General features: G+C 43.1%; 3 protein-coding genes across 3 annotated transcripts in view; 1 reads left to right on the forward strand and 2 right to left on the reverse strand.

The window, feature by feature from the left end:
* GABRE (gamma-aminobutyric acid type A receptor subunit epsilon) overlaps positions 1-11,362 on the forward strand; it is a 24,075-nt gene extending 12,713 nt beyond the window's left edge. Inside the window, exons 7-9 of the mRNA XM_077890275.1 lie at positions 8,714-8,866; positions 8,979-9,178; positions 9,467-11,362. Coding sequence (XP_077746401.1) covers positions 8,714-8,866; positions 8,979-9,178; positions 9,467-9,811 — 698 coding nt within the window. The 3' untranslated portion in view covers positions 9,812-11,362. The remainder of the gene's footprint in view (positions 1-8,713; positions 8,867-8,978; positions 9,179-9,466) is intronic.
* Positions 11,363-39,335: 27,973 nt separating this feature from the next.
* Positions 39,336-45,372, reverse strand: LOC144307786 (melanoma-associated antigen 4-like). Its single transcript, XM_077887775.1, has 2 exons — positions 45,265-45,372; positions 39,336-40,956 (listed from the first exon to the last, which is right to left on the reverse strand). The coding sequence occupies exon 2, from the start codon at positions 40,934-40,936 to the stop codon at positions 39,848-39,850; it is 1,089 nt and encodes a 362-aa protein (XP_077743901.1). The 5' UTR covers positions 40,937-40,956; positions 45,265-45,372; the 3' UTR covers positions 39,336-39,847.
* Positions 45,373-50,812: 5,440 nt separating this feature from the next.
* LOC144307858 (melanoma-associated antigen 10-like) lies at positions 50,813-54,859 on the reverse strand. Its single transcript, XM_077887901.1, has 4 exons — positions 54,762-54,859; positions 52,924-52,990; positions 52,561-52,658; positions 50,813-51,979 (listed from the first exon to the last, which is right to left on the reverse strand). Exons 2-4 carry the CDS (start codon positions 52,977-52,979, stop codon positions 51,066-51,068), a joined length of 1,068 nt encoding a protein of 355 aa, XP_077744027.1. The 5' UTR covers positions 52,980-52,990; positions 54,762-54,859; the 3' UTR covers positions 50,813-51,065.
* Positions 54,860-72,089: the final 17,230 nt, after the last annotated feature.

Below are 72,089 nucleotides of genomic sequence, written 5' to 3' on the forward strand. Positions count from 1 at the left end.
TGAATTATTCTTTCTCTAGCATCATAGTTCTTTTTGAGGCTGGGCTCAAACTCTTCCTAACAGCCTCTGGGCAGTTCTTTGTATCTGAAGCAGATTTATGTACTTGGTTCCTAAGGGTTCAGAATGTGGTGGTAGCTTGCTACTTTGGTCACCTAGGGCCACAAACCAGAGAATCTCTGGTTCAGAAGGCTTTCACAGAGTCCAGCCTTGCCCCCAGTGAGTGAGTTAAGTTTCACTGGTGGCTGTTGAGACTCTGATGGATCTTACCCATGATCAAGACTTCCTTTCTCACAAGGGAGCTTTTTCCTTCTCTGAAAAACTCTGTCCATCAGAAAACTTCCCGTTCATCTGAAATTGGAATTTCTGCAACTCTTACCCATTGGAACTCTTTTTCCCTAGAACTACTGAACTTATGGTAAACCCAGTCACTCTTCCATGGGGTCAAGATTAAAGGACCAGTATTTTGGTCCCAGCCCAGAGTCACAATCTTTTATAGACTCTACAGTCTAGTTCCTTTTCCTTCCTTTTCTTCATGGCTTTGGGCTCACTCATTCTGCTAGTCCAGTCCTCTGGACTAGACTATTAAATTATTGTTCCTCTGACAGTGCAGTGTCCAACTCTGGTCTGGCCAAATGACAGAAAAGCAGAAGAATCTTTAGTTTTTGGTGGGGGGTGTTTGGCTTTGGCTTTGGCTTTAGCTCCTTAGCCCCAGATATGTATTTTCCCTTGCCCATCCTCCTTTATTCCTCGGGAATAAGAAATCATGTGTTAGTATCCTTCCCTCAACTTTCAGAGACAAACTTCCATATCTTGAGAAGTGAAGAAGGTTGTTCTTTGGCTGGAATAAATAAAATAAACATAGGAAAACCTGATAGGATAATAAATCTCAAAACAATAATATATGTCTCACAAGGAGTGGTTGTAGCTAAATAGGGGTGTCTTAAATTGCAGTCAAGACCCTGGGGCAAGAGAACAAGAACCCGATAAATATGTTCTGGCCAGTGGGCAAGTGTGAGTGGTTCCTGCTGCAACCCTGGGGGAAGAGTTCTATCCCTAAAGCTACTACTCTGAATACAGATATTCAACTGACCCCAAGCCACATCCTTGCCTTTTTCCAGAAGATTCTGAGAACTCTAGCCCTTTAAGCGTCAGTGCTGCCAAGGTGAGTAGGAAAGGCTGCTCTCCTCGTTTTGCTCCAACAGAGAGCCTGGCTACACAGGTGATCTACTTTCCAAAACAATAGGACACGTGGACATGTTAGTGTTCTGGTCTGTTTTACAAAGCTATTGCCAGACAGTAGTAGCAAGAGTCACTGAGCATCTGCTAGGTTCCAGCCCATGCTGGGCTAGGATGGGCAAGAGCCAAGCCACAGGGCTTATGTGAGAGATTTAAACCCTGACGGGGTTTAAAAGCCTACCTAACTCAAAGCCAAGAAATTTTACAGCATCACTTATGTAGAAGTTTGGAACTTAGCTTCACTAAGGAGCCAGAATTTGAGCTATCACAAACCCTATGTGATATTGAAAATGAAATGGAAAGTCTTGGGCTCAGGAAAGCCCCCAGAATCTCTAGAGTCATCATGGGCAGAGTGTTTGGGATGAGTGTGTCAGAGTATAAGGCAGCACGAATGGTATAATAGAAGATGCCAACTAGAGATGTAAGTTGTCATTAGGTACTATAAGAGCCATCACAGTGTAGGGGAAGAGCCAACATTAAGGACATGATGCCCCAATTTTCACTTTAAGCTAATTCTTCTATTTTCCTGAAACACTCAGCTTGAATTAAGGTAATAGACTAAGAACAAGGAGTCTATAGTTTGGATAATGATGCAAATATGCAGGCTAAGTCAGGGAATTTGAGAATACATGGCATTAGCTTACAGGGAGGTGTGTATGTGCAGGTGTGTGTAAGATGTCGGTCGGAGCCAAGTCATGGTGGGCCTTTAGCGTCAGGTTAGACTGTCCATTTGATTCTACAGCTGTTGTGGAATAGGGAACCATCAGAGGTTTGGGAAGGGCAAGTGATTTCTTTTGGCCTCTGATACAACAGTGCTAACTAAGGCATTTTACCAGCATATGAATGAATAGGAAGGAGGTCAAATGGATCCTGTGCTTCCCCCACCCACCCTCGGCTTATTCTCTGACAGTATCCATTGTAAAGGCCAGTGGTACATGTGTCAGTCCATGATTCTGCAGACTAGATAGGGTACCTTGATGGATATGAAGGTCTGGACATTAGCCATGTGGCCCTGACAGATAGTAGGATGAGTTTTTCACTTTTCTAAAAAATATATTTATTTTTTAATAGAGTTCAATTGGCCAACATATAGCATAACAGCCAGTGCTCACCTGCCAAGTGCCCCCCTCAGTGCCCGTCACCCAGTCACCCCAAACCCCCACCGACCTCCCTTTCCACTACCCCTTGTTCATTTCCCAGAGTTAGGTGTCTCTCATGTTTTCTCACCCTCACTGATATTTTCACTCATTTTCTCTCCTTTTCCTTTATTCTCTTTCACTATTTTTTATATTCCCCAAATGAATGAGACCATATAAGGTTTGTCCTTCTCTGATTGACTTATTTCACTCAGCATAATACCCTCCAGTTCCATCCACATCAAAGCAAAGGATGGGTATTTGTCCTTTCTAATGGCTAGTAATATTCCATTACATAAACAGACCACAGCTTCTTTATCCATTCACCTTTCGATGGACACCAAGGCTCCTTCCACAGTTTGGCTATTGTGGACATTGCTGCTGTAAACATTGGGGTGCAGGTGTCCGGGCGTTTCACTGCATCTGTATCTTTGGGGTAAATCCCCAACAGTGCAATTGCTGGGTCATAGGGCAGGTCTATTTTGAACTCTTTGAGGAACCTCCACCCAGTTTTTCAGAGTGGCTGCACCAGGTCACATTCCCACCAACAGTGCAAGAGGGTTCCCCTTTCTCCACATCCTCTCCAACATTTGTTGTTTCCTGTCTTGTTAATTTTCACCATTCTCACTGGGGTGAGGTGGGATCTCATTGTGGTTTTGATTTGTATTTCCCTGATGGCAAGTGATGCAGAGCATTTTCTCATGTGCTTGTTGGCCATGTCTATGTCTTCCTCTCTGAAATTTCAGTTCATGTCTTTTGCTCATTTCATGATTGGATTGTTTGTTTCCTTGCTGTTGAGTTTAATAAGTTCTTTATAGATCTTGGAAACTAGCCCTTTATCTGATACGTCATTTGCAAATATCTTCTCCCATTCTGTAGGTTGTCTTTTAGTTTTGTTAACTTTTTCTTTTGCTGTGCAGAAGCTTCTTATCTTCATGAACTCCCAAATTCATTTTTGCTTTTGTTTCCCTTGCCTTCGTGGATGTATTTTGCAAGAAGTTACTGTGGCCAAGTTCAAAAAGGGTGTTGCCTGTGTTCTCCTCTAGGATTTTGATGGATTCTTGTCTCACATTTAGATCCTTCATCCATTTTGAGTTTATCTTTGTATCTGGTGTAACAGAATGGTCTAGTTTCATTCTTCTGCATGTGGATGTCCAATTTTCCCAGCACCATTTATTGAAGAGACCATGTTTTTTCCACTGGAAAGTCTTTCCTCCTTTATCGAATATTAGTTGACCATAAAGTTGAGGGTCTACTTCTGGATTCTCTATTCTGTTCCATTGATCTCTGTGTCTGTTTTTGTGCCAGTACCACACTGTCTTGATGACCACAGCTTTGTAACACACCCTAAAATCTGGCATTGTGATGCCCCCAGATATGGTTTTCTTTTTTAATATTCCCCTGGCGATACGGGGTCTTTTTTTGATTCCACACAAATCTTAAGATGATTTGTTCTAACTCTCTGAAGAAAGTCCATGGTATTTTGATAGGGATTGCATTAAATGTGTAAATTGCCCTAGGTAACATTGACATTTTCACAATATTAATTCTTCCAATCCATGAGCATGGAATATTTTTCCATCTCTTTGTCTCTTCCTCCATTTATTTCAGAAGTGTTCTATAGTTTGTAGGGTATAGATCCTTTACCTCTTTGGTTAGGTTTATTCCTAGGTATCTTATGCTTTTGGGTGCAATTGTAAATGGGATTGACTCCTTAATTTCTCTTTCTTCAGTCTCATTGTTAGTGTATAGAAATGCCACTGACTTCTGGGCATAGATTTTGTATCCTGCCACACTGCCGAATTGCTGTAAGAGTTCTAGCAATCTTGGGGTGGAGGCTTTTGGTTTTTCTAGGTACTGTATCATGTCATCTGCAAAGAGGGAGAGTTTGACTTCTTCTTTGCCAATTTGAATGCCTTTTATTCCTTTTTGTTGCCTGATTGCTGAGGCTAGGACTTCTAGTACTATGTTGAATAGCAGTGGAAAGAGTGGACATCCCTGTCTTGTTCCTGATCTTAGGGGAAAGGCTCCCAGTATTTCCTCATTAAGAATGATATTTGCTGTGGGCTTTTCATACATGGATTTTAAGATGCTGAGGAATGTTCCCTCTATCTCTACGCTCTGAAGAGTTTTGATCAGGAATGGATGCTGTATTTTGTCAAATGCTTTCTCTGCATCTATTGAGAGGATCCTATGGTTCTTGTTTTTTTTCCTGATGATATGATCAATCACATTGATTGCTTTACGAGTGTTGAACCAGCCTTGCATCCCGGGCATAAATCCCACTTGGTCATGGTGAATAATCTTCTTAATGTACTATTGGATCCTATTGGCTAGTATCTTGTTGAGAATTTTTGCATCTGTGTTCATCAGGGATATTGGTCTATAATTCTCCTTTTTGGTGGTGTCTTTGTCTGGTTTTGGAATTAAGGTGATGATGGCCTCATAGAGTGAGTTTGGAAGTATTCCATCCCTTTCTATCTTTCAGAACAGCTTTAGTAGAATAGGTATGTTTTTTTTCTTTAAACGTCTGATAGAATTCCCCTGGGAAGCCATCTGGCCCTGGACTTTTGTGTCTTGGGAGGTTTTTGATGATTGCTTCCATTTCCCTCCTGGTTATCGGCCTGTTCAGATTTTCTATATCTTCCTGTTCCAGTGTTGGTAGTTTGTGGTTTTCCAGAAATGCGTCCATTTCTTCTAGATTGCCTAATTCATTGGTGTATAGCTTCTCATAATAAGTTTTTTAAATCATTTGTATTTCCTTGGTATTGGTGGTGATCTCTCCTTTCTCATTCATGATTTTATTAATTTGAATCTTTTCTCTTTTGTTTCTAATAAGGCTGGCTAATGGTTTATCTATATTATTAATTCTTTCAAAGAACCAACTCCTGATTTTGTTGATCTGTTCCACAGTTCTTCTGGTCTCTATTTCATTGAGTTCTGCTCCATCTTTATTAACTCTCTTCTCCTGCTGGGTGTAGGATCTATTTGCTGTTTTTTCTCCAGCTCCTTTAGGTGCAAGGTTAGCTTTTGTATTTGAGTTCTTTCCAGTTTTTTGAGGGATTGTGATGTATTTCCCCCTCAGGTCTGCTTTTGCTGTATCCCAAAGATTTTGAACGGTTGTATCTTCATTCTCATTAGTTTCCATGAACCTTTTTAATTTTTCTCTAATTTCCTTCTTGACCCTTTCAACTTTAGCAGGATTGTCTTTAACCTCCATGTGTTTGAAATCCTTCCAAACTTCTTCTTGTGGTTTAGTTCTAGTTTCAAAGCATTATGGTCTGATAATATGCAGGGGACAATCCCAATCCTTTGGTATTGGTTAAGACCTGATTTGTAACCCAGTATGTGGCCTATTCTGGAGAAAGTTCCATGTGCACTTGAGAAGAATGTGTATTCAATTGCGTTTGGATGTAAAGTTCTGTAAATATCAGTGAAATCCATCTGGTCCAGTGTATCATTTAATGCTCTTGTTTCTTTGGAGATGTGCTTAGAATATCTATCAATTGCAGAAAGCGCCGTGTTCAACTCTCCCAGTATAATTGTATTATTATCTAAGTATGTCTTAACTTTGGTTATTAACTGATTGATATACTTGGCAGCTCCCACATTTGGGGCATAAATCTTCATGATTGTTAGGTCCTCTTGTTGGATAGATCCTGTAAGTATGACATAGTGTCCCTCTTCATCTCTTACTACAGTCTTTGGGATAAACTTTAATTTATGGGATATGAGGATGGCTACCCTTGCTTTCTTTTGAGGACCATTTGAATGGTAAATGGTTCTCCAACCTTTTATTTTCAAGCTGTAGGTGCTCTTAGGTCTAAATTGAGTCTCTTGTAGACAGGAAATAGATGGGTCTTGCTTTTTTATCCGGCCTGAAACCCTGTGCCTTTTGACGGGATCATTAAGCCCATTCACATTCAGAGTTACTATTGAAAGTTATGAATTTAGTGTCATCACGATACCTATTCAGTCCCTGTTTTTGTGGATTGTTTCCTTGGACTTCCTCTTTCTTTTTTTTTTTTTTTTACTTCCTCTTTTTTTTACAGAGTCCCCCTTAATATTTCTTGCAGAGCTGTTTGGGGTCACATTGTCTTTCAGTTTCTGCCTTTCTTGGAAGCTGTTATGTCTCCTATTCTGAATGAGAGCCTTGCTGGAATAAAGCATTCTTGGCTGCAGGCTCTTCTCATTTAGGACCTTGAATATATCCTGCCAGCCCTTTCTGGCCTGCCAGGTCTCTGTGGAGAGATCTGCTGTTAACCTAATACTTCTCCTCATATAGGTTAGGGATCTCTTGTGTCTTGCTGCCTTAAGGATCTTCTCTTTATCTTTGGAATTTGCAAGTTTCACTATTAAATGTCTAGGTGTTGAGCAGTTTTTATTGATTTTAGTGGGGGATCTCTCTCTCTCTCTCCTGGATCTGAATGCCCATTTCACTTCCCAAGTTAGGGAAGTTCTCAGCAATGATTTGTTCAAATACACTTTCTGGACCTCTGTCCCTTTCGGTGCCCTCTGGAACCCCAATTAAACGTAGATTTTTTTCTTCTGAGGGTGTCATTTCTTTCCCTTAACCTTTCCTCATCATCTTTTAATTGTTTTTCTCTTTTTTCGTCAGCTTCCTTCCTTGCCATCAACTTGTCTTCTGTGTCACTCACTCATTCTTATACCTCATTAACCCTCGTCGTTAAGACCTCCTGTTTGGATTGCATCTCATTTAATTGATTTTTAATTTCAGCCTGATTAGATCTAAATTCTGCAGTCATGAAGTCTCTTGAATCCTTTATGCTTTTTTCCAGAGCCACCAGTAGCTTTATAATTGTGCTTCTGAATTGGATTTCTGACATCAAATTGTAATCCAAATTCTGTAACTCTGGGAGAGGATACTGTTTCTGATTCTTTCTTTTGTGGTCAGTTCTTCCTTCCAGTCATTTTACTCAGTGCAGAGTGGCTAAGAATAAGTTGTCCTGGAAAAAGGTAGGAAAAAGAGGAGAAAAAAGGGGGAAAACAAACAAAAAACAAGAAGGGGTATCCTCTGATTCTATATACTGTAAGTCCGTCGATTTCCCCTGGAACTTTCCAGCGCTGCTCGGTGGAGAACTTGCTCTTCCCCTGTCTTTCCAGCTGGTCTTCCGGTGGAGGGGCCTGCTGTGCTGATTCTCAGGTGTGTGCACCTGGGGGAGCTGCCCCGCCCCCTGCCAGGTGCACGGCTCAGTGGGAGCTGTTGACCCTGTGAGGCCCCTGCTCCTTGGCAGACCCGCTCAGTCCCAGGCACAAGGTGACACCAGGAGGGACAACAGTGGTGGCGGCCAGTTCTCCAGCCCTAGAGTCAGCTCCCGCAGTAACTACCACATCTCCCAGTCTGTAGGGGCCTGGATGCTCTGGGGGCGGGGGGCGCTGATCTGCACAGCTGGGGGCCACCAGGAGGCCGGAGTGTCCTTGTTGCCCTGTGTCCTCCCGGCCTCCGCTGGTCCCCGGGGGGAGGATTGCCGGATCTTGGGCTGTATCCCGCAGCCCCCTCCGCTTGGAGCCGCTGACGGAGCCACCACCTGAGCTGCTCCCCGGCCCCACCGTGCGTGCACTGCAGCCCTTTAGGGAGCTCGGCCGCAGAGTGTGGCACACTCTCCCCAGGGGCGCTGCTTCCTCTGTTAGTGACCCCGGGAGTCTGAGGGCTCCACTGCCCCTCCTGGGATCCTGCTCGAGCTCCCTGGGAGCGCCTTTCGATCTGGGAAGATTGGTAAAGTTCCTGCTTCTCCAGGACTGGGCTTTCCTGTCCTGGGGGCTCTCTCCCTGCTCTTCGGGGAGCGCCTCCCCCTTGGATGCTTATTTATTTATTTATTTATTTACTTATTTATTTATTTCCGTCTTCCTACCTTGATAGAAGCACGAACTCTTCTTGCTGTAGCATTCCAGATGTTCTCTCTTTAAATCGGGGGCCGATGTTATAGGTTTTCAGGATGGTTTGAAAGTTATCTAGGTAAGTTGGTGGGTACAGGTGACTTGGGGACCCTATTCTTCCACCATCTTGCCCCCGAGTTTTTCACTTTCATCTGATACTTTTGCCACCCTGAGGAGACAGATGTGGGATATGGGACAGTGAGCTGAGAAAGAAGCAACGACATTTCTGGCCCTGGCTTAGCTCTTAACTGACCATGGGTCGTGCAGTGAGCCCCCTCTCTGGGTTTCTTCTGATTCTCTGTATGTGGCATTGGCATAATGTGCCTCTATCTTAGGACTGTGGTGGGGATTTATTGAGCTGAACAAGACCCTTAATGTGTACATTCTGCCTTGAAGGGACTCTCATGTCAGTGCTGTAATGAAGTGGTATTTTTGTCTTCCAGGTGATTTCACGGTCATGACACTTTACTTCAATGTGAGCAGGCGGTTTGGCTTTGTAGCCTTTCAAAACTACGTCCCTTCTTCTGTGACCACAATGCTCTCCTGGGTTTCCTTTTGGATCAAGAGAGACTCTGCTCCAGCCAGAACCTCTTTAGGTAAGTGGGTAATATACACAAGTTGGCACAGAGTTGCCTTCTCAAGGGTCCTTTCAGCAGTGTAATATACGGATTGGTAGCTAAGCCCACCTCCACTACTGTGCTTTCACAGGGATAACCTCTGTACTCACTATGACCACCTTGGGCACCTTTTCCCGTAAGAATTTCCCACGTGTCTCCTACATCACAGCCCTGGATTTCTATATTGCCATCTGTTTCGTCTTCTGCTTCTGTGCTCTGATGGAGTTTGCTGTGCTCAACTTCCTGACTTACAACCGGACAAATCCCCGTGCTTCTCCAAAACTTCGCCATGTATGACCTGGGTATGGGAGTGGTGGCAAGCTTTTGGAGTGTGGAGGCATGCAAGTGAGGGCACTAGGGTTCATGGCACATGGATGGCCAGCTCACCAAGTGATGGGAGAGGGAACCTGAGGTGGGGGGGGTGGAGTTGAATATACTTTCTGATGTCATGCTGGGAATGGGGGTGGTGGGGGGAGATTTAAAAATGTGCCAAGGACAAAGCCTCCAGAAACCCTGAGGCAGCACCTAGACTTGATTCATATTTGTTTTTTTTCACACTTCTTCCCTTGTCTGTTCCAGCCACAGATTCGTGCCCGCTCCCGTACCCCTCCCCGTGCCCATGTCCACCAGCATCCAGAAGCTTTTGTGTGCCAGATCGAGGACTCTGAGGAAAGTGATGAAGAGGAGGGCCCATCTTGCCCAGCCCAGCAGTCTCTTAGCCTAGATACCACCCAGAGGCCTGGTGGTTGCTGCAAGTGGTGCAAGAAGTATTTTTGTATGGTCCCCAGTTGTGAGGGTAGCATCTGGCAGAAGGGCCGCCTCTTCATCCACATCTACCGCCTGGATAACTACTCACGAGTTATTTTTCCTGTGACCTTCTTCTTCTTCAATGTGCTCTACTGGCTTGTTTGCCTTAACTTGTAGGTGCCAGCTGGTACCCTGTGAGCAACCTCCTCAGTTCCCCAGGAGGTCCCACACCCCTTGTCAAGGGAGTCAGAGGGAAGCAGCAGCAGCAGCAGGAGCAACAAGAGAGTGTCCTTCCTTCCCCATTCCCTAAACACAAGCCTGTGGAGAATTGCTCTTTCCTGGCCCTCCCCCCTACCTGACCCTTTTACTGACCTTCGATGGCAGCCCACTTTGAGTAAAATGGCCCACCTCTCTATTCCTCAAGGAGCGTTAATTATTCTTAGGCTTAAATATAACAGACTGTCAATTACTAGCTCCCTGAGACCATGCCCGTGTATGAGTAGGTCAGCCGTCTCCCAGTGCTGATACCCACTGCCTTTATCCAGAAACAATACTGCCTTTGTGGTGCTCCAGGCCCAGCTCTGGCCTCAGCCTCAAAGTGCACAGACAGCTGCTTGCCTATTAGTGACATCTCCTTAAAATGCTGGACAGCATTTTAAAGGGGGAAGGGGACTCTAGTCTTTAGTTCAGATTATTATATTCTTGGTTTTGTCTTCCTGCCCTCCCTTCCCCTACAGATAGACACCAGTATTATTCTATTACAAGGAGGGGAGGCAGCAATTGAGCCTCTTTGGGATAGTATCTCCCTCTGCTGCTATGCCACCTCCTTCTCCCCGCATTCCCCACCTCCATCCCTCATCTGCACTACAAATTCAACGCCTTGCATCCATTGGGTATCTATTTTTGTGTGTGGTAATAGTAATGACCCCTTGCTTTATATGCCACCTTTTTCCTCTTCCTTGACCCCTGTGACGTTATCTGTAACTTCCCCAGTGGCTTTCCCAGCCCCGACCCAGGTGCTAGGCCATGGTGACTTCTTGGGGCCAAGACACTAAGAGAACTTTGCTTTGCAGTGGACATTACTAGCACAGATTGGTGCCCTCTAAAGGCACAACATAAGAGTTTTGCCACTTCCTTGGCCCCTGGACCCATGAGCCAGTCCACTCTTATCCTGGGGCACTCACAATCACAATCAACGAATTGAATTCCCTTAAATTTGTATAGCACTTTACCTTTTGCAAAGCACTTTTGACAAATTATTTCTATTTTGAGCCTCATCATAGCCCTGGGATATATTCAGGGCAGGGTTCTCATCCCCATTTTGCAGATGAGAACCCTGAGGCACAGATTTCTATGGGACTGTGGATCTCACTGGAAACTACTCAGGAGCCCACTGTCACCTTCTAGACCACATGACAGGGCTAGGCAGCTCTGTTCATCATGGTTTGATTCTATAGCCTCTGCCAACACCCCAGTGGCAAGACCCAGAATGGCAGCCTCTTTTCAGCATTGGCCTGCTCGATTCCTGGGCCCCCAAGACCGAACCTCTCCTGGCTCTGGTAACCCAGTGAGGTGAATTTGGACACGCCCCAATGCTTGTATATGCTGAATGAAATCTGTGTCTGTATTTTGCTGGGGGGTGGGTAGGGTAGGGAGATACATCTGCTTTTTGTCACCATCACCTGAAAAGGGGAAATGTATCAATAAATATATCAGCAAAGCACAGAAGGTGTAGCTGGTTTCTTAGGCATTCAAGTTTGTTCTCAGTTCAGGATTTAAATCTCAAATAAATGACCCAAATTTGTCTGTTCCCCTCTTGCATCCATGACTCCCAGACCTACCAAGCATGTACCATGAATTCTCTGTTAGTGGAAAAGTGAAGGAAAGAGGGTGACCAAGTGGGTGGCCCCCTTTTACTGTTTCACTTACTTGCTCCTATGCCCTTATTCCCCGCCATGTCCTCTTTGCTTTGTCCATCATTCTCACCTCACCTAAGCAGAAAGCTAGAAGTTTCCTGGAGATTATCAGACTCAGAACACTTTTCCCCCATTGCCACCATGTAGAGATGGAGATGCTGAGGCCCAGAGAGGAATATCTACTCTTGCACAAGCAGATAGTGGAGTGGAACCAGACCCTAGGAATCCCAATACCTTGTTTTGGCTGGGAGTAAGTCTGGAGAGCCTGATCAATCCACCCTTCAAATTAAAACTCTCTAAAGGCATATTGAGGAGTGTTGGCTCTGGCATCAGGTGACACATCCAACTCTAAGGGAACTCAGAAACAAAAACAAGAACCTAGGAGGAGACAAAATGGCATGTGAACAGCCAATGTTTTTACTCTAAAGTTCTTGAAATGAGACCTTCCCTATAAGAAATCTGCATGACTTTATTGTGTATTTTTTGATGTCCTAACCCATGGCAAAGTACAAATAACAATTTAGAATGAGGAAAATAGTTCCTCACTTTTACTTACATTAGAAAGATGCAGAAAATAAAAAGTAGTCAGGTTATGTTTTTGAAATAGAAATAGTGCAAAACAGATTCCTTAATCACACTCTAATAGAGCTAAGAAATAATAAAATTCTTATCATTTATAAATTATAAAAAGCTCATATAAACAGTTCTTCAAAAATAATTTGAAATTGGGTGCATGATATATCTAAAAAAAAATAATGAAAAAAACCTACATAGTAAAGCATGTGGGATGCAGCCAACACTGCACTCAGAAAAATTCATAATTTAAGCATTTCCAGTACTAAACACAATGCATGAAAAATGAGTTAAGTATTGAAACCTAGAAATTGAAAAAAGGATAAAAACACACCTTAGAAAAGATTCAGCAAAAGAGGAATTTTTAGATCATTTAAAAATCAGTAAGTAAAACTGAGTCTGTACCTCTCGTAATATCAAAATTATGGGGTGACTGGGTGACGGGCACTGAGGGGGGCAACTTAACAGGATGAGCACTGGGTGATATGCTATACGTTGACAAATTGAACTCCAATAAAAGAATAAATAAATAAATAATTTTTTAAAAAATTTTAAAATGTCTTAGGGAAACTGTAAGACAACAGGGGTGATTATGTTTATCATCTCAGGATGGTAAAGGCCTTTCTAAGCATAGCATAAAACGCTAGAAACTATAAAGGAACATATTGAAAAATCTTTTCTTACGAAGAAATAGCAATAATTAAAACAAAAGCAAAGAACACAGTTACTTGTTAGTTTTTCTGAGAAGCAGTCTCTGAGACTGAAATTAACACACAGGAGGTTGATTAGGGAGTGGTTTTAAGGTCCATGTCCATTGAGGGGAGTGAAGGGAGAAAGGCTGGGTGGACAAGAGATTGGCCTACAGTAGTAAGGGCCTCAGCTGAACACATGAGAAGTTCTGGGGTTGGGATGGGCCTTCCAAATTGTTGCAAATCAGGGCGATGGGGTTAGGTCTTGACATGTTTTCACTGACCAATTAGTTGTTGGATGTGAGCATAAAGCTGGAAGGACACGAACTCAAGTATGCTTGGAGAAGGACTCGCTTGAAGCCTGTCAGCCTCCAACAATCTCAGCGGCTGGAGAAACAAGAGCTTCTGTGTCAAAGTAGCAGGGATGTAGGAGGTGTTGGTAACACCTACTATAGTTCATTCCTCACCTTACTCAGGCTCATCTGCTTCATATAGATAAATTCTGCAGAAATTATCTCATGGTTATGTTGAGCTTCTTTCCTGCAGAAAACTTAGAATATCAGTGAAAGACACTATAGCACCTGCCACTGGAGCTGGTTTCAGGACCTTAACTGGTACTCATTATTTCTGTCCTAAACTACCCATTCTAGAGTTCCTTTTACTCTCAGCTAGTATCTCTGCTGACATAGGTATCTTATCTGGTGCAGTGACTGAAAACGTCACCCTTGAAGGGTCTGAGACACCATGCCCTTCTCAGGCCATGGCTGAAAAACCTATCATTTCCAAGGGATAGCTAAGTGGGTCACCTAGACACCAAATCTATTCTTGCCTAACCCCATTGTATAGCGATACCCTCATCCCCTCCTAATGATTAGAGTAAGTTTCCCCTGTCATAATGCTGACTTGTTTTCTTTTGGATGGTACCAAAAGTGACCGAGCGGTTTGTTTTCTTTTGGCTGTTGCGAAATGTAACCAGGTAGCAACCATAGATTAAAATTCAATGGGGCTTCTGTGTGTCTCCTGGTGAAGGTACTTGCAGTCTTAGAGTCAAGAGCTCCAAACCTGCAGAACACAGAATTGTGAGCATGGGAAGCACAAAATCACTGGGAATGATGACAAACAAAACAACTCCTACTCCCATTCCCAAACTTGTATATTCTTCCGTATATTGATTTAGGATGACACTGATTTAGGATATATAATGTTTTCTGGTAGGTGATGGCCCATCCTCTCATGGTATCATCTCCAAACTGGCACTTCAGTTGTGTCATCAACACATCATTTCATCACTCTGCTCAGTACCTTTTCAGTGGTGCAGTATATAACGGAATCCCAGGCCATGTGCTTAGTGTTGGACTCCTTTGGCCAGAAAGTGGATCTCTGGGTCCAATCCAGTATTTTAGATGAAATCCTGTCTCAGTAGATCAACAGCCTCTGCTCTTAAATGGTAGTGCTGGCTGAGGCCCTCCAGGAAGAAAGGCAAATTCATATTCAAAAATTGCGTTGATTACAGTCAAGATAAGTCATTGCCACATGCAGTTTTTTTTTTTTTTTTGTTAGGCCACTAGGATTTGTTTATTTTTTTTTTTATTGGTGTTCAATTTACTAACATAGAGAATAACACCCAGCGCCACATGCAGTTTTGAAGAGGTTTAATGGACTCAGCTTACCCCCAAGTCGATTTCTGGTTTCCTTCAAGAATGATGACGTATTAGAGATTCACCACTGGTCTCTGGGGTGGGCAAGGTCAATAGCTAAAACAGCCTTAGTGAGTAGGTGACCATGCTGTTGTGCCCACATACAACCTCAACCCTGCCATTGTGATAGGGTTGACAAATAGAGTAAATAAAAGTCCAGGACATCCAGTTAAATCTGAATTTTAGATAAGCACCAAATAAATTTTAGCATAAGTATACTTTATTTGAAGTCCTATTGTCCCTGGGCTGCTCCCAGCCCAAGACTGAGGAGAGTACGAGAGTATGGACACTTGTGTCAAATGCAGAGGGACTCCTCTAACAAGCAATCTATTCCAGAGCTTCTCATAAGCTTGACTGGTACTTCTCAAACCTGCTTTACAGCTTGGTGGTCTTCCCCCTATTCTTCTTTACTTCTCCCTCTCCTTTCAGGTGTCAGACCACATTCCCACCTAAAGGTTTCTCCAGTCTGCTCCTGCTCTTTCTTCTTTTACCTTTCACAAACATTTCCCAAAATCAATCTCTTTCTCTTCTAATACCATCTTAGCATCTGTTTCCCAGATGACCTAAGCTCTCACAGTTGAAACCATGAATAATATGAGAAAGCACACAGTAAGATGGGGTTCTGAGATGGGATCACTCACCATCTGGCTGTCAAGGAGCAACTCACCCTGAGTGGTATATGAAGCACAAATAGCATGTGGCACAATGTGAGAGCCCAATCCCAATTCACTGGTGGTTACCTGGGAAAGCATGCTAGTGAAGGGAACCTGGATTGCTGATTCAGGCACCTAAGGGCTATAGCAGAAACAGTTTATACAAAGAGAGCAGAGTTGGCCAGTTATTGCTAAATTATATTGATGACGTACAGAGAGATCCTTATAACTGTGATTATACCCTTATTCATTTTTCAAAGGATCTTCCAGCCATTAACTCAGATGACTGCAGACTTCAGAGAGAGGGATACCAAGACATCTCAAGGACTATTGGACATAGGTCTGAATTCATTTTGATACCAGAATACCATCATTAGACTTCTCTGTCAGATCTGAGGACTTATGGAGACCAAGTAATAAAGTGAATCCTAGGTAGAGGTTCATAGTGGGATGACCAGATCTACAGACCCATTCAGTGGCAATATTCCCAGTTCTGTAATTATATAATTGAATTAGATATATCTGGAAGTTGAAGTAACCTCTAAATTAAGTCCATGATCTCTGTTATAAGAGCTATCATAGTGGGAAAGGCCAAGTGGAAACCTCTAAAAATGCCCTTTCCCAGCCAAGAGAGTAAAAAAATAACAATATAACAAACCAGATGACAGTAATTAGTGCCACCCTTATAGATCTCAAGCAAGTCCCCTTTATGTCTCCACTTAATTTACCAGACTAGGCCCTGAAGAAACTGGATGGATCCTGAATAATATATATTACCACAGGTTTTGGTAAGTAATAGTTTGGATTGGAGCTGCTGTACCATACTGTTGCTAGAGTAGGTTAACAAAGTCCCAAGTACATCGTACACAGTAATTGATTTGGCAAACGTGTGCTTTTCCATTCCAATTAGAAAAGCGATTTAAAAACAATAGACAGAATACGAACATTTATTTGTAGTTTTCCTCAGGGCTTCGTTAATTCTCATATGCCCAGTCATAATATAGTCAGAAAAGATCAAGACTGTCAAGATATCACACAAAACATCACTCATATCCATTACTGACACCATCCAGTGACACCATCTACTGATTAGAGAGGATGAGTAAAATATGACGTGTTCCAGAGGGTAGGAGATAAACTCTGCAAAGATTCAGGAAGTTATCAATTCAGTGAAGTTTTTAGGAGTCTAGTAGTCAGAGGCATGTCAGGCTGCCACCTCCAAAGTAAAAGACAAATCGTGTCTTGAATCCTCCACTACAAAGAAGGAAGTAGTGTACATGGTAGGCCTCTCTGGGTTCTGGGAACAAAATATCCCACCCCCAAGATTATTGCTCTGGTCCATATATCAGGCAACATAGAAGTCTGAGAGCTTTGAGAGAGGCAGGGTGCAGGATATTAATCTGTAGCAGGTCATTATAATTCATTATAATATATATATTATAATTGACATATATATTATAATTGACATATATATATATATTATAATGACTATGTTGTCTTATAGAAGAAAGAGCCCCATAGGAAAGGAATAGATAGGAAAAGTGTCTGATTCACTGAGAATAGAGAGAATGCAATGACTTCCGGGGCTGATCCTGACCCTGTAGCTGAGGACCCCAGGCTCCAAGAATAATGTAATTAAAGGATAAGACAACTTGATAGACAGAAATACATGCAATTTTATTAGCAAAAACATGTATCACCATGATTGGAACGCAGCAAAATCCTTTTCCTAAGCTGACTTTCAGAGCAAGAGGCTTTCACAGGAAACTTATGAGCTTTAAAATTAAAATAATTTTCCATATTCCCTACAACAGTCCTATGTCTCTCCCAGCATAATAGTCAGACATAAGCAAATGCCATAGGAAGGGGGTGTCTGGCCATTGGGGTGAATTGATATGGAGAAACGCTTATAAGAACTACTTTTACAACTTTTGCCCTCCTCTGATGTTCTGATAAGGGCCATGACTAAATCCTGTGTGCTTTATGCTAAATGACCCAAATCCTCAATGTTCATATGAAATAGATAGAATATATATTATTCCTCTTTTCACATATAGCCATTTTGTATCAATGGGATAAATAACTGTGCCCAGGATCTTGGAAAAAAGTTAAATTACCAGAGGCATCATAACTCAGCTAGCTGGGAAGGTCAGCTAAGGAACACCATAATGAAGACATCTAGCCATCTTTACCCATACTGACTTGAAGAGTTTGGCTATAGGATAGCATATTAGGAATTTTGAGTAGGACTAAATATTCCATTTTATTGGAATAATAGATCTCTATATGATTCATAATATTATATCTCAAAAGGATAAATGCCACTGTGTGTTCACGAGCTTAGGACAGGCTCTCCTTTGTGTTGGCTGGAGAGCGAGAATGGAGCTAGAGCCATACCAGTGGTCACAAGTCCAAGTCTCAGGCCTTGGAGATAAGATAAGAAATGCAGAGGCTAGCAGAACATCTCAACATTATTATCTACTGGTTTATACCATTTATCTGATATGGGTTTGTTTTTCTAACAAGATCATAATTTTTGGCATTCAAGAGATATGGAGTGAGCTCCTACAGTGTACCAGAACCTGTGAATAAATGCCATGTAGAAAAATAAAGCAGAATGGGGAAACTAAGGAGTATCTGGGCAGGAGCATGCTTGATGTGGATGAAGTATAGCATGGAGACCAGGGTGGCTGGAATCAACTGAACTCTAAGGTGAGTAATTTGACAGGTAAGAGAGGCAGAAGAGAGCAAGATCATATAAAGTCATCTAGTTATTTGTAAGAAGTTTGGCTGTTGCTCTGAGTACAAGGGCTCTTGAACAGAGAAATGACCTCATCTGTCTTCATTTTTTTAAAGGATCTCCCAAGCTATGGTGTTAAAATTATTCCATCACTGGAAAATGGCATATATAATGATATCACTTAGGAGACTATTGCAACAGTGCAGGTGAAAGTTCATGGTGGTTGGGACCAGGATGAAGAGAGTGAGAAGTACATCAATAAGGGAAATTGTTAAGGTTGAACCAATAACATTTGTTGATGGTTTGGATAAGATTGTGCAGCTGAGACTTTTCTCTGCATAACTTAAACTATCAGTCTTTGCACAAAGGAGCACACTGAAGTTCCAAGTTAGAAAGGAAATCCATGGTGTCCTGTATCCTTTAATTGATACTCAGGACAGACTCTCCTTGAAAGTGCAAGATCCAAGAATGAAAATTTCAACTGTGATGCTTTCCTTCTCCTGAAGGGCATGTTCAGTCTAGCTTGACTTGCACACTCTTAGTTTGAGCTCAGTAACCATGTGGCATACCTAATTCTTTGATAAATGTAGTTTTACCTAGACTCCAGTGAAGCTGATAGGGAACTGAATTAGAGGCAGACAAGTAAAACCCTCAGACAGATAATTCCCACCGGAATAAGTAAAAATTCAATGGGAAATGCAGCGTTATGACGTTTTTAAGGTCAGGTATTCACATTTCAAGTAAAGTACTTGAGGGAAATCTCATAAAATGGACAAGACGGGTGATCCAAAGTGCATGAGAGCCTCAGGTAGCGCTTCTCAAACTGTGGAGTCAGTTCTGCCAGGACTCAGGCCCAGTAAATTGTTTCTTTGCCATAAGAATGGGCTTTACAAAATTTCAGAAGCTCCTCTAAAAATGAAATGATTACCTTGCAATAGAGACCTAGCCTTGGTATGGATTTCAAACCAGTTCCATATTTTATGGATAAGAGCAGCCTGCAATGAGGTCACTTAGATATTTCCCATCTTTATCACCAAGTTTGACAAATAGTAAAGGAACTACTGACAACCAGCCACATGCTGGTCAAAATTCAAATCCAACCTGTCAAGAGAAATGTGATATTAATTCCATGTCAGGAAATATCACATCTTCATGATAAAAGTGATTATGCTGTATTTCTAGACCTTGACTAGATCTCATCCCAAGACACAGTAAGAGAAGAGGCAAACACTCTGGGTGGTAGCCAAACTAAGAGCAAACTTTTTATCAAAAGTCCATGGAAGAAAAACATTCATATATATGGACGAAAGTTATTGACCTGAGGACTTTGCAGAGTTTTGCTAATTTAAAAATAATGGAGAGAGATCATCTTCCTGCATAACAGTGTATGGGGGGTGGGTTCTGCTAACCTTCTCCCCAGTGAAATGGTGAAAACTATACAAACAACAACAACAAAGCAACAATCATTTAAAGCCCCTGGAAATGGTTCTAAGTAAAAGCAAATGAAGAAACATCTATTTGAGAATATCTAAAAATATTCCACAAGAAAGGTAAGAATCTATGGTATTTAAATGAAGACTGCTCCCCACTCTCTCCTTCCAGTTCAGTAGAAGAGACTCCCAATATAGGAAATAACAATAACAAAAAACTGAACCAGTAAAGACAATTAAAATGTAGTCAGAGGGTTCGAGCTTTAGAAATTATTAGTCACAGATTTAAAATAATCATGTGTAATATGTTAAAGGGAATGAAACAATAGATTGAGAATTATTTCAAGGAACTGGTACTAATGAAGATAATACAATGAAACTTCTAAAGTCAAAAATACACTGGGTGACAGGCACTAAGGAAGGCACTTGATGGGATGAGCACAGGGTGTTTTTTTAAAGATTTATTTATGATAGACACAGAGAGAGAGAGAGAGAGAGGCAGAGACACAGGCAGAGGGAGAAGCAGGCTCCATGCTGGGAGCCCGACTCGGGACTCGATCCCGGGACTCCAGGATTGCGCCCTGAGCCAAAGGCAGGCGCGAAACCGCTGAGCCACCCAGGGATCCCCGAGCACTGGGTGTTATACTATATGTTGGCAAATTGAACTCCAATAAAAAATATATATAAAATAGATAAACAAATAATAAAAAAATAAAGTCAAAAATACAATTACTGATAGTAAAAACAAAAAGGTAAATATAACAACAGATTCCTCGCAGTAGGAGAAAATACTAATAAAGTGAGATATAGATCAGAAGAAAATATCTAGAGTGAAGTACAGATAAAAAGATGAAAAATACATAAGATGAGGTAAGAGACATAGGTAACACAGGGAGAAGGTATAACATAGTGTAAAAAGAATTCAGGAGGAGATGAAAGAGAGAATGGAGTAAATATAATCTCTAAAGAGATAATGGTAACAACTTTTCTACAATGACAATGGACATTAATTCATGGATTCAAGAAGTCCTATGAACACAAGCAGGATACAAATAAATAAAGCTATTCTGGGCATATTATACTAAAACTGCTGTAGACCAAGCCAAGGATTGAAATAAGAAAACAAATTACCTTCAGATAATTTCCCATGGCCTCTGTGACAAATTACCACAAAACTGATTACTTAAAGCAAGAGAAATATATTCTTTCACAGTTCTGGAGAACATTAGCCTGAAATCACCAACAGTAGACCAAAATCTAGGCATCAGTACAATTGTGCTCCCTCCAGATGTTCTAGGGGAGAATCTGTTCCTTGCTTCTTCTAGCTTCTTGCGAGTGCCAGCATTCCTTGGTTTGTAGCTACATCATTCCAATCTCTGCCTCTATAGTCACATTGCCCTCTTCCATTCTGTCTATCAAATCTCTGTTTCTCTTTTATATAGACACTTATGATTACATTTAGGCCTCACCTGTATAATTCAGGATAACCTCTCATTTCAAGATCTTTAAATTGCCACAGAAAGTAGAATACAGCAGTTAGAGGGATTGGGACAAGGATACTATGTGAGGGAAAATTATTCAGTCTACCACACATCAGAAGAGCAATAATTAGACTGACAAATTCTCAACAGAAACTGGGGGCACAATATAATGGTATGTTGTCTGCCACACAGAAGAAACATAGTTTCCAATTTAGAATTCTATATCCAGAGAAAATATACTTCAAGAATGAAGGTAAGAGGCACCTGGGTGGCTCAGTCAGTTAAGCATCTGCCTTCATCTCAAGTCATGATCCTAGGGTCCTGGGATACAGCCTTACCTCAGGCTCCCTGTTCAGCAGGGAGTCTGCTTCTCCCTCTCTCTCTGCCTCTCCCGCCTCACTTGTACTCTCTCGAGTGCACTCTCTCTATCTTAAATAATTTAAAAAAAATTTTAAAGGGTAAAATAAGAATGTTTTCAGACAAACAAAAAACAACCAAATTTATCACAATCAGATCTCTCCTAATGGCAGAATATTAAATAGGTTTTTCCAACAGAAGAAAAATGATTCCAGTTGGAAGACCAAATATACAAAGAGTAACAAAGAGCAAAAGAAATGATAAATACTTTATTGGTAAATTTAAATAAATATTGACTGCATACAACAATATAATTATTCATGCATACTCACATATGTGTATATATGTATATGTGTGCATAATAAAAGTGTATAGTTAAAAAAACAAAAACAAATATTTGGAAGTAGGATGAACTAAACAGAGTTAAATTATTCTAAGTCACTTGAATTATTAGGGAAAAGGATATAATTAGTAATTTACATAAATATTTGTTAAGTCAGACAAGTATAGAGGAATATTTTTGAATAACGACAAAAACAACAATGCAGGGATACATTGCTTCCAAGTTACTTGAGAGAAAAATCAGGGAAAAAAATCCTAACCAAACCAAAAAGAATGCAAGGGAAGAGGGGAAAATAACATAGAATGGGTGAGACAAAAAAATAGAACAAAAAGTAAGATGATTGATTTAAACTCATATATTTAAGTAATTACATTAACTGTGAAAGACTAAAATGCTATTTACAAGAGATACATATACGGATACAGGAAACCAGAAAGTCAAAGTATGAGAAATTATGATATAAAAACCACAAATCAAAAGGAAGTCAGCATAGCTATATTAATTTCAAAGTTGACTTCATAGTGAAAAGCATTACTAGAAATGAAGAGGGACAATTATTAATGCTAAATTTCAAGGCATCAAGAAGCTATAACTTCTCAAGTTTTGTATTTATCTAATAATATAAAGTATATCATATAAAATAAAAATTACTAAGACTAAAAATGGAGATAGACAAATTGACAATTACAGTACCAAATTTTTTCACATCTCTCTCCATTACTAAAAGATCAAGCAGAAAAAAAATTAGTAACACATAGAATACTTGACCAACACAAATAGTGAACTTGATATGATGGATATCTATAGAACACTGCATACAACGAATGCAGAATTCTCATTCTTTCCAAGTGATCATGGATCATATACAAAGTTGTCTATATGCTGGATCATATGGCAAACCTCATATTTCAAAAAATAGAAATCATATTAAGTTATGTTATCTGTTATGTATGCTGTCTCTCACATAGAGTAATATTTACAATAAAATTAAGCAAGAAAAAGTAACAGACAACTGGAAAATACCCATGGGTTTGGAGATTAAGAAACTTACTTCTAAATATCTCATAGGTCAAAGAATATAGCACAATGTAAATTAAATAATATTTCGAGTGGAAAAAAAATGAAAATACTACATATAAACATCATCAAGATTAAATGCTTCTGTACAGTGAAGGAAATAATCAACACAACTAAAAGGCAACCTATGGAATGGGAGAAGATATTTGCAAATGACATATCAGATAAAGCGTTACTATCCAAAATACATAAAGAACTTATCAAAGTCAACACCCCAAAAATAATCCACTGAAGAAATGAGCAGAAGATGTGAGTAGACATTTTTCCAAAGAAGACATCCACATGGCTAACAAACACATGAAAAGATGCTCAAGTCTATGTCTTCCTCTGTGAGATTTCTGTTCATGTCTTTTGCCCATTTCATGATTGGATTGTTTGTTTCTTGGTGTTGAGTTTAATAAGTTCTTTATAGATCTTGGATACTAGCCCTTTATCTGATACGTCATTTGCAAATATCTTCTCCCACTCTGTAGGTTGTCTTTTAGTTTTGTTGACTACCAACACGCACATGAGAAAATGCTCTGCATCACTTGCGATCAGGGAAATACAAATCAAAACCACAATGAGATACCACTTCACACCAGTGAGAATGGGGAAAATTAATAAGGCAGGAAATCACAAATGTTGGAGAGGATGCGGAGAAAGGGGAACCCTCCTGCACTGTTGGTGGGAATGTGAAATGTTGCTGCCACTCTGGAAAACTGTGTGGAGGTTCCTCAAAGAGTTAAAAATAGATCTGCCCTACGACCCAGCAATTGCACTGCTGGGGATTTACCCCAAAGATACAGATGCAATGAAACGCCGGGACACCTGCACCCTGATGTTTATAGCAGCAATGTCCACAATAGCCAAACTGTGGAAGGAGCCTCAGTGTCCATTGAAAGATGAATGGATAAAGAAGATGTGGTTTATGTATACAATGGAATATTACTCAGCCATTAGAAATGACAAACACCCAACATTTGCTTCAACGTGGATGGAACTGGAGGGTATTATGCTGAGTGAAATAAGTCAATCGGAGAAGGAAAAACATTATATGTTCTCATTCATTTGGGGAATATAAATAATAGTGAAAGGGAATAGAAGGGAAGGGAGAAGAAATGGGTAGGAAATATCAGAAAGGGAGACAGAACATAAAGACTCCTAACTCTGGGAAATGGACTAGGGGTGGTGGAAGGGGAGGAGGGCTGGGGTGTGGGGGTGAATGGGTGACGGGCACTGAGGGGGGCACTTGATGGGATGAGCACTGGGTGTTATTCTGTATGTTGGCAAATTGAACACCAATAAAAAATAAATTTATTATTAAAAAAAAACTTGCTCAACATCACTCAGCATCAGGGAATACAAATCAAAACCACAATGATATACCACCGTACACCTGTCAGAAGGGCTAAAAGTAACAACACAGCAAACAACATATGCTGGCGAGGATGCAGAGAAGGGGGAACCCTCTTACACTGTTGGTGGGAATGCAATGTTGGTGCAGCCACTCTGGAAAACAGTATGGGAGGGTTCTTCAAAAAGTTAAAAATAGTACTACCCTACAACCCAGCAATTATATTACCATGTATTTACCCAAAGGGTGCAAAAGTACTGATTTGAAGGGGTTTATACCCCCCAATGTTTATAGCAGCATTATTATCTACAATAGCCAATTATGGAGAGAGCCCAAATGTCCACAGTCTGAGGAATGGATAAAGAAGATGTGGTATACACAATGGAATATTACCCGGCCATCAGAAAGGATGAAATCTTGCCTTTTACAACAACATGAATAAAGCTAGAGTGTATTATGCTAAGCAAAATGAGTCAGCCAGAGAAAGACAAATACCATATGATTTCACTCACATGTGGAATTTAAGAAACAAAACAGATGAACAGAGGGGAAGGGGGAAAAGAGAGAGAGAAAGAGAGAGAGAGAGAGAGAAGGAAGCCATAAGAAGCCATTCTCTTTTAAATATAGAGAAGAAACTGAGGGTTGATGGAGGGAGGTGGGTGGGGGATGGGCTAGATGGGTGATGAGGATTAAAGAGGGCACTTGTGATGAGTACTGGCTGTTATATGTAAGTGATGCATCACTGAATTATACACCTGAGATCAATTATAATATATACATTAACTAGAATTTAAATTAAAACTTGAAATAAAAAAAAACTTTGGCTCATAAACTTATAATTTTAGATAAAATTGTCAAAATTCTGATGAATACAACTTACCAAATTTACATTACAAGAAATTTATAAATCTCTTTTTTTATTTTCTATTTACATTGTTAAATTTATTTATTTATTTATTTATTTATTTATTTATTCATTCATTCATTCATTCATTCATGAAAGACACAGAGAGAGGCAGAGACACAGGCAACGAGAGAAGCAGGCTCCATGCAGGGAGCCTGATGTGGGACTCAATCCTGGGTCTGCAGGATCACGCCCTGGGCCAAAGGCAGGCGCTGAACCGCTGAGCCACCCAGGCGTCCCGTCATTTTTAAATTTAAATTCAATTTCCATTAAAAAATAAAAAAAACAAAAAAATAAATTCAATTTCCAGCATATTATATAACACCCAGTGATCATCTCAAGTGCCCTCCTCAGTGCCTGTCACCCAGTTTCCCCATAGGAATTTGTAAATCTCAATAGTTATATAAATATTAAAGAAATTGAATCAGTAATTAAAATTTTTCTGAGAAAAAAATCCAAACTCAGATATCTTCATCAGCAAATTTTACTAAATATTTAAGGAATAAAAAACATCAATCTTAAACAAAATCTTCCAGGAAAAGAAAAAGAAAAAAGAGAGCACTCTCCTTATGCCTATTGTTAGCTCACTTGCTGCCATATGCTTTCCCTGGCCTTTGCATGTACTGCTCTGCATTGCAGGGAACCATATTTCTCAGCTTACCTTACTAACCATCTTTCATATAGGTTCAGTCAACAAGCGCCTGTGATGTGTAAGACTAGTGTGTAAAAGAAAGGGAGAAACCAAAAAAAAAAAAAAAAAAGAAAGGGAGAAACCCGGATCCCCTTCCTCTTTGAACAGCCTATCAGACATTTACTCAAGTCCCTCTTGGGTCCCAGGCCAAACTAGACTGCCCCTAATGTGGTTATTTTTTTTAAATAATTATTTACTTATTTTAGAGAGGGGGTGGGGGTGGGTAAGAGCAGAGGAAGAAAGAGAAAGAATCTTTATGGTAATTCTACACTGAGCATGGAGCCCAACTCAGGGCTCAATCACATGACCCTGAGATCAAGACCTGAGCCAAAACCAAGAGTTGAATGCTTAACCGACTGTACCACCCAGGTGCCCCTCTACTGTGGTTCTTTTTTTTTTTTTTTCTCTACTGTGGTTCTTAATGGATGACACCAACTTCTGGTTTTCTCAGGTTTTACCACTTTCTCCATTGTCTCTTCAGACCTGAAGATGGTAGATATTTTCCAGTCTTCATTGAGTTGCCTCACTCTGTTCACTCGCTATGTAACAGTTTTTTGGTGCTTAATTCTCCTTTCTGTTTTCCAGGCTGGGCTCTGCCTGATATAATTCTTGTATAAAGAGTGCCCCTAGAACCTTCTTGCCCTGTTGGTGGGAATGTGAACTGGTACAGCCACTCTGGAAAACTGTGTGGAGGTTCCTCAAAGAGTTAAAAAGAACTACCTTACCACCCAGCAATTGCACTACTGGGGATTTACCCCAAAGATACAGATGCAGTGAAAGACCGAGACACCTGCACCCCGATGTTTATAGCAGCAATGTCCACAATAGCTAAACTGTGGAAGGAGCCTCGGTGTCCATCAAAAGATGAATGGATAAAGAAGATGTGGTCTATGTATACAATGGAATATTACTCAGCCATTAGAAAGGACAAATATCCACCATTTGCTTTGATGTGGATGGAACTGGAGGGTATTATGCTGAGTGAAATAAGTCAATTGGAGAAGGACAAACATTATATGGTTTCATTCATTCGGGGAATATAAAAAATAGTGAAAGGGAATAAAGGGGAAAGGAGAGAAAATGAGTGGGAAATATCAGTGAGGGTGACAGACCGTGAGAGACTCCTAACTCTGGGAAACAAACAAGGGGTAGTGGAAGGGGAGGTGGGTGAGGGGTTGGGGTTACTGGGTGATGAGCACTGAGGAGGGCACTTGACGGGATGAGCACTGGGTGTTATGCTATATGTTGGCATATCGAACTCCAATAAAATGTATACCAAAAAATAAAATAAAAAATGCAATCTTAATATGGAAAAAAAAGAGTGCTCCTAAGAAATAGGCACTCACAATGAATTTCTGGAGGTGGTTTTTGAGCTGAAATTCAGTGAGGACCTCCTTGCAGGTGGAAAAATGGAATACTGGAAACCTATACTGTAATTATCATCTATATTACTTGGAATGAAGTGCCTCTTGTAAGGTTGTGGAAAATCACATATCTTCACTGCTTGTTCTGTGTAGGAGTAATAATGACTGTGTGAGGTAGGGTGGTTAATTTTATTTTAGCTCTGAAGGAAAAAATTTATTATTGCCTCTGGCTTTCTCCATTACAGTATTATGTACCTAACATAGAATAGTGGTGACAATGGAAATTTTTTCAACATTTCATTATAAAAATTTTCAAATACACAAAAAATTGAACGAATTATATAATGAATGCACTTATACCCACCACCTAGATACTACAATATTTATGAAATTTTAGAACTTCTTATACTGAAAAGACAGCATAATATTAAAATGTGCAAGAGACTAGAATAGACTCTTCATAAGAGAAGTTGTACAAATTGACAATAAGGATATAAAATGGTGGTCAACCTATTTAGTAAATTCAGGAATCCAGATTTAAACCACTATAAGATACTAGATACAATATGCCAACCAGGATTGATAAAATAACTGTCAAAAAGAAATGTTGATAATGATGGAGAGCACCAGTAAGATCTAAACACTACTAGTAGGAGTGTAGATTGCTATAATCTCTTGGGAAAATATTAGGGCATTATTTACTAAATTTGAAGACATGTTCATAGTATATCCCAGAAATTGCTCTGGGACATTTTTAATAATTTTAATTGTAGAATTATCCATAATGCCCCAAACTAGAAAAACCTTAAAATATCTGCAAATAGTGAAATTAGTTTTTAAAATCATGGTCATTTATACAATAGAAAACTAAATAGCAATGGGAGTGAATAAACTAATGATATATCAACATGGATGAATCTCACAAACATAACACTGCATTAAAGAAGCCAAACATAAAAGACTATATACTATATGATTCGATTTATATAAAACTCAAAAATAAATAAAACTGGAATATTAGCTATCATTTTGTGGTGAGAGCATCAGCAATAGCTGTGTAGGCACCTAAAACTCTCAGAAGGGAATTCATCTCTCTAACACAAATGTAGATCCAAAAAGTGTGATGTGAGAAAAGTCTCTTTTCCTAGTTTTTATTTTCCCACAATGTGACCACTGAAGAAAAACCATTCAAAGGAAGTGCACAGCTGACTGGCTATATTACAGACCCATTTTTTAGCTAGAGGACCGAAAGGGAGTCGTTTAGAGTCAGAGTGTAGTGGAGATTGCTGAGAAGAGGGAATATTAGAAAAGATTTCCGGGATCCCTGGGTGGCGCAGCGGTTTGGCGCCTGCCTTTGGCCCAGGGCACGATCCTGGAGACCCGGGATCGAATCCCACGTCGGGCTCCCGGTGCATGGAGCCTGCTTCTCCCTCTGCCTGTATCTCTGCCTCTCTCTCTCTCTCTCTCTGTGACTATCATAAAATAAATTTTAAAAAAAATTATTAAAAAAAAAAGAAAAGATTTCCATCAGGTGGTGTATCAAGCCCCCAGTTCAACCCCAGCTACTCATACAGAAAACAAGTATATATGGAACAAATATTACTTTACTCATTAACAGCAAAACACATTTTTTCAAGCACATATTGAATATACAGTAAAATAGACAATATTCTTGGTCATAAAACAAGGATCAACAAATTTTCAATACTTGAACCCATGAAGAGTATATTATCTGAACATAATGGAATCAAATTAGAAATCAAACAATAACAAATACACTGGGAAAAAGATCGCAGCACTTGGACATTAAATAATACATTCTTTTTTTAAAAAATGATTTTATTTATTTATTCATGAGAGACACACACACACATACACACAGAGAGAGAGAGAGAGAGGCAGAGACACAGGCAGAGGGAGAAGCAGGCTCCATGCAGGGAGCCCGACGTGGGACTTGATCCCGAGTCTCCAGGATCGATCACATCCTGGGCTGAAGGCGGCGCTAAACCGCTGAGCCACCGGGGCTGCCCTAAATAATACATTCTTCATGGGTCAAAGAGAAAGTCTTAAACTAAAAATGCACTGAAGTGAATTGAAATTAAAATGCAACATATCTTAGCTTGTGGAATGCAGCTAAAGGAATATTTAGAGGGAAAATGATAGCATTTAATGATTAGATTAAGAAAGAATAAAGGTCTCAATTCAATAATCTAAGCTTCCACCTTAACCGGGAAACAAAAAGACAAAGCAAGCAGAAGGAAGGAAATAAAAGGTAAGAAATTGATGAGATTAAAAAAATAAATAGAGGAAGCCAAGGAAACCAAAAGCTGTTTCTTTGGAAAGATTAACAGAATTCATAAAACTCTAGAGAGACAAAGAAAAAGAGAAAAAAGACATTAAGTGGCTAATTTCAGAAATGAAACAAGGGATACCATTACAAACCCTGCAGACATTAGAAGGATGAAAAAATACTAAGAAGAATTTGGATAAACTAATTCAAAAATTTAGATGAAACTGAACAATTCCTTAAAAATCAGGAACTACCAAAGCTCATCCTAGATAAAATGGATAACTTGAGTAGTACTATACACTATTACATAAATTAATGGAATACTTTAAAACATTTAAAAAGGCATGCCTAGATCCAGATGGCTTTGCTAGCAATTTCTCCCAAAGTTTTGAAGAGTTGTCATCAATTATATAAAAATCTCTTCCAGAAGATAGAACAAGAGGAAGATTTTTGCAACTCATTTTTTTAAGATTAGCATTGCCTTCATATTAAGACCAAGATAAAATAGCATAAGAAGAGGAAAAACTACAGATCAATACCCCTCATGAACCAGATGCAATGATCCTCAAAAAATAATAGCAAAGAGAGTCCAGCAATATAGAAAAATAATAATGCACCACAAGTAAATGGGATTTATCTGGGAAATGCATGGCTGGTTCAGTATCATAATTAGTGTGATAAACCATATTAACAGACTAAATAATTTTATAATAATCTAAACTGAAGCAAAAAATATTTCAAAATAACACAAAATATCCAATTATAATAAAAATGCTCAGAAAACAAAAAATAGAAAGGAGCTCTACTCAACTTGATAAAGGACATCTACAAAAAACCTAGAGCTAATATTAAACTTTATAGTAAAAGACTGAGTGTCTTCCTCCTAAGATCAGGAACAAGGCAAGAATGTCTATTTTCACTATTCTCTTCCTATTCAAGATTGTGTGGAATTCTTACTTGTGGAATAAAGCAAGAAACATAAATAAGAAGTATACAGGGTGGAATGGAAAAACAGTGTCCTTATTCTTAGAAGACACAATTATCTATGTTAAAAATTTCAAGGAAACTATAAAAAAACTCCTAGAATTAAAAAGTAAGCTTAGCAAAATATTAGGATAGCAAATTAATACTCAAATATAAATCATATTTCCATATAACAACAATAAACATTGGAACACAAAAATTTTTAACTACCATTTTCAATAGTTCAAATAAATGAAATACTTAATTACGTATAAATCTAACCAAAGATAGTATCTGTATGCCGAAAACTACAAAATGCTGATCGCAGAAAACAAAGAACTGAATAAATGGAGAAAGCATGAACTGAAAGATTCATCATAGTGAAGTGGTCAATTCCCACCAAAATGATTTAGAGTCAAAGCAATGCCAATCAAAATCTCAGAAGTTTGGGCAGCCCCTGGTGGCTTAGCGGTTCAGCGCTGCCTTCGGCCCAGGGTCTGATCCTGGACACCTAGGATCGAGTCCCACGTCGGGTTCCCTGCATGGAGCCTGCTTTTCCATCTGCCTGTGTCTCTGCCTCTCTCTCTCTCTCTCATGAATAAATAAATAATCTTTAAAAATCCCAGAAGTTTTTGTAGATATAGGCAAGCTAATCCAAAAAGTATCAAAAGGCAATGGAACCAGAAGAGCATTTTTTTTTATTTTTTATATTTATTTTAGTTTTTTCTGACTCAAGACATACCAGTTTTTTCCAATAAAAAGATCTCTTAAACAGATACAATTGTGTCAGTGTTTAGAAAAATTTATTTTCTGGGGTGCCTGGGTGGCTCAGTAGGTTAAGCATCTGCCTTCAGCTCAGGTCATGCATGATCCCAGATTCTTAGGATCGAGTACCACATCAGGGCTCCATCCTCAGTGGGGAGCCTGCTCCTACCTCCTGCTTGTGCTCTCTCTCTCTCTCTCTCTCTCTCTCAAATAAATAAATAAAATCTTAGAAAAAATTTATATTATCTTTAAAATCAAGAGAAGTTTATTAAATTTCCTTCCCCTCTTTTTATTTTTTTTTATTTTTTTTATTTTTTTTAAAGCTTTTATTTATTTATTTATTTATTCATTCATTCATGAGAGACAGAGGGAGAGGGAGGCAGAGACACAGGCAGAGGGAGAAGCAGGCTCCATGCACCGGGAGCCCGACGTGGGATTCGATCCCGGGTCTCCAGGATCGCGCCCTGGGCCAAAGGCAGGCGCCAAACCGCTGCGCCACCCAGGGATCCCCTCCTTCCCCTCTTTTTAGAAGGGATACATTTTTATTTTTTATTTTTTAAATTTTTTTTGGAGTTTAATTTGCCAACATATAGCATAACACTCAGTGCTCATCCCACCAAGTGCCCCCCTCAGTGCCCATCACCCAGTCACCCTAACCCCCCCCCCCCCGCCCACCTCCCCTTCCACTACCCCTTGTTCATTTCCCAGAGTTAGGTGTCTCTCATGTTTTGTCACCCTCACTTATAGTGAAACAGAATAAAGGGAAAGGAGAGAAAATGAGTGAAAATATCAGAGAAGGGATACATTTTTAAAAAGTAAAACAAAGCTTGAAGAACCACACTAGCTGATTTTAAGACTTACTATAAAATTATAGTAATCAAGACCATGTGGTATTGGCTAAGGGATAGACACATAGATCAATGAAAACAAATAGAGTGCCCAGAAATTGATTCATACAAAAATGGCCTGTGGAGTTTTCCAAAGGAGGAAGACAATCCAATTGAGAAATGCTGGCCTTTTCAATAAGTAGTATGTTAAAAAGTGATCTCTTATCTAAACATCAAACTTCATACTAAAAATAAGATCTAAATGTCAAATGAAAAACTACAAAATATTTACAAGAAAACCTAGAGCCAAATCTTCATGGCCTGGAGTTAGCAAAGAGGTCTTAAACATGACACAAAAAGCATGGTCCACAAAGGGAAAAAATGATACATTAGATAACTCAAAATTAAAAATACTGGCTCTGAAAAAAAATTTGCTCTGAGAATAAGAATAAAAAGTCAAGCTACAAACAGGAAGAGAACATTTTTGTAAATCATATATCCAACAAAGGTCTTATGTGCAGAATATATAAAGAGCTCTCAAAATTCCAGTATTAGAAAAGAGCACAATTTTAAGATCAGCAAAAGATGTCAATAAACACTCCACCAAAGTGAATGTGGGGATGGCTAATAAGCATATAAAAAGTGTTCTGCATCATTAGCCATAGAGAAATGCAAATTTTTAAATATTTTATTTATTTATTCATGAGAGACACACACAGAGAGAGGCAGAGACACAGGCAGAGGGAGAAGCAGGCTCCATGCAAGGAGTCCGACGTGGGACTCGATCCCGTGTCTCCAGGATCACACCCCAGGCTGCAGGAGGCGCTAAACCACTGTGCCACCCGGGATGCCCGAGAAATGCAAATTAAACTATGATGTAATACCACAGCACACATTTGAGAGAGGTTAAAATTAAAACAAAAAATTTTTAATTTTAAAAGAGCATTACTAAAAGCAAGCAAGGAAGACCAACAACTGGAACTTTCATCCGTGAATGGTGGGGATGTAAAATGGTAATATGGATAAATAAGAACATTACATAATGATGGAAGAGCTGATTCATAAAGACATAACAATCCTGATGTATATACACCCAGGGTAGAATTTCAAAATACATGAAACCAAAACTGATAAGCCTGAAAGGAGAAATAGCCACATCTACAATTATATTTGGAGACTAAACACTCCTTTCTGAGTAAATGATAGTAGAAGATAAACCAAATATCTGGAAGTATAGAAGAAACCTAACAATGCTATTAACCAACTTAATCTTTTCTTAACCATAATGGAATTAAACTAAAGAATTTAACAAAAAATGTGTCTGTGAGGTCTCCAATTATTTGGGAACTACACAATATATATTTACTAAGTCATGTATCAAAAGGAACTATTCAGTGAAATTAGAAAACACTTTTCAATTTAGTGAAAGCGAAAAAATATCAGAATTTGTGGGATTCAGCCAGTCATGCTTTACATGGGAATTTATGTCAATAAATGCTTATATAAGAAAGAAGGAACTCAGATTTAAAAATTCAAGCTTCAAAAAATAATAAAAATAAAAATTTAAGCTTCCTCTAAGAAAATATAAAAAGAAAAGTAAATTAAATCCAAGGCAAGGATGGTGATAATATAGATAAGAACAGAAATTAACGAAATTAAGATTAGAAAAATAATGAATAATGTAAAATAATTTTTTGAAAAGGTCAGAGAAGCTGAAATACTTGATGCTGGCTTGAGGAATTTTCAAGAGTGTTTTTATAAGCAATAGCTTTGGATACAGATAAAAGTATAGGAAACTAATGTATGTAAGTGTTGAATCACTATATTCTACACCAGAAACTAATACAACACTGTATATTTACTGGAATTTAAAATTTTTTTGAAGTATAGGAAACTGTACATAAGGAACAAGGTATATATGATACAGGAATTTTGAGAAAGGATGAAAATGACTAAACACATAAAATCAGTAAATATATTATGTCCTAATGGTAATGTGTAATTGTTTAAAAGTGTGGGATAATCAACAAATCATTTACATATACAGCAAATGCATATAAAGGAAACAAAGTGAGAATGTGAAAAAATAGAGAACTTTTTTTTTTTTATTTTGCAAGGGGAAAATTCTGAGTGAATATAAAATGGTGTTGGCAAGAAAAGGATATTTGCAAAAATACTAGTGCTTACTTATTTCAATTTATCCTTTTTTGAGATTGTAAATCTACATTTTAAAATTAGAAATTAAAATATTTTAAGATTGTTCCGTTACAAAAAAATAAATTATGTGTATATATTTTATAACTGAAAATTTATAGAATCTTTTTTGAATCAAAATAATTTGATAAAACTCGGGAGCTTATGAGTTTTGCCCCCAAAAAGTCTATGGAACAAAAATTAGAGAGTTCACAGGAGAAAAAAAAAGATATTTAGTTCTTCCGAAAAGGGAAATGCACATAACACCTATAGTACAGAAGAAATTTTAACAGAATTATTAATTACAGTTCTTTTTACATGGTATTTACTTTGTGAAAGATAATCACTTGTCATAAAACTATGTGTTGTATAATTGTCAATGAAGGAAATTGCTGATCATACTCATGAAAATCTTGCATTGTTCTTATGAAAATCAAGAAATGTTTAAATCAAAGTGTGTTTTCAGGCAATCCTGGGAATTAATGACAGTATTGACTGAAGCACGCTTTAAAAAAACACTTTTATTGGTTTATTATTAACTTGGAAAAAAGATGTATAAATAACGTATAATAATGTAATCATTATAATTCCTCTTGCCTGTGCATGAGCCTTTATGTAAATACTGGATCTAATTGTGTTATATGGAACATGATCTAAATATAAATATAATTTTCCCTTTAAAAGGCTAGTTAATACTTTGTGAGGAGGGAAGGCTTCATAAAAAAGGTAAGTTATTACCTGTGGCATTGTATTTGAAAGTCTGAAAAGAAGTTGTGTGACTTCATGTAGCCAACCAGTTGGATTTCAAAGTTTTTTGTTTCTTTCTAGTTACACAAATGGTAAGCACACTGGAGGCTCAGTATAATCTAGCAAGAGGTTGATCGATACTGGAAACTAACCATCTAGAGGATGCATGTTCATTTTTGGTAGTCTAAGTCACATTTAAGATATTTATTATATTTTATAATTATGAAGGGAATTTATATGTGTTTCAGAAGAGAATATTGAAAGAATAATTAAATAAATTATATTTCCACTAGCAAGAGAAAAACGATTGTTGCTATTTTGCTGTTTACTCTCCTGGTTGTATTTGTCTACATGAACGTGTGTAAGTGTGTGTGTGTGTGTGTGTGTGTGTATCAAATCATTTTCTTTTTCAGATCTAGGATTAGGAATAGGTTTAGGGCTATAGAATAAGAGTTAAGGTTAGGGTTAGGTCCAGGATGAGTATATGTGCTTATTATCCTGCAGTTCAGAGACTTCTTCAGAGTGATAAAGTTAGGATTAGGGTTATAGTTATGGTTATGGTTTGGTTGAGGGGTTAGGGGTTAGAGTTAGGGTTTGGGTTAGGTAGGGTTAGGGTTAGGGTGAGGGTATGTACCATTTAGAGACCTCTCCATAGGTTAGGTTCAGGACTAGAGCTAGGGCTAGGAGTAGAGTTTAGGGGTTATTGGTTAGGGGTAGATTTAGGTTTAGGGTCAGAGTTAAGGTCCTGGTTAGGGTTAGGGTTTGTATTTGGCATCCTACAGTTCAGAGACCTCTCCAGAGAATAAAACCTCAGAATTCTGTGGGGGTGAGAGTAAACATGGCAACCATCCACCAAACTGAGGTAAAGAGGGGATATGGTGCTCTAAATACTCTTTAAGTGGATATTCAATTGGTCCTTCTCTTTTTATCTCTATCTTCACATCTGTTTTCAAAAATACTACATATTCTTTTTTTAATTTTTAATTTTCATTCTATTTACTAACATATAGTGTAATATTAAATTCTGGTATACAATATAGTGTTTCAACACTTTCATACAACTCCCGTGCTCTTCACAACACACTCCTTAATCTCCATCAACTATTTAATTTGAATAAATTTGAAATGCTGGGACATTTGTTATGCACATATAATTTATCTTTTAAATTTTAAGTATAGGACTTCTGCTTCAGGCCAATATGGAGTAATAGGAATCAAATATACATCCCTACCTAAAACAATTAAAAATATATATGTATATAAATACATAGATATGTGTGTGTGTATATATATATATATACATGTTTATGAAACAAAACTTTTTAATTTATTGGAATTAGGCAACAAGGGACAGTGATTTCTGATAAATGAAGAAACAAATAAGGCAAGCCCTACAATTGCCCCCATCTTACATCATAGAGAGAGATTGCAGACCGCAATGAATAGTGGGGGGCCGCATTATCTCCTTCTGTTGAGGAGTTGGAGCTGGGACACTACGGAGGCCAAGGTGGCTAGAGCTTGCACAATAGGATGCTGGAGAGAGAAAAGGTGCACAAAGAAATCTCCTGAGCTCACACAGGGCTACATATAGTTCTTGATAGCAATAGAGTGGAAAATTTTATAATTCATAGTGCACTAGTTAAAGTACTCAGAATGGTTTTCCTTAGTAGTGAAGAATTATTGACCACAGATTAAAAACTGCTCTCATCTCCCCTAACAAACCTTAAAGCAAGATTCAGAAAAATCATACTGTTTTCAAGTAATTAACTGAGTTCCAGCTAAAACTTATAGGAATCACTTCAACAGTGTTCTTAAAGGAGATTAAGCTACACAGCTTTAATAGATTGTATTTGTTTCCTGTTGTCACTATAAAAAATTAGCAAAGTTGGGATCCCTGGGTGGTGCAGCGGTTTAGCGCCTGCCTTTGGCCCAGGGCGTGATCCTGGAGACCCGGGATCGAATCCCACGTCGGGCTCCCAGTGCATGGAGCCTGCTTCTCCCTCTGCCTGTGTCTCTGCCTCTCTCTCTCTCTCTCTGTGACTATCATAAATAAATAAAAATTAAAAAAAAAATTAGCAAAGTTATCATGCTTTACAATTATACAAGTTTATTCTCTTAAGATCTGTAAATCAGAAATCCAAAATTAGTTTTTACTAAATCTTCAGAACTGGGTTTTGCCACACCTAAGACTGCTATCATTCCACGGTTTGTGGCCACATCACTGAAATGCTTCAAATTTTATTTTTGTGGTCACTGTCCTCTTCTGTCTTTTGTAAATATCCTTCTTTTTCCAACTAAGAAGGATTCATGTGATTTCATGTAGGGCCCATGTATATAATCCAGAAAAATCTCCAAATGTCGCTATCCTTAAACACATGTGCTAAGTACTTTTGCCATGAACGTAATATTCAGAGATTCCAGTAATTAGTACATGGATAATGTTAAGAGGGTTATTATACAGTTTATCACATAGATTTTGATTGAGATTAGGGAATCTGGTATCAGTCAAAGGTGTGCCCTGTTGTGAGCAGAGGCAAATGGTGAAAACAAAATGAACCAAACTCACCATTCTTATTGAGAAAATTTGACAAAATTTAAGAATAATTTTTGAAAGATGTAAGCACGGAAAGATAGAGGACCGACTCAATGTTGAGAGACTACCAGGTCTGGGAAGCACCTCTTGCCCAGAGAAGAGTTTGGGTAGGTAAAGCCAGGGATTGGTGCTGGCAGAAGAGCCTGTGCAAATCACAGAGGGTGGGAAGCAGCAGGGAATTGGAGGGAGAATAGCCAGTCCTGTGCTGAGAACAGAGAAAGGTAGGCAAGAGGATGGTGTGTGTGTTATGTGTACCTAGGTTAGGGGGGTGGGTAATGAGAATTTAGGGAAGCAAGAAAGGGGTTGGTAGTGTGCTAGTATGCAGAGGAAATGTGGTCTATCAGGAGATTCCCCAGCCCATGCATGTGCCTTCTCCTGCACTGGAGCCCACCCTTCCTCACCAGTTGAATAAGAAAAGGCGCCATCTCCACAGGATGCCCACCCACCCCGCAAACATGTGCACCTTGGGCCAGTCCTGGTGACACAGGCCAGCCATCATGCCACAGCACGTAACTCGTGCCTCTGCTACGCCACGACCTCAGAAGCCCCCGGAGGCCTCCCAACCAGGGACACTATCGTTACACAGTAGGTGCTCAACCAAACGCGACTACATGATTTGTTATGACACTGACTTTATCGCTGGGAGGAGTTTCTGAGGTCACATTTGCCTTGGAATTCTTTGAACTTTATCAAGCATCTCTTGTGTGACACCTACTTCCAAATACTTCCAAATACAGGACCACGTCTAGTTTTCAAATGATTCTGTAATCTCAGCGGGGACGATTCGCTTTATGCATTTAATGGCCAGAGGCTACTACAGAGTAAGGTTCTGTGTCGGGGGAGAGAAGGTGATTCCTACCTGTTCTACACGGACCAGTGATGACTCATTAGCGGGCCAGGTCCAAGAGGTAGACAGAAGAACATGAGGGGAAAACCAGGGGAAGGCGCTGTCATTCGGGAAAGTGCTAAGTCTGGAAACATTGCCAGCACCTGGGCAGCCAGTTCCCGAAGACCTCTGGGGCTCAGACAGAAGAACTCTAGGTTAACGAGCCCACAGACAAAATCCTGTTTGATTCTCATTATCACCTGCCTTCCTTAGCCCGGGTTTTGGAACCTTCGCCACCGCATCCTTCCTTTTGTCACCTGGGAGACACCATGCTGTCCTCACTCCTGATGTAGGAGTCAGAAAGCTGGCCACAGGCTGGGCGGGGAGGGGACAGCGTGGACTCGACATGGCTTCGCACCAGGGTTCTAGTCTCTGCCTCGTCACTTACCAGCCATGTGATCCTGGGAAAAGGACCAACCCTGAGAGCCTCGGGATTGTCACCTGTGAAGTACGTGGTTTGGAGCCGCCCCGCCCCGCTGGACGGCAGGAATGTGTGTCGGGGATGGGAAGCACCTTGCACGGCGCCTGGCATATATTGGAACCTGGATGAACAGCAGCTATGTTGAATGCTGTCCTGTCCTGACCCCGGGGCCTCCCACGCTCTCCTCTGGGATAGGTTTTGTTAGCCCGGCCAGAGTTAGAGTTACCTGCAGCTCAACCTGACCTGGAACAGCTAATCGGCCAGAGAGGGTGCTTCAAATATGAAACTCAATCCATTTTCTAAATCAGGGGCTGTATGTGGGCTATAGGAGGCTATGTGTGGAACTCGGGTGCGGGGAGTTGTCCCAGCTGGATACAACACAGAGGTGCGACAAGCCTACAGTTCGAGTCAAAGACTAACTCCCCTGCAGAGTCTGGCCCGGGAGCCGCCCCACGCCCTCATCATTCTGCCACTTGGGGCTGGAAGGCTGGCCCAGGTCTCAGGGCACTCCTCCCCACCTCCCTGCGGGACGGCGACCGCTACACACAGTCCCCGAAGGCGGTGTGGCTCCGGGGCCCTCGTGTCCTCACTGCTCACACACAGGGCCTTGCAGGGAGCAGAGCTCAGCCGCTGTGTGGCCGTGAGGGAGCCGCCAGCAGGGCTCCCCTGGCCTCAGACAGGACCCTTCTCTCACATTCCCGAAAAACCAAGTGAATGCACGAGCGCACATCTATGTAACTTTGGAAAAAAGACACATGGCATGGGTAAGAAGCAAAAGTGAACAAGGTTTATTTTCCTATTTGCACACTCCAGCACTTGCCTGCTCCACTCTTGCCCTTTCCAACATATTCCAACGCAATGCCCTGTGATTTCATCCAGAACCCAAACAAGGAGGGAAGGTCTCCCAACTTGTTTACAGGACATGACAAAATTCTTAACTCTTGAACTGGGGAAGTACAAACGCGACGGGGGATGTGTCACTCACACACTGGGCTGTGGAACCCTTCTATCCCAAGGAACAAATATAGAGAGCTTCCTCAAAGAAACTAAGCTCTGTATTTCAGGGTGATTGCAGAGCCCAGGCCCCCAGAGAGGCTCCTGGCCATGCTCTCTGCCAACCTTCCCTGGCCCTTAACTCCTGAGAACACCCAGGACTTTCTCTTTACACACCCAACAGGACAACACCGGGAGGAAGCACCCTAAGGCCTCCCTTCATGCCGGCCCCACCAAAGCTTGGAAAGGGCCTGGCCGCCTCTGGGGCTGTGGCCCCCTCTTCCTTATCTCAGAATCTGTTCACACAGGGCCAGGGAGTAAGTAAGGTTGTTGTTACCAAGCTGGAGCACGTAGTCCATGACCTGCAACTTGCTGGTTTCCTGGAGGGCTCTGGGCCCCCACAGGAACTCCTTACGGGCAGGATTGCTGCCAGCCACCTGCCGGCACTCCAGGTAGCCTTCCTGCACCCAGACATTGGTGAGGAGGTCCCTGGGTGCCCCAAAGAGGATGTGATCCTGGCCATCGTATACCCCCATGATCCCCATCGCCTCCCACACCTCCTCCTCGGGTGCACAGTCATCCGCCAGGACGATCAACCCCAGGACCAGCACCAGGAGGCTGGTCTTGGGCAGGCCCCCCTGACTACTCAGTGTCCCATTCCAGGTGAGGCCCAGGATGATGCTGAGGTTGTAGTAGTGCTCGCTGGGATCCACTTCTATCACGTCTAGGCCAAAGACCAGCCGCAAGCAGATGGACGCTTGGCGCAAGATGACGGGGAAGTTGTCCTGGAATTCTGGGGTGATGATCTCCAGCATCTCTGCCTTGCTGGTGGGCTGCTTGGTGCGATACTTGAGGAGCAGGAATATCACCAGGGCAGCCGTCTTCAGGTGGAAACTGCCCTGGGGCTGCTCATCTTCCTGCTGTTCAGGTGGGTTTGACCCCACCTCCGCTGGGCTGCTGGGGACAGCAGGCTGGGGCTGGCCAAGGCCATGGGATGCCCCGCCACAGGGGGACGAGTCAGCATCTTCCTCCCCTTCACTGCCACTTGAGCCCACCTCCTCTGGGCTGTTGGGGCCAGCAAACTGGGCACTGGCTTCCCTGCCCCCCTGGGAGGTGTTAGCACCCTGAGAGCACTGGAGAGGACTTAGGGACCCCTCATTAGCAGACTCCTCCTCCTGGGCGCCAGAACACCCGCCAGACAAGGAGAAGTAAGGGGAGGAGGAAAACAGAGAGGGAGGAGTTCGGGGAGATAAAACCTCCCCCGGCTCCTCCTCCTCCTCCTCAGCCCTGGTCTGTAGGGCATCCACCACGCCCTGGGCCTCTTCTGGGTCTTCTCCCAGCCTCCAAGGCTCACTGCTCTTTCCTACGGACATGATGTCAAAATTGAGGTGACCTGAAGAGAGAGGTGGGAGGGCTTGTCAGGGGGGACCTGGCCAAGAGACCTAGAGGTGCCAGGGCTGACAGGGGGCCATGCTTGGCTCCCATGCAGAGGGCTCCCCTGACACCAGGCTTGGAGAGAGCATAAACCTAACCTGGACAAGTGGCACTGGCCTGTGCCTCCTCTGCTCTGTGTCCTGAGGGACCCCCGCCTCAGACTGAGGCCTCCCCTGCCAGTTCTTGAAGTCTCTGCAGGAGAGAAGGAGGAGGCGCCTCAGGGTGTAGACTGCCAGCCCAGCCCTGGGCCCCAGTGTGGACAGGAGGGCTGGCTCATACTCTGGGAAGTCTCCAGCAGGCCAGGTGGGGCGGTCCCCTCCTTGGCCTCTCAAGGGACTGCCTTGGCCCTGTCTCTCTCAGGCCAAAGTGTCCCTGCAAGACCACAGGGCCCTGACACTCCACAGAAGGAAGCCAGGGGCCCAGCCATGGCCACACCTGCCAAAGTCTCCAGGACAAGTCCTGGATCATGCACAAAGGATGGGTCAGCTCTGGCTTCCATCTGGGCTGGGATGGGGGGCCTCTTGCTCTTTACCTGGACCCCACACAAGGCCTGGGAAGACTCCACAGCTGGCCCTGAAGCACCCGCCTGGTTCCTTGCAAGGCCCCCTGCTACGACCTGCCACCAGCCAAAGTCCAGAGAAATCAGTCGGCCCACCCGTCCTGCCTCTCCCCATGGCCCATACATGGTCCCTAGGGATCCTGCTGAGGAAGGCATCCCCTCATTTCTCACCTCGACCCCCAGCAGGGCTGAGACCAGGGCCTGGGCAGGGCTCCCGCCTCCTCTGCTGACCTGGATCCAGACCCTCAGGCCCAGGCCCTCCCCTCCCTGAGTCCAGGGATCTGAAGAGGAGGAGGGGCTCCGTGGGACAGTCCGCACCCCGGGTTCCCTACCCAGGGCTGTCAGGGAAGGGCACCTGGATTTTGGGGCTATCCCCTCCTGGGCCTGATGGCTGTCTTGGGGGCCACGCACTCTTTCAATGTGGGGTGGGCAGGGTTCCTCACACAGAGTCTTGGCAGGCCCCGAGACTCCTGGGCATCTATCCCCCAGGTGGGACTCCTCCCACACTCTGACTGGGACCTCTCCCAGCGGGGTCCTCAGCTCCTTGAGAACTGGGAGAAGAGCAGGAGGAGGTACCCTGTTATGTCCTGTGTCCCCGTCCTGTCCTGTGTGCCCAGCCAGGCAGGTCACAGCCGCAAACCCCCACCCCTCCCAAGTCCCCCAGCAAGATCAGGAAGGGCAGGCCTGTTGCCCGGCCCCTGTGTCCTGGGGGTTCATGCCCTCAGGCTCCCGAGAGTGTCCTCAGCATTATCCTGCCAGGGCCTGCTCTTCCTCCAGGCCCCCAGCCTCCCATAGAGGACATGTGCCCCTCACACCAAGACTTCATCCTCCCCAGGTCAGCCCACCTTCCTGCCACCTACCCGCCCCAGGGACAAGTGAGAATGCCACTGAGGGCCAGCGCTCTCTCATCCTCGGTGGGCAGCCCACAGGACAAGGCCTCACTCCAACCCACTCTGCTGCACTGGCTTCTTTGTTCACCTGCCGGGTGGGGCGAGCCAGGCTGTCCCCAAGGTCCTCACCCTGACTCCCCACAGGTCATGTGCCCTCCACACACACCCTCACCCCAACCACCCCCAAGGCCCTGCTCCTTTGAAGCACAAGCCCTCAGGCCCTAACACCCAGACGTGGACATCAGGACGGCAGCATGGGCTCATCCTGCACGGGGCCTCCTGCCTCCTTCCTCCCTGGACTGCACGTGCTAGGGCCCAGGGTCCATCAGTCCTCCCTCTGGTCCTCACCTTCAATCCCACCAGGCCCCGGGCTGGCCCCCAGCCTGCTCCTTCCACCAAGCCCCCAGGCTCTAGGAGACTTGGCTGGCAAGCCAGGGCATACCCCAGGTGGTCATCAGCCCCAGGGAACCCCAGGACCCAGTCTAGTCTGCGTCCCTAGGGCTTCAGTGCCCCTGTGGTCCTGGCCTTGGCCGCCAGCCACACGTGGGCCATTGTCCCCCACCCCACCCAACCCCGCTGCACCCACACCCTGGAGGCAGTGCTCCAGCCCAATGGCCACAGTGTGGGAGGCCCCGTCGCACCAGGCAGCTCGGGATTTGTCCACCGCCCGGCAGCCTCCCGAAGCTGAAGCAGGGCAGGGCGGTGGTGCTGGGGTCTCCCTGGGGACACAGTCCCTCCAGGGTCTAGTTCCTCGGGAGTCCTCGCCTCCACCCCTAGCAGACCCCAGGCCCCTTGGGCAGCCATCCCGAGGCCGGGCCGCTCACACCAAGGCCCTCCCCTAAGCCCGGACCCCAACGGCGACAGGGAGTGACCGTCTTTCCATCAGGACCGCGACCCAGCCTGGGGGTTTCCCAGGGCTCACAGAGGGGGCTGGGGGGCTGAGCTGGGGGGCGGGGGACAGGCTCCCTGGGCCCTTCTTCCCCACCCCTGCTGGCGGGGCTCCCTGGGTGCCTGGGCCTCTGCCTGGCTCCACTGCCTGCCGGCCCATCGGCTCCCGGACACGGACACGAGGGGCGGGCAGAGCTTCGGGGACCCGGATGCGCCGGTCGGGATATGCACACAGACACGCGGCGTGGCCCCGTCCCGCACTCGGCCTGCCTCCCGGGACCGACTCTGGGCTGGGGTGTGGGGTCCCCCGGGCCTCTTCTGCATCCTCACCGGGATTCCCAGCAGAACCCGGGGCCCTCCCCTCTGCACAGGTGTCCTAGGCCCTGCTCCTGACGCCAGGGGCCCGCAGTGTCTCGGGAGGCCCGGATGTGGAAGTCTGAGCACCCATACTCCCACGTGAGGGCAAGTACCCATCCCCACGGAGGCCTCACAGCCCTGGCGACCCTCTACCGGGGTCCCCTCTGTCCCCCTGGGGGTCCATCCCTGCCTCCCCCTAGCCCCGGGACCCTCCCCTCCGCCCTCAGCGTCTGCTCCCGCCACACCAGGCCCCAGGCTCTCGGGTACCCGGATGTGCCAGGCCTGCCGCACCCGCCGCCACCATCCGGCCCCATCCCGCTCCCCCGCAGCCTTCCCGGGCTCACCGTGGGCCCTGCCCTCCGCCGGGTCCCCTCTGTCCTCCCTCGGGGTTCGTACCTTGCCTCCCCTTAGCTCCTCAGCCGGGGACTCTGAGCACCTAAGAGCCGCTCCTAGTGCCAAGTCTCACAGAGACCCGGATGCGGAATTGGGCCCTCATCACGTGTTTGATGCCACACCAACCCCCCCCCCCCCACCTTCCGGGGACTGACCCCCTGGAGTCTAGGGTTCCGCATCCCGCCCCTCCTCCCCATGCTCACGGGAAATCCCTGCGGCGCCTGGGTCCCCCCGCCCCCCTCTGCCCACCGTCCAGACCCCGCTCCTGACACCAAGGAACCCCAGTCTCTTAGGGACCCAGACGGGAAAGTCTGACTGGCACCTGCACAACGGAAGATCTCCAGTCGGCCCGGGATTGGGGGGCGTGCTCCCCTCCCTGGAGACCTTCTGCCAGGTGCCCTCTGTTCCCCTTAGAGTCCATCCCTTGCCTCCCCTCCTGCTTCGTGCCGGGGCCCTCCTCTCCGTCTACCTGCATCTGCTCCCGCCACACCCAGGCTCTGCACCCAGGCTCTCGGGTACCCGGATGTGCCAGGCCTGCTGCACCTGCCGCCTCCATCTGGACCCATCCTGCCCCCGCCCCCCCGCGGCCTTCCCGGGCTGACCTGGGCCCTGACCTCCACCGGGTCCCCTCTGTCCCCCTCAGGGTCCATCCCTCGCCTCCCCTTAGCCCCTGGACCCTCCCTCCGCCCTCAGCGTCTGCTCCCGCCACACCAGGCCTCAGGCTCTCGGGTACCCGGATGTGCCAGGCCTGCCGCACCCGCCGCCACCATCCGGCCCCATCCCGCTCCCCCGCGGCCTTCCCGGGCTGACCGTGGGCCCTGCCCTCCGCCGGGTCCCCTCTGTCCTCCCTCGAGGTTCGTACCTTGCCTCCCCTTAGCTCCTCAGCCGGGGACTCTGAGCACCTAAGAGCCGCTCCTAGTGCCAAGTCTCACAGAGACCCGGATGCGGAATTGGGCCCTCATCACGTGTTTGATGCCACATTAACCCCCCCCCCCACCTTCCGGGGACTGACCCCCCTGGAGTCTAGAGTTCCGCATCCCGCCCCTCCTCCCCATGCTCACGGGAAATCCCTGCGGCGCCTGGGGCCCCCCGCCCCCCTCTGCCCACTGTCCAGGCCCCACTCCTGACGCCAAGGAACCCCAGTTTCTTAGGGACCCAGGTGGGAAAGTCTGACTGGCACCTGCACAACGGAAGATCTCCAGTCGGCCCGGGGTTGGAGGGCTCCCATCCCTGCAGACCTGCTGAGTCCTCTCTGTCCTGCTCAGGGTCCATCCCTCAGTCCCCTTAGCCCCTGGACCCTCCCTCCCCCCTCAGCGTCTGCTCCCGCCACACCAGGCCCCAGTCTCCCGGGTACCCGGATGTGCCAGGCCTGCCGCACCTGCCGCCTCCATCTGGCTCCATCCCGCTCCCCCGCAGCCTTCCCGGGCTGACGTTTCTGAAGTCCCGAGTCCCTCCATCATCCCTCCATATCCTCACCAGGAGGACCTGGTTCCACGCTCTGTCCATCTGAAGGACACCCTGCTTCTGAATCCAAGGGCCGTCAGTCTCTCGGGAAACCCGGATGTGGAAATCTGGCTGTGCTGCCCCCCTCCCCGCGGTTCCCCCTCCCAGCACAGGGGCCATGCAGGCCTGACATCGCTGATGGCCTTCTGCTGGGGTTCCCTCTGTCCTCCCTCCGGGTTCATCCCTTGCCTTCCCTCCCGATACCCGCAGGACCCTCACCTCTCCTGCCTGAACATCTGCTCCTGCCACCAGGCCCACAGGCTCTCTGGGACCTGGATGCAGAAGTCACACTTGACCTTGTCCCCATGCAGCCCTGGGGTCTTTTGGGCTGACCCTGGGGCCTGACCCCTGTGAGGTCCCCTCTGTCCTCCCTGCATCATGGACATTTTCCACTTAGGTAAAGGGCGTTAGGACAGATTCATGGAAAGCTACCTCCTGGACCCAAAGTTGTCTTTGCTCTGTTTTTCATGAGTACTTTTAGTTACTGCAGAGCTTCCAGCTGCCTGATGCAAGGTTAGAGGAAGTAAATATTGAATACTGGTGGACCTATGCCCAGCCTTAACACGGATGTCAGGAGCAGAGTATTAAAAGTAACCCAAAATGATAAAAAAAAAAAAGTAACCCAAAATGGCATATATATGCCTGTACTCAACCAGAAATCCACCTATCAGAGGAATTTTTCCATGTTTCCTTAAAAATTGCATACATACATACATACATATACATATGCATATGTGAATCAAGTTGCTGTAGGCTCATTCACTGACACAGAATGTGGAGCATGACCCCTGCCTGGGCCTTCCACCTTCATGGATAAAACTCACAGTTCTCCAATTGCTCACGTACCCGAGAATTCCAAGGGAAACTAATATTGAGGGTATCACCATGGACGTCTCTTCCCAGGTCCAAACACCATCTTGGAGGTGGGGATGCTCTCGACAAGATGGTCCACGGTGCTTCCTTCCTAGGAAACATGGTCTATCAAGAGATTCCCCAGCCCATGCACACGCCTTCTCCTGCACTGGAGCCCACCCTTCCTCACCAGTTGAATAAGAAAAGGCGCCATCTCCACAGGATGCCCACCCACCCCGCAAACATGTGCACCTTGGGCCAGTCCTGGTGACACAGGCCAGCCATCATGCCACAGCACGTAACTCGTGCCTCTGCTACGCCACGACCTCAGAAGCCCCCGGAGGCCTCCCAACCAGGGACACTATCGTTACACAGTAGGTGCTCAACCAAACGCGACTACATGATTTGTTATGACACTGACTTTATCGCTGGGAGGAGTTTCTGAGGTCACATTTGCCTTGGAATTCTTTGAACTTTATCAAGCATCTCTTGTGTGACACCTACTTCCAAATACTTCCAAATACAGGACCACGTCTAGTTTTCAAATGATTCTGTAATCTCAGCGGGGACGATTCGCTTTATGCATTTAATGGCCAGAGGCTACTACAGAGTAAGGTTCTGTGTCGGGGGAGAGAAGGTGATTCCTACCTGTTCTACACGGACCAGTGATGACTCATTAGCGGGCCAGGTCCAAGAGGTAGACAGAAGAACATGAGGGGAAAACCAGGGGAAGGCGCTGTCATTCGGGAAAGTGCTAAGTCTGGAAACATTGCCAGCACCTGGGCAGCCAGTTCCCGAAGACCTCTGGGGCTCAGACAGAAGAACTCTAGGTTAACGAGCCCACAGACAAAATCCTGTTTGATTCTCATTATCACCTGCCTTCCTTAGCCCGGGTTTTGGAACCTTCGCCACCGCATCCTTCCTTTTGTCACCTGGGAGACACCATGCTGTCCTCACTCCTGATGTAGGAGTCAGAAAGCTGGCCACAGGCTGGGCGGGGAGGGGACAGCGTGGACTCGACATGGCTTCGCACCAGGGTTCTAGTCTCTGCCTCGTCACTTACCAGCCATGTGATCCTGGGAAAAGGACCAACCCTGAGAGCCTCGGGATTGTCACCTGTGAAGTACGTGGTTTGGAGCCGCCCCGCCCCGCTGGACGGCAGGAATGTGTGTCGGGGATGGGAAGCACCTTGCACGGCGCCTGGCATATATTGGAACCTGGATGAACAGCAGCTATGTTGAATGCTGTCCTGTCCTGACCCCGGGGCCTCCCACGCTCTCCTCTGGGATAGGTTTTGTTAGCCCGGCCAGAGTTAGAGTACCTGCAGCTCAACCTGACCTGGAACAGCTAATCGGCCAGAGAGGGTGCTTCAAATGAAACTCAATCCATTTTCTAAATCAGGGGCTGTATGTGGGCTATAGGAGGCTATGTGTGGAACTCGGGTGCGGGGAGTTGTCCCAGCTGGATACAACACAGAGGTGCGACAAGCCTACAGTTCGAGTCAAAGACTGACTCCTTCCCTCCCTCCCGGCTGCTCTTGCACCCAAACACTGCTTTCCTTCAATTCTCCCCACCCAAACCTCAACTTTACTGACTTACAGCTGTCCCGATGGCACTCTAGAGAACCAAATTAAAATGTCTTTTTGATGCCGTGGGCTCTGACTTTCCGTGGTCAGGAACAAGAGAGTTAGTCAAGAGTCTTCTGGGCTCCTTCAAAGGAATATGGGACTGTATTTCCCCAGAAATCCTTGCACATGATGCATATAAAACACCTAGTTCAGCAATGCCTGGGTGGCTCAGCGGTAGAGCGTCTCCCTTTGTTCCAGGTTGTGAACCTGGAGTCCTGGGATCGAGTCCTGGATCAGGCTCCCTGCATGGAGCCTGCTTCTCCCTCTGCCTGTGTCTCTGCCATCTCTCTCTCTCTGTGTCTCTCATGAAGAAATAAACAAAATCTTAAAAAAAAAACCCACCTCGTCTGTGCACTGTGTTCCACTGCACCAGGACAAGAGTGTAGTGCTTCCTATCTACGTCAGTTAGAGATTCTTTTCTGGTTTAACCACTAATCATAAAGAAAGAATCAAACACCCTGCTAAGTTGAGTTTTGTATTCCTGGCTCCTCTTTCAATCCTAAGACACAGTGTGTGTGAATCTGGCTGCTGGCTCCCCTCAACTTCACTATAATTAACTCCTACAAAAGGAATCACAGTTTTGCACAATTCCAAACTTCCCAGGCTTGACACATCTACATTTGATTATTACCTGTACACCCCCCCTTTGTCATCCCTTCTTTTATTTCTTATTTAGGAGTTAGAAATTATCTCACTATTGTCCTGATACGTTTGCTGCTCCTAGACTTTATAATTGTATGGAATGTGGCGGGGGGGGGGGTGTCTTGTGTATGCTAGCATCCTCACCATTTACACCAGGCCTTCTAAACAGTCAGTACCTAATTAATGAATGGGGAATAAAATAACCCTGGAGCAGGGGTCTTATTTATTAAGATTTAATATCTGAGACACTTTTGAATTAGTCAAGTATATCCTGGTATATATTTTTTAATTGAAGTATAGTTAACATACAATGTTATATTAGTTTCAGTTATATAATCATAGTGATTCAACAATTCTATTTTTAACTTTAAAAATTTTTTGTGGACCCTCCATATTGTTTTCCAGAGTAGAACTACCCTATGATCTAGCAACTACATACTAGGTGTTTATCAAAAGAACACAAAAATAATAATTCAAAGGGATAAACGTACCTCAATGTTTATAAGAGAATTATCTACAATAGCCAAATTACAGAAACAGCTCAAATGTCCATCAACTGATGAATGTATAAAGAACTTGTGGTGTATACACACAGACACACAGACACACACACACACACACACAATCACACAGAATATCTCAGCCATCAAAAAGAATGAAATCTTGCCATTTGCAATGACATGGGTGGAACTAGAGTGTATTATGTTAAGTAAAATAGTCTGTTAGAGAAAGACAAATACCATATGATTTCACTCAAATGTGGAATCTAAGAAACAAAAATTGATAAAAGGAAAAAGGGAGAGAAAGGCAAACCAAGAAATAGACCCTTAACTTTGGAGAACTAAAGGTTTTTGGAGGGGAGGTGGGTAGGGGAATGGGTGAAATGAGTGATGGAGATTAAGGTGTCCACTTGTCCTGTTGAGCATCAGTGTTGTATAAAAGTGTTGAATCACTAAATTGTACACCTGAAATTACACTGTATGTTAACTGGAATTTAAGTAAAAACATTTAAAAACCCAATCCTATACATTATTCCATATTCACCATGATAAATAACAGCTTTTAATTTTATAGAATGATACACTCCAAGGGAGAACAGAAAGCAATAATTAACTAAATTTTACTTTTTCTATTTCTTTTTTTTACAGGGGGGAAGGCCAGGGGGAGAAGGAGAGAGAGAATCTCAAGCAGACTCCGTGCCCAGCACATGAGCCTGACACAGGGTTTGATCTCACAACCCTGAGATCATGATCTGAGCCAAAATCAGGAGTCCAACACTTAACCAACTGAACCATCCAGGTGCCCCATTTGTTTCTCTATTTCTTGACTCCATCTGTTTTATTGCTGACTTCTTTCACATTTTTAAGGAAACTTCTTTTCCAATGCTATGTTATCTTGTTCCACATCTCAAAGTGAGACGGAAGGTTTCCTAATTTGTTTTACAAAATAGCAAAACACAGAAAATCTTCAAATCAGCAAGGGAAAAACAACTTGTTATGAGGAACTCCCATAACACTATCAACTGATTTTTCAGCAAAAACTTTGCAGGGCAGATGAGAGTGGCACAATATACCCAAAGTGTTGAAAGAAAAAAGAAACCTGGGATCCCTGGGTGGCGCAGCGGTTTGGCGCCTGCCTTTGGCCCAGGGCGCGATCCTGGAGACCCGGGATCGAATCCCACGTCGGGCTCCCGGTGCATGGAGCCTGCTTCTCCCTCTGCCTGTGTCTCTGCGCCTCTCTCTCTCTGTGACTATCATAAATAAATAAAAATAAAAAAAAGGTAAAAAAAAAAAAAGAAAAAAGAAACCTTCCAACCAAGATACTCTTCCCAGCAAAGTCATGGCTCAGAATTGAAGGAAAGATAAATGGTTTTCCAGACAAGCACAAGGTCAAGATGTTCATCACCACTGAACTGGCCAGAAATGTTATAGGGATTTCCTTAAGAAAGCACACTAATTAGTAACAAGAAAACATATGAAAGTATAAATCTCACCAGTAAAATTAAATGTATAGTAAAGGTAGTGGATTAATTGCTTATAAAGCTAGTATGAAAGTTAAAGACAAAAGAAATAAATATAACTAAGTATAAAACACACAAGATACTTATTAAATGGAGTAACAATATATTTGTGACTAATGTCATTTATAAACTTAGTACTTGATGTTAATTAAATCTTCCATTAATATGAGCAACATTTGAAAAATGCCAAAAGGAGGAAATTCCAAATCATTCTTATGGAACAAGCACACAAAGATGTTATACACCCAACCCCACCACCACCACCAAACCCAATTCTGCCTCTTTACCACTTATACCAGTGACTGCTTTCTTCAAACACAAAATGAAATAACTGCCTCAGACTTCCCTTGGAGCAAGAGAAGCTGCTGGATATGGCCCTAAAACGGACCCTGGTCCTGGCCCTCCCACTACATCCCTGGCTGCAACCCTGGCTTGGGATCGCACTTCCTCATCTCTCAAGGCTTCCTCATACCAGACAGGAAAGGCACTAGGGATGGTATCATTGACCTTGGCCAAAAACTCTAAGATTTTCATCTTGCTGGTTTCAGCATGGGCCCTGGAACCCCACAGGAACTCATAGCAGGCAGGGTCGCTGCCCGCCACCTGCCAGTACTCCAGGTAGCCTTCCTGCACCCAGATTTTGGTGAGGAGCTCCCTGGGCTCCCCATAGATGAAGTGCTCCTGACTATCGTACACCCCCATGACTCCCAGCACTTCCCAGACATCCTCCTCAGGGGCACAGTTGCCATCCATAAAGATCACACCAAGGATATTTATCAAGAGGCCAGTCTTGGGCACACTCTGCTCACTGCTTGGCATCTCATTGCAGGTGAGGCCCAGGGCAGTAACTAAGACATAGGCATGATCACTGGAATCCACTTCCCTCACATCAACACCAAAGACCAATTGCATGCACTCAAAGGCTTGGCTGAAGATCACAGGGAAGAGCTCCTGGTAATCTTGGCTGACAGTTTTCAGCATTTCTGCCTGTGTGGTCAGCTCCTTTGTTCTATACTTGAGAAGCAGGAATGCCACCAAGTCAGCTACCTTATCATCTATGGCATCTTCAAGTAAGAGCACAGTTTCTGGCAGGGCCTGCAAAGTGTTTGGCTCCTCCTCTTCTTGGCTTCTGGAACCCTGATCTGATCTGATTGATGGAGTGACTTCCATGGCAGTGGGGGAGGAGCAGGCTCTCTGAGGACTCTGGAGAAGACCTGGTGATCCAGAAGCAGCAGAAATCTTCGTAGTGCCTGAGATCAGAAAGTAACAGAAGGAAGAGGAAGAGGAGAAATAGGAAGAGGAGGATGAGAAGGAAGAAGAGAAAGAGAAAGGGGAGGAATAGGAGGAGAAGAAGGAGGTTGCATTCTCCTTAGCTTCAGGAACCTGTGTCCCCAAAAGACCCTATGTCACACTTTGGGACTAAAGGTGCTCTTCAAGCATGTGACACCAACACTTTGGAGTGGGAATCATGATTACTGTTGGCAAGAGTATGCACAGGAGGGGGGTGATGGGACCTATGGGCTTGCGGGAGAGAGGGAGCATGAGGGGTCTCAGCTGAGAAACACATCCTTGGTGACTCTAACCTTTGTTAGATGCCTTTGCATCTCAGGAATCTCCCCTTTAGGGGTGCTCTAGAGTCTCAAAGGGGTCTCTCCTCTTGGGAGGCCTGTCCCCTGAGAACCTGAAGAAAGAAGTGAGCCAGTTCCTCGTGCAGCCAGCAGGGTCTGAGGTTCTGGGACTGACAATGAGCTTTGGTGGGCTTGGGTGCTGTAGGGTCCCCTATGTTCTGGGATGGGGAAACCCCTGGCTCCACATTAGAGCATCACCTCACCTTGACTCCTGGCATTGCCCGGTCCTCCTCGGCTCTTTGACCTGAGAATGCATGTCTTACACTGAGGCCAAGGCCCTATTACCCAATTCCTGGATCCCCTGTAAAAGGGAGGGAAAGGGCATGTGAAAGTGCAGACTGCGAGCACAGCCCTACACCCCAAGTGCTGACAGGAGGGCTGGGCCAGACTCTGTGAGGTCCCCAAAAATTCAGTCTAGATAGTCCCCTCCATGCTCATTCAGAAGACCCACCTTTCCCCTGACAGGATGTGAACCCCTTCCTTCTGCCGGCCTGAGACAAAACTCTCAGAACAAGACCTCTGATACTGAACAAAAGGAAGTGAGGGGAAGCCACATCTGGACATACCTGCAAAGGTTTTTCAGGGGGAACAGCAAGGGGCAGCCAAGCACTGTGGAGTCCATCTGTCCTGGGACTAGGGGCGGGGGGGGAATGCATGCTCTGTCCCTATGTTGATGCATAGCAGGGCTTCCCTCTCTTATCCTGAGGCCGCTCTCTTTAAATGAAAGTCTCACATTTATGTGAGACCAAAGATGGAAGAGAGGGAGCACCACAGCTTTAGGTCCTCCCATGGCTGATAGAAATGGGCAGGAAGGGCTGAGGTTTCATGTATTCTTACATGGATTTACCCAGTCCTTTCTCATGGTCCTCACTGTCTCCTGATAAAGCCTGGGCCCTTTCCATCTGTTCACCACAGTACAGCCCTCTATGCTGAACCCTCACTTCCCTCAGATGCTTAAGCAGGAACTCAGTTAACACATTGGCAACCCCTCCCTGATTCCTGCCTGGGACCTGCTGGGGCTGACAGCTGTGACCCGATTCTGAGAGCCCCCTCTATTCTGGGGTCAAGGGTCCCCTCAGTCCTACCTTGGGGTCTTCACCCTGACTCCTGGCAGGACATAGGCTGTCCTCTCTCCTGACTTGTCATCCTGCTCCTTACACCAGGACTCCTGACTCTCTGAGACCCAGATGTGGAAATCTGGACTCCCTACATGTCCCTGTCTCCACCTCTCCCGACCAGGAACTTTCCTGGACTGACTCTGTTTTGGGGTCCAGGGTCCCTCAAACCTTCCTCTGCATCTTCACCAGGAATCCCAGCAGGACCTGGACCCTCCCCTCTGACTACTTGAGGCCCTACTCCTGACAACAGGCCCTTAGTCTCTCAGAGACCAGGATGTGGAACTGGCCAGATTGGCCGCATGTCCCCATCCCATCCAGGAGCCTTCCTAGACAGACACTGGGACCTAACCTCTGTGTGGTCGCCTCTGTCCTCCTTCAGGGTTCATACTTTGACTCCAATTAGCTCCTGGGCCCTTTCCTCTGACCACCTGAGGTTTGATCCTTACATGAGGCCCTTATTCTGAGACCCGGATGCGGAAGTCTGGACTCACCCTGTGTTCCTATCCCCCCGCAATGGACCTTCCCAGTACTGACTCCACTGGCGTGCAGGGTCCACCCCCCATCCTCCCTCTGCATCCTCGCCGGGAATCCCGGCAGCACCCGGGGCCCTCCCCTGTGCCCACTTGTCCAAGGCCCTGCACCTGAAGCCAGGGGCCCCCAGTCTCTCGGGAGACCCGGATGTGGAAGTCTGGCCGCCCGGCGGCCCGCCCGAAGGCAGGTCCCCAGCCTGCCCAGGGGGCCTCCCAGGCCTCCCATCCCTGGCGACCTCCTGCCAGGTCCCCTCTGTCCTGGGCTCCAGGGCCCCCGCCCCCACAGGCACTCCCTGTGCCCCTCCCCCCCTCAGGCCCTGGCCAACCTCCCTCCGGATGGGCTCCTGAGCTCCCTGGGCTCGGGTCCCCACCCCCACCCCCCGAGGCGCATTTCCCCGGTGGCCGCGTGTGTCCGGCCTCCCCAGGGCGGCCCCCCAGCCCCGAGGCGGGGGCCCAGTGCCTCTCTCTCTCTCGGGGAGGGCGGGCCGTGGGTTGAGGCATGATGGTGGGGTGGGGGACCCCGGGGGACCCCTGCAGTTCTCCCTCAGGTCCTCACCCCGCTCCGGGGAGGGCCGGGGCCCGTCCTGCCTCCGGGGACCCGAGGCCACTGCCCCAGGCCCCGGCATCCAGGCCTCAGCTCGACGCCGCGGCCCCGCCTTCCCCCCCCCTCCCCCCCGTCGTCTCTCGGGGTTACCAGCATGGCCGCCTGGCTCCCGGAGGCCCCCCGCCATCCTCCGGGCCCCCTCCCGGGGCTACCTGCTCGCCTGGCTGCTGCTAGGCCCGCGCATGGCCTCCTTTCCTCCGCTGGGGACCCCAATCCCGCCTCCCAGCCTAAGTCTCTCCACTCTCTCAGATCTCCGAGGCGGAAGTCGGCCCACGTCACATCCGGACCCGGTTGCGGGCTAACAGCATGTAGCGCAGAGATGGGTTCCGGGGTGTGATAGGTGGAGGGAGTGGAGGGAGGGAAGGGCGGGGGTCCATCTGTCCTCTTTGGGGTCCTCACCTTGACTCTAGCAGGGTTGGGCCCCTGCCCCCTGCACACCTTGGAGTCTGTAAGCTTCACATCATGGCTCTCACTCCCCAAGTTCCCTGGGGAGATGGAGAGTGAGTGAGTATATTTTCCTACATGCAAACGTTAAGACATACTTTTAGCATGTAATACCTGCCTTATTCATTTTACACTGTTAAAACCCAAGTCTGGGCACCATTCCTACTGAGATGAACACAACTCTCTCAGATTTGAAACAAGACTGAGATACCAAATTGGACAAATCTATTCACTGAAGACAGCCTGAAGGCAGTGACTTCAACCTTGAAAACAGGAAACTGAGGAAAGCTACATGGACACTGGGGAAAAGACATGAAATAAAATTTTCCCTGGTAGTGGCCAATAACAGTGATTTTCATAGAGAAGTTCATAAGGGAAATTTTAGGAGGAAAGTGGATTATTCACATTTTCACAGAAACATAAATACATCAATATTACCTTGGAGAGATTTTAGGTAAGACATACAAAAACTACTTGTATTAATGGTGAATGAAGGGTGGGAGATAACATAATGAACCACTAAAATGGGTGGTCTTGGGGGAAGTTTTGTTGGAAACACTCTTCCTGTCATGTGACCCACCGGAATTAAACCGTTGGGTTGTGAAGAGCAGAGGTCAGTCTGTTTAAAATGGCTCTTTAGAGGTGGTAAAGAAATGTCCCTTTTCTCCAACCAAAGCATCTTGATGTCCTCAAACCCACCCCTCCACACCCACCACGGAGGTGTCAGGATTGTGCTTTGTTATGTCTATGCTGTGTCTTGGCCTACTCAGCACCACCCCTATCCAAGGACAGGTTGGGATAGCTCTTAGCAATGTCTAAGGCTCTTCCCCAGGGCTACCATTGGCTAGAGGAGAGCCTTGCTTACCAATCAAACCCTAGGAGTGCGGCTTCTCATTGTCCTAGAAGTAGGTCACAGCCCTGGGTAGACCACTGGGAAATTTTGACAAGGCAAAGGTGACCAGGAAACCACAAATCCCTAGCAAAGTTGTAGAACAACCAACCCCAAGCATCAAAAGGAGGAAAAAGAGGAAGATGCCCTCTAACTCAGATTCAGACACAGTCAGTGTCAAGGTGATACGACCACACCCAAGCTCTTTCCCTTACTCTTTAAAACCTCCCCCAAACTCCTACCCTGTTCTTGCCTGGAAGACCCTCTCCTCAGCCTGCTCTCCTTCTCATGAAGCCCTTGTTCCCATCCACCCCCCCCCCCCATCATCTTTCCTGAAACCATTGTCCTGTTCTCACCCTGTTGTCATTCCAGGTGCCCAAGACAACTTCAAGGGAGTTCAATAATAAAAAATCCTTTCCAAAAATTCCCACTCCTTCAAGAAAACCTAACAATGCTAGAAGGCTAACACTATGAGGTCTTTATAATAAGCCAAATGTGGGACTGAATCAAAATGAGCCAGGGCAGGACTAAAAGCATGGATAAATTCACCCCTTTAAGAGATGACCTGGACAGCCAGTAGCTTCAGAGGGAGGCCAGAGACCTCAAAACTACCTGTGAAGTCTCCAAAGTCTGACCCCTGAGAAATGCCCAGTGGTTTAGAAGACAAATCTTGCATCTACAGGATATGCCAATAATGATGATTAAAATCAACTAATTGTGAAAAGATGTGTGTGTGCACATGTGTGTGTTCATGAATTCTCTGAATGTGGAGAGGAAAGAAGGAAAGAAGGAAATAAGCAAATATATGAAAAGGGAGAAAGGTGGAGTCCTACAGAGTTGGGAGTCAGATCAGAGAGTCTACAGTAAGCCATATATGGAAGGTAAGGACTGGGTGAGGTGATGAGCACTGAAAAAAAAATAACAACAACAAAAAAAAACATTATATTTTATCCCATGGGCAAGGAGGAAAAGGGCTTGTTGTTTCTGTTTGTGTGTCTTGGGGGAGCATGGCACAATGTCAAGGCATAGATTGCAAGAACTTATGTATAGAATGATATGTATGGGTGGCAGTGAATCCCCCAAAAGGCAGACAAATACATCACATCTACGTCACTTACATCGTAGTCGTTTAAAATTTTTTTTTACACTTTCAAAATGATGAATTTTATATTATGTGAATTTGTTATAAAGAAAAATTTACAGCATCTAAAAAAGGGGGGGGGGGAGGAAATATATAGCCATGGTAGAAAACTTGAGAAATATATGAGTAAAAAGAAGAAAATCATCCTTAAATTTGTAATCTGTGCAATTACCATGGTTAATGTTTAGTTTTATTCTGGACACACGCAACCTATATATGTGTACGCATATATACTTATGCGTAAAAACCACCTATAGACAGGGACCATAAGGGAAAGGAGGGAAACTGAGTGGGGAAAAATTAAAGAGGAAGACAAACCATGAGAGACTCTGAACTCTGGGAAACAGGGTTGCGGAAGGGCCACTGAGGAGGGCACATGATGAAATGAGCACTGGGTGTCATACTATATGTTGGCAAATTGAATTTAAATAAAATATTTATTTATTTTTTTAATACTAAATTAATTTTTTATTGGTGTTCAGTTTGCCAACATACAGAAAAACACCCAGTGCTCATCCCGTCAAGTGCCCCCCTCAGTGCCCATCACCCATTCACCCCACCCCCCGCCCTCCTCCCCTTCCACCACCCCTAGTTCGTTTCCCAGAGTTAGGAGTCTTTATGTTCTGTCTCCCTTTCTGATATTTCCTACCCATTTCTTCTCCCTTCCCTTCTATTCCCTTTCACTATTATCTATATTCCCCAAATGAATGAGACCATATAATGTTTGTCCTTCTCCGATTGACTTATTTCACTCAGCATAATACCCTCCAGTTCCATCCACATTGAAGCAAATGGTGGGTAAAATTTTTTTTTTTGTATTTCACTCTATGCTGTAAGCAACTGAAGGCCCTCAAAATAACCAAAAACCTTATACTACTGAAAATCAATATTAGTACTCCCCAGCATTAACATCATAGTGTTTGGACACTCAAATCCAACACCAATTAGGTCATTTTTTTTTTTTGCTAAGAAATTTGAATTAAATAGTAGCCCTCCAAAGGCAGGGCAATTGGAGTGGTTCACACCCAGTGCAGGCAATAAACTGCAGACAACTTTTAAAATTAAATTTATAAAATTGAGATCATTGTAGATTCACATGCAATCATAAATAATAAAAGGAGATTCTTTGTACCCTTTATCCAGTTCCACTAATGGTAACTTAATATAAATTGTGGTAGTATAGTATCAAAACTGGGATATTGACATAAATACAGAATATTTCCATCATTTCAAGAATCCCTCATATTGCCCACTTATGGACACATCCACTTCCTTCCTATCTCCACTCCTTCTTTAACTTCTAGCAACCAGTCATCTGTTCTCCATTTCTATATTACTGTCATTTCAAGAAAATTATATAAATTGAATGGCACATACGTTGTAGGAATTGGCTTTTTTCACTCAGCATTATTCTCTGCAGATTTATCCAGGTCTTTGTTGTATATATCAGTAGTTCATGTCTTTTTATTGCTGAATAGTATTCTATGGTATGTATGTACCACAGTTTGTTTGACCATTACTCCATTTGAAAGGTATCAGATTGTTTCTGCCGTTTGGCTATTATGAATAAAACTGTTCTGGATAAATATATACAGGCTCTGGGTGAAAATAAGTTTTCACTTCTCAGGACAAATGCTCAGGAATATATGGGTCATATGGTAGTTGTGTGTTTCATTTTTTTAATTTCTTTATTTAAATTCAATTAATTAACATCTGGTGTGTTATTAGATTCAGAGGTAGAGTTCGGTGGTTCATCAGTCTTGTTTTTTATTTATTTATTCATGAAAGACACACACACACACAGAGAGAGAGAGAGAGAGAGAGAGAGAGACAGGCAGAGGGAGAAGCAGGCTTCCAGCAAGGAACACAATGCAGGATTCAATACTGGATCCCAGGATCACACCCTGAGTCGAAGGCAGATGCTCAACCGCTGAGCCACCCAAGTGTCCCAGTGATTCATCAGTCTGAATGATTTTTACTTTTACTCAGTGCTCATTACCTTGAGTACCCTCCTTAATACCCCATCTCCCCCTCCCTTCCCCTCCATCAACCCTCGGTTTGTTTGTCTCCCTCTCTGATTTCGTCTTGTTTTATTTTTCCCTCCATTTTCCTATGATACTCTGTTTTGTTTCTTAAATTCCACATATGAGTGAGATCATATAATAAAATTATCTTTCTCTGATTGACTTATTTCACTTAGCTTAATACCCTCTAATTCTATCCATGTTGCAAATGGCAAGATTCATTTTTTATGGCTGAGTAGTATTCCACTGTATATCTATACCACATCTTCTTTATTCATTCATCTGTCGATGGACATCTGGGTTCATTCCATAGTTTGACTATTGTGGACATTGCTGCTATAAACATTGGGGTGCAGGTGCTCCTTCAGATCACTACATTGGTATCTTTGGGGTAAATAGTAGTACAATTGCTGGGTTATAGGGTAGCTCTATTTTCAACTTTTGAGGAACCTCCATACCATTTTCCAGAGTGGCTGCACCAGCTGGCATTCCCACCAACAGTGTAAGAGGGTTCCCCTTTCAACAAATTCGTTCCAACATCTGTTGTTTCCTGACTTGTTGATTTTAGCCATTCTGACTGGTGTGAGGTGGTATCTCATTGTTGTTTTGGTTTGTATTTGCCTGATGCCAAGTGATGTGGAACATTTTTTCAGGTCAGGTGTCTGTTGGCTATTTGTATGTCTTCTTTGGAGAAATGTCTGTTCGTATCTTCTGCCCATTTCTTGATTGGATTATTTGTCCTTTGGGTATTGAATTTGATAAGTTCTTTATAGATTTGGGATACTAGCCTTTTATCTGGTAAGACATTTGCAAATGTCTTCTTCATTCTATCAGTTTTCTTTTGGTTTTGTCAACTGTTTCCTTTGCCGTTGCAAAAGCTTTCTATCTTGATGAAGTCCCAATAGTTCATTTTTGCCTTTGTTTCCCTTGCCTTTGAAGACGTGTCTAGCAAGAAGTTACTGGGCTCAAGGTCATAGAGTTTGCTGCCTGTGTTCTCCTCTAGGATCTTGATGGACTCCTGCCTCACATTTAGGTCTTTCATCCATTTTGAGTATATTTTTGTATATGGTCTAATAAAATGTTCCAATTTGATTCTTTTGCATGTGGCTGTCAAGTTTTCACAACACCATTTGTTGACAAGACTGTCCTTTTTTCTATTGGATATTTTTCCTGCTTTGTCAAAGATTAGTTGAGTAGAGTTGAGGGAACATTTCTGGATTCTTTATTCTGCTCCATTGATCTATGTGTCTGTCTTTGTGCCAGTACTATACTGGCTTGATGATTACAGTTTTGTAATACAGCTTGAAGTTCAGAATTGTGATGCCACCAGCTTTGGTTTTCTTTTTCAACATTCTTTTGGCTATTTGGGGTCTTTTTTGGTTCCATACAAATTTTATGATTATTTTTCCTAAAACAAGTTGATAGTATTTTGATAGGGATTGAATTGAATGTATCGATTGCTCTAGGTAGCATATAGCAGTATTTGATCTTCCAATCCATGAGCAGGGAACATTTTTCCATTTCTTTGTGTCTTCCTCAGTTTCTTTCTTTTTTATTTATTTATTCATGAGAGATACAGAGAGAGAGAGAGAGAGAGAGAGAGGCAGACACACAGGCAGAGGAAGAAGCAGGCCCCATGCAGGGAGGCGACATGGAACTCGATCCAGGAACCCTGGGATCATGCCCTGGGTGGAAGGCAGGCGCCAAACCACTGAGCCACCCAGGGATCCCTCTTTCATGAGTGTTCTACAGTTTTCTGAGTGAAGATCCTTTGACTCTTTGGTTAGGTTTATTCCTCAATATCTTATGGTTTTTGGTGCAATTGTAAATGGGATCAACTCCTTAATTTCTCTTTCTTCTGTCTCATTGTTAGTGTATAGAAATGCAACTGATTTCTGTGCATTGATTTTACTTCTTTCCACTTTACTGAATTCCTGTATGAGTTATAGCAGTTTTGGGGCGGAGTCTTTTGTGTTTTCTACATAGAGTATCATGTCATCTGTGAAGAGTTTGACTTCTTCTCTGCTGAGTTGGATGCCTTTTATTTCCTTTTGTTGTCTGATTCCTTAGGCTAGGACTTCTAGTACTATGTTGAACAACAGTGGGGAGAGTGGTCATACCTGTCATGTTCCTGACCTTAGGGGAAAAGGTCTCAGTTTTTCCCTGTTGAGGATAATATTTGCTGTGGGCTTTTCATATATGGCTTTTATGACATTGATGCATATTCCCTCTATCTTTGCACTATGAAGAGTTTTAATCAAGAAAGGATGCTGTACTTAGTCAAATGCTTTTTCTGCATCTATTGAAAGGAACATATGGTTCCGGTCCTTTCTTTTATTAATGTAGTGTATCACATTGATTGATTTGCAGATGTTGAACCACCATTGCATCCCAGGAATAAATCCCACTTGGAAGTGTTGAATAATACTTTTAATGTACTGTTGGACCCTACTGGCTAGCATCTTGATGAGAATTTTTACATCCATGTTCATCAGGGATATTGGTCTGTAATTTTTGGTGAGGTCTTTGTCTGGTTTAGGAATCAAGGTAATGCTGGCCTCATAGAAAGAGTTTGGAAGTTTTCCTTCCATTTCTATTTTTTGAAATAGCTTCAGAAGAATAGGTATTAATTCTTATTTAAATGTTTGGTACAGGGATCCCTGGGTGGCGCAGCGGTTTGGCGCCTGCCTTTGGCCCAGGGCGCAATCCTGGAGACCCGGGATCGAATCCCACATCGGGCTCCCGGTGCATGGAGCCTGCTTCTCCCTCTGCCTGTCTCTGCGCCTCTCTCTCTCTCTCTGTGACTATCATAAATAAATAAAATTAAAAAAAAATGTTTGGTACAATTCTGCTGGGAAGCCATCTGATCCTGGACTCTTGTTTATTGGGAGATTTTTGATTACTGCTTCAATGTCCTTGTCTGTTCAGGTTTTCTATTTCTTCCTGTTTCCATTTTGGTTGTTTACACCTCTTTAGAAATGCATCTGTTTCTTCCAGATTGCCTAACTTGTTGGCCTATAATTGCTCATAATAAGTTTTTATAATTGTATTTCTTCAGTGTTGGTTGTGATCTCCCCTCTTTCATTCATGGTTTTATTTATCTGAGTTCTTTCTCTTCTCTTTTTATAAGTCTGGCCAAGGGTTTATCAGCATTATTAATTCTTTTGAAGAACCAGCTTCTAGGTTCTTTGATCTGTTCTGCTATTCTTTTGGTTTCTATTTCATTGATTTCTGCTCTAATATTGATTAATTCTCTTCTTCTGCTGGTTTTAGGCTATATTTGCTGTTCTTCTCCAGCTCCTTTAGGAGTTAAGTACTTGAGTCCTTTCTTGTTTCCTGAGAAAGGCTCATATTGCTATATACTTTCCTCTTAGGACTGCCTTTGCTGCATTCCAAAGGTTTTGAACTGTTGTGTTTTCATTTTCATTTGTTTCCATGAATTTTTAAAATTCTTTAATTTCCTAGTTGACCCATTCATTCTTTAGTAGGATGCTCTTTACCCTCCATGTATTTGAGTTCTTTCCAAGTTTCCTCTTGTGGTGATTTCAAGTTTCAAAGCATTGTGTTCTGAAAATATGAGGGGAAAGATCTAATCTTTTGGTACCAGTTGAGACCTGATTTGTGACCCAGTATGTGGCCTATTCTGGAGAAAGTTCCATGTGCCCTTGAGAAGAATGTGTATTCAGTTGCTTTAGGATAGACCGTTCTGCATAGATAGACTTCTGTGAAGTCCATCTGATCCAGTGTGTCATTAAAAGTCCTTATTTCCTTGTTGATCTTCTGCTTAGATGATCTGTCCATTCCTGTGAGTGGGGTGTAAAGTCCTCTACTATTATTGTATTACTATCAATATGTTTCTTTAATTTTGTTATTAATTGGCTTATATATTTGGCTGTTCCCGTGTTAGGGACCTAAATATTTACAATTGTTAGATCTTCTTGTTGGATAGACCCTTTAATTATGATAGTGTCCTCCCTTCTTCATCTCTTATTGTAATCTTTGGTTTAAAATCTAATTTGTCGGGATCCCTGGGTGGCGCAGCGGTTTGGCGCCTGCCTTTGGCCCAGGGCGCGATCCTGGAGACCCGGGATCGAATCCCACGTCAGGCTCCTGGTGCATGGAGCCTGCTTCTCCCTCTGCCTGTGTCTCTGCCTCTCTCTCTCTCTGTGTGTGTGACTGTCATAAATAAATAAAAAAAAATAAAAAAAAAATTGAAAAAAAAAAATCTAATTTGTCTTTTTTTTTTTTTAATGATAGGCACGCAGTGAGAGAGAGAGAGGCAGAGACACAGGCAGAGGGAGAAGCAGGCTCCATGCACCGGGAGCCCGACGTGGGATTCGATCCCGAGTCTCCAGGATCGCGCCCTGGGCCAAAGGCAGGCGCCAAACCGCTGCACCACCCAGGGATCCCTAATTTGTCTTATATAAGGATTGCCACTCCAACTTTCTTTTGATGCCCATTAGCATGGTAAATGGTTTTCCACCCCTTCACTTTCAATCTGGAGGTGTCTAGGTTTAAAATGAATCTCTTGTAGACAGCATATGGATGGGTCCTGCTTTTTTATCCAATCTGATACCCCGTGTCTTTTGATTGGAGCATTTAGTCCATTTACATTCAGAGTGACTATTGAAAGATATGAATTTAGTGCCACTACATAACCTGTAAAGTCACTGTTTCGGTATATTGTCTCTGTTCCTTTCTGGTCTATGTTACTTTTGGCCTCTCTTAGTTTAAAGGATCCTCCTTAATATTTTTTGCAGGGCTAGTTTAGTGATCACAAATTCTTTTAGCTTCTGTTTGTCCTGGAAGCTTTTTATCTCTCCTTCTACTTTGAATGACAGTCTGGCTGGATAAAATAGTCTTGGCTGCATATTGTTCTCATTTAGTACCCTGAATATATCATACCAATCCTTCCTGGCCTGCTAGGTGTCTGTGGATAGGTCTGCTACCAGTCTAATGTTTTGTCCCTTATAGGTTACTGACCTCTAGTCCTACACTGCTTTTAGGATTTTCTCTTTGTCTCTAAGATTTACAAGCTTCACTGTCATATTTCAAGGTGTTGACCTATTTTTACTGATTTTGAGAGGAGTTCTCTGTGCCTCCTGGACTGGAGTGCCTGTTTTGTTCCCCATATCAGGGATGTTCTCTGCTATAATTTTCTCTAATATACCTTCTTCCACTCTCTCTTTCCTTTTCTTCTGTGATCCCAATTATTCTAATATTGTTTCACTTTATGGTATCACTTATCTCTCAAATTATCCCCTGTGATCCAGTAGTTGCTTATCTCTCTTTTTCTCAGCTTCCTTATTCTGCATCATTTTCTTCCATGTCACTAATTCTTTCTTCTGTTTAATTTATCCTAGCAGTTAGAGCCTCCATTTTTTATTACATCTCATTAATAGCCTTTTAAATTTTGAATTAATTACATTTTAGTTCTTTTATTTCTCCAGAAAGGGATTCTTTAGTGCTTTCTATGTTTTTTTTTTCAAGCCCAGCTAGTATCTTTATAATTGTTATTCGGAACTCTAGTTCCAATATCTTACTCATATCCATACTAATTAGGTCCCTGGCCATCAGTACTGCCTCTTATTCTTTTATGTGGTGAGTTTTTCCATCTTGTCATTCTTGCAATAAGTGTCCACTTTTCTATTAGTAAATTGCAGCAACTCTTAGATCTCCAGTTGAGTTCACAGGTGTTCTGGATGATTCGATAGCTATCTAGCTGAATTCCAGACAAAATTAAGGTCTCCTATGCCTCTGCCATCTTGGGCACTTCTCACATGTTTAGTTTTTTAAGAAACTGCCAAACTGTTTGTGGAGTGACTGTACCATTTTATATGCCCACCAGCAATGTATGAGTGATGCAGTTTTTCCACATCCTTACCATTTTTTATTTTAGCCATTCTGATAGGTGTATAGTGATATCTCATTGTTGCTTTGATTTCTAGTTTCCCTAATGGTTACTATTACTGAACATCTTTTCATGAGTTTATTTGTCATCCTTCTGTAAGTCCCCTTCAGAGAAATGTCCACTCATGTCTTTTGCTATTTTATAACTGTATTTATTGTCTGGGTTTTTTTTTTCCTGTAAAGTTTTGAAAGTTCATTATATATCCTAGATGCTAGTGCTTTATTGGGTGTATGATTTGCAAATATTTTCTCTCAGTCTGTATTTTGTGTTTTCAACCTCTTAACAGAGTCTTTTGTATAACAAACATTTTCAATATTGATAGTCTATTAATTTTTTACTTTTATGGATCATGCTTTTGGTGTCAAGTTTTAAGAATTCTTTGCCTAACCTATCCTAAAGATTTTCTGTTTTTTTTTCTAAAGATTTTATAGCTTTATGCTTTACAATTAAGTCCATTATTCTGTTTATGCTAATTTTTTGTGTAAGAAGTAAAAATGAAATCAACTTTTTGTTTGGTTGGTTTTAGGGGGTTTTTGGCCGATAAATGTCCAAATGCTCAGGACCACTTGCTGAATAGGCTTTCCTCCACTGAATTGCTTTTATATCTTTATCAAAAGTCAGCTGGGAACATTTGTATGGTTCTATTTCTGGGTTTTTTATTCCATTGATCTATGTATCTAACATAGTTTTGATTACTGTAGCTATGTAGTAACTTTTGAAGTAGGTCAGACAGAACCTTCTCAATTAATTCTTCTCTTTCAAAAATGTTTTATTCCAGTTCCTTTTTCTACCCATATAAATTTTATTTTATTTTATTTTTATTAATTTTTAAGTGCTGTTGACACACAGTGTTACATTGGTTTCAGTTGTACAACATAATGATTTGACAAGTTTAAATACTGTGGTATGTTCAGCACAAGTGTAGCTACCATCTGTCACCATACAATACTATTTTAATATCATTGACTATATTATTTATGCTATGTCTTTTATTCCTGTGACCTTGTTTAATTCATAACTAGGAGCCGATATGTCCCACCCTCCTTCACCCATTTTGCCCATCAGACACACACACACACACACACACACACACACACACACACACACATTCCCCTCATTTTAGAATAAATTCATCTGTATCCACAAAAATTCTTGCTTGGATTTTGCATTATGCCTGTGTATCAACTTAAAAGATATAAGGCCAGTGAGATCATCTTTTCTCCTTGTATGTTTTGTATCTTTCCATAAATTGATCTATTTCAACTAAGTTACTGAATTTATGGCCAGAGAGCTATTTGTAGTATCTATTATTATCATTTTAATATCCATGGGATTGCTAGGGATTGCTCCCTCTTTCATCAGTGATACTGGTAAATTTCTTTTTCTTTTTTCTTCGTTAGCCAAGTTAGAGTTTGATTGGTTTTACTGATCTTTTCAAAGACTTTTTTATTTTATTGATTTTCTGTTTTAAATTTATTGATTTCTCCTGTAGCTTGGATTATTTCCTCTCTTCAACTTGCTTTTTTGTTGTTGTTGTTGTTTTGTTTTGTTTTTATTTTTTATTTTTATTTATTTATTTTATTATTGGAGTTCAATTTGCCAACATATAGCATAACACCCAGTGCTCATCCCATCCAGTGCCCCCCTCAGTGCCTGTCACCCAGTCACCCCCACCCCCCGCCCACCTCCCTTTCCACCACCCCTTGTTCATTTCCCAGAGTTAGGAGTCTCTCAAGTTCTGTCTCCCTTTCCAATATTTCCCACTCATTTTTTCTCCTTTCCCCTTTATTCCCTTTCACTACATTTTATATTCCCCAAATGAATGAGACCATATGTTTTACCTTCTCCAATTGACTTATTTCACTCAGCATAATACCCTCCAGTTCTATCCATGTTGAAGCAAATGGTGGGTATTTGTCATTTCTAATGGCTGAGTAATATTTCAACTTGCTTTAAATTTAATTTGTTCTTTCTTTAGTTTCCTATGGTACAAGTTTAGATGACTGATCTTAGATCTTTCTTTTTTTCTCATATGAGCATTTAAAATATGCTATAAATTTCCCTCAAGGACCACTTTAGCTGAATTTCACAAATTTTGGATGCATATTTTTATTTTCATTCAATTTAATGTATTTTCAAATTTCTCAAGACTCCCTCTATAGCCCTTTCTAGCTTTCAGTCAGTCAACAAATGTTTATTGGGCACCAATTTTGTGCAATATTGTGCTTGGCACTACAGGTACAGCCAAACAGAGCCTCAAGAAACTCACGGTCTATTGAAGGAGGGAAGTTAGAATTTATTAATAAATGACCAGATTAGATTATGTAAAACTTGATAATCTCCACAAAAAGATTCAATAGGAAATGTGGTGGAAAGTGGTCGAGGGCTGCTTTACTTATGGTGGCAGGGCCTTAGCATTGCATGAAGCTTTAGTGTAAGAATGCATGTGGAAGTGCTCAGGAAACCAGGCCAATGGTGAGGAGTGAGAGCCATAATGTGAGAGGGTCAGGTCAGTTTGCTTACTATCTTCAGAATCTTCTACCTCACCTTCCTGGTTTCCCACTATCTCTAGCTTCAATAGTTTGTTCCATCTCCAGCTTGGGCCCTATTGCTCCCATCCTCCATGCCTCTAGGGCTTTTTTTGCTAATACTCTTCTCTCAGATTCATCTTTCTTTAGCCCCAGCTGAGATAGTGGGAAGCCAGGAAGGTGAGATTCATCTTTCTTTAGCCCCAGCTGAGATTCACCTCCTAAAAAGACACTTGCTGCTCTTTAGCTTCCTCTCAGGACTCAAACATCCATCTTCTCATGCTCTAGCTCCACAGAGTATGCTTCTGTATAAGAGTGGCTTTGTGCATGTGGGTATTTCACTTAGACTACAGGATAGGAACTCAAAGGGCCATGACTTCTTCTGAGCCTCTTGGTGTCCTCAATGTTACCCAGAACACTGCATGGCACAGAAGAGAGGAAGCACTCGGGTTATGTTTCATGACATTACCAATGGTGACAGCAGGACTTGTAAGCTCTCAAACTTAAGGCTTTGCAATGCCCCACATTGTTAGAGCAGAACCAAGCAGAGGTTATGGGAGGGAGGAAGGGAATGCAGAAGAGAGGACTGTGTTTGTCCAAAGTCATTGGACTAGAAGATCAAGAGCCTTCCTCTCCTTTGCTCTCGGACATTTTCTCCTGGGTTTCTCCTTATCACTGGACTCTCTGTTTTCTTTATCTAAATACTAAATGCAGGTGCTCTTCCAGACTGTGCCCCAGGCCTTCCTAACCTCTCATTTCTGTCACCACATACTTCCTGCCTATTATCATCCATTCTCTGTCTCAAGCCTGGCCTCTCTTCTGACCTTTAGAGATGAGTATGCTTGTCTCCCAGGTCCATCCACCTGAAGGCCTAATAGGCATCTCAATTTCAACAAGGCCCCAAACAGCCTCATCTCCTATAGAAGAGCACCATGATTATTCCAGCCATCATCAGGATGTAAGTCAATGATTAATACTACTGTCAATTTTAATCCTAGATGGTTTCTGACTCCACCCTTTCTTCTCTATCCCCACTGAAACCATTTTGGTATGGGTGCCCTTATGCTAATCCATTTTCTCTCAGATCCATTCATCATACTTCTGCTCCACTCTGTTTTTCAGTCCAAATTTCTTTGGCTCTTATACCTCATGGAGGGAGACTGAGGGTGAGAGGATGGAAGAAGGACAATGAGAGAAGGAGTTGCGCTCTCTCTCTCTGTCTTGAGCTACATCTCCTTTGTGACTTCATCTCCCACTAACAGATTCTCTGTGATTCCAGTTTCTATGGGGTGCCTCAGGACTCTAGAGACCCTGGCTCTATTCTTTGTCCTTCTAGCCTGGGTGTGGTAGCAGTTTCCTGCTGTTGCTTATCCCTGGGTTGCTTTATCTTATACAGTCTGACTCCTCGGCAATTCCATTGTGTATATAGTCAGCTCCCTATGTTACATTTCTCCTCTTGCAAAATATTAGAGTGGCTTCTGTTTTTTAGATTGGACCCTGACTGACACAGCCCTTATTACTTCTAACCTAGCTCATTGTAACAGCTTTCTAATAAATCATTTTGATTCTAGTCTTATTCCTCTCTAATGTGCACAAAACATTGAATCCAAAGTAATGTGTCTTAGACTAACTTTGCCTAAAAACGTTAATAGTTCCTTTTTGCCTACAGGATGGAGCCCTTATCTTAGTTTTTCATCTAATGGTAAGATGGATGGGAGAGAGGACTGTTGCCAGTGTTTGGTGGGCTAAACAAGATGGGAAACAAGGAAGCAAGCTAGAAATGTCCCTTAGCTGCTGGTTCAGTTTTAGATTTGTTCCTCATAGGAAGGGAAGTGAACTCTCAAAAACATCCTTGGTGAGTAATAAAGGCTTCAAAATCCTATGATAAATATAGACAAAATGATTAGAAGCTCCTGATTCATATACTTACTACATTCTCAAAAGATTCCTGACCCCAAAACAGATGATCATAATGTACCTTTAAGCTTATTTATTTTTATACTTCCTCTTTCTCAAAAATGGAATAGGAAAATTTTGAAAAACATTTACAATATAATTGGATTTTTAAGATATTGGGATATGAAGGCTAAGGGAAAATTCAAATTAATAAAAAAAAAGATGGAGCCAGGAGTAAGTTTGTACATACAATGCATACTGTGGGACCCTAAACTTTCAGTTAAGCTTGAGATCTTTTGGCAGCCAGTGCTGGGAGAAAAATTTTCCATTTTGTGATTCTCATAGAAGCCAAACTATTTCCAATGATATGAGAAAGGAATTGCTTCTAGGGATAGTCCTCATGGAAGGGACAGTATGGACCATAATGAGCAATATCCTCAACAGCATCCTAGCAGTAACTGCTTTAACAAAGGCTTCTGCCAGAACAGAAGAGGTTTCCCTGGATTCATTGCTTAAGTGTATATGTTGGATGGAGAGTGTCCTGGAATTATAGTTTCTTTGGTTAGTATTTTTTTTTTGCCATTTTCTGAGACTCCTATATTATAATATTTACTAAACTTGCGATTATCTGAAACCCTTTTGCTTTTGGCTTTCCCTTGGTTGATATGCCAGGTCTATGTCATTTGGACATGTATTTATTCATCCAGCAACCACTTATAGATAACCTACTGGGTTCTGGTAATCCAGTGGCGAAGAAGATAGACTTAGCTTCTGCCACCTTGAAATATAAAAAATTAGTGTGGAGGGATAGAAGATAAATAAGTCAATAAATAAAATAATTTTAGATAACTATGACATCCTGTCAAAAATAAAACAGAAGAATGGGATAATGTTTGGGTGGTAGGAAGAATGCTAGTTAATTTGTATAAGTTGGTCAAGGAAGGCCTTATAGGAGTTAATATTTGAGCTCAGACTTAAATGATGGAAAGGAAGCAGCCATACAAGTCCTTGGAGAAAAGTGATTAAAGAAAGCAGACAAAAAATATAAAAACAAAGAAAGAAAAAGAAGGGAAGAAATAAAGGAAAAGAAAATAAAGAAAAAGAAAGGGGACAGTAAGTACAAAGGCCTTGAGGTTGAAAGCAAGGAACAGGAAGAAAGTCAATGTATCTGGAATGGAGTAAGCCAGGAGGAAAGTGGTAAGAAATGCAAATGGAGGGATAAGCAAGGGCCAGATCACATAGGACCATTTACATCATAGGGAAGAGTGTGGGTTTTATTCTGAATGTGATGGGAAGCCACTGAAATATTTCAACAGGAGAGTGGCATGACTTGAATATGTTCTTAAAAGTTTACTCTGCTGTGTGGAGAATGGGTTGTAAGGGAGAAGTAGTGGAAATAGGACGACAAAGAAATAGAATGGTGTTGCAATGATATAGGAGAGCAAATATAGTGGCTAGGAAATCAAGAGACATGATAATAAAAGGTATATGGGATGGGGATGAGGAAAAGAGAAGAATCAAAGATGATACTTAGACATTTGGCTTGAACAGTTAGCTCACTGAGATGGGGAAGACTTCAGGAATAGTAGGCCTGGGAAGAGGAGAATCGAGTATTCTGCTTTTGGCAATATAACACATGCTTTTGACTACAAGTGACATAAAACCCAAATCAAAATGGCCTCATTAGTAAAGGGATTGTAATAGCTCATGGAAGTTGAAAAGGTCCACAGCAGCAAGGTTTCAGGCATGATTTGATCATAGCTTTGGCTCAGTTGTTTTTACTCTTTTGGCACTTTCTTTCTCTGGGCACCAATATGATTTATCTCATGGTAGCAAAATTGCTACAGTACTTGCAAGCCTCATTTTCACATGCCACATCTGCAGAGGAAGGAAGAACATATATGAAACTCTCCTGGCAGGAAAAAGCTCTGGGGATCCCTGGGTGGCGCAGCGGTTTAGCACCTACTTTTGGCCCAGGGCGCGATCCTGGAGACCCCGGATCGAATCCCACGTCGGGCTCCCGGTGCATGGAGCCTGCTTCTCCCTCTGCCTGTGTCTCTGCTTCTTTCTCTCTCTTTCTCTCTCTCTCTCTCTCTCTCTCTCTCTCTCTCTGTGTGTGTGTGACTATCATAAATAAATTTTAAAATTTTTTTTTAAAAAGGAAAAAGCTCTGAAATCCACTAGCCTGGGTCGCACACCTGTCCTAAAAGCAATCACTGTACCTTAGGAAATAGGATGTGCTAACTGACTTAAGTTAGGTCATGCGCTTCTCATCTAGTTCTGGGGAGGTGGAATTAGGCTTCTCAGTATACAGATATCCTCAGAAAATCATAGGAGATAGGGAAGCTATTGAGAAGTAGGAGGAAGGGACTGGATTCTAGAGCATAAATTAACTGGTATCCAATCCAGACGTGTTTAATTTGAAATTTGAACAGGACATCTAAGAGGAAATATTGGACAGCAGTTGGCTGTTTGAGTCTGGAGAGGTCTGACTTGGAAATAGACATTTGGGAGTTGTAGGTTTATAGATGGTATTTAAGGCTATTGAAATGGATGGATATTGGAATCCATTAAATGGATTAGAATGGATTGGACATTGGAGTGGATGGACACTTAGGTAGTTGCAAGAACAGAGAGAAAAGTAAGG

This window comes from Canis aureus, chromosome X (assembly GCF_053574225.1).
Source record: "Canis aureus isolate CA01 chromosome X, VMU_Caureus_v.1.0, whole genome shotgun sequence".
NCBI lineage: Eukaryota > Metazoa > Chordata > Mammalia > Carnivora > Canidae > Canis > Canis aureus.

What these genes read in the sequence shown, in the direction of transcription:
- LOC144307786 (XM_077887775.1), bottom strand. Translation starts at nt 40,936, where the DNA reads ATGTCCGTAGGAAAGAGCAGTGAGCCTTGGAGGCTGGGAGAAGACCCA.
- LOC144307858 (XM_077887901.1), bottom strand. Translation starts at nt 52,979, where the DNA reads ATGGACTCCACAGTGCTTGGCTGCCCCTTGCTGTTCCCCCTGAAAAAC. An exon ending in CCCCTGAAAAACCTTTGCAG is followed by an intron (nt 52,659 to 52,923) that starts GTATGTCCAGAT and finishes TCCCTTTTACAG; the next exon opens with GGGATCCAGGAATTGGGTAA. An exon ending in GGGCAATGCCAGGAGTCAAG is followed by an intron (nt 51,980 to 52,560) that starts GTGAGGTGATGC and finishes TTCTGATCTCAG; the next exon opens with GCACTACGAAGATTTCTGCT.